Source organism: Anabrus simplex, chromosome 5, assembly GCF_040414725.1.
Source record: "Anabrus simplex isolate iqAnaSimp1 chromosome 5, ASM4041472v1, whole genome shotgun sequence".
NCBI classification, from domain to species: domain Eukaryota; kingdom Metazoa; phylum Arthropoda; class Insecta; order Orthoptera; family Tettigoniidae; genus Anabrus; species Anabrus simplex.
This window is the reverse complement of record NC_090269.1, coordinates 424270558-424342646: the sequence shown is the minus strand read 5'-3', so window position 1 is coordinate 424342646 and position 72089 is coordinate 424270558. Positions and strand designations below refer to the sequence as shown.

Sequence of the window (72089 nt, the reverse complement as noted above, 5' to 3'; positions counted from 1 at the left end):
ACAGGATCGGAAAGTGGAAATATTCTATCTCTTTGAAAAAGAAAGAAGTTGGTAAGACTTAAGGGAGTATATTTCTGTCTAAATTTTAAACTTATTATTACTATTAGGAAACCAATAGTGTAAGCATATTGGCTAGAGGAGGAACGGAAATGAACTGCCCATTCTACCGCAATAAACTACGGATCCGTATGCCTCATCATTGGCCTCTGTCTTAGCTGAGCTTATGACTAGGTCACCAAGGCCCAAATTTGGATAATTCTCTTTATTATTATTATTATTATTATTATTATTATTATTATTATTATTATTATTATTATTATTATATTCGACTCTGTAGCTAAATCGTTAGCGTGCTGCCCTTTGGTCTAGAGTATCCCGGAATGTATTCCCGGCCGGGTCGGAGATATTAACCTTCATTGGTTAATTCCGATGGCTCGAAGGTTGGGTATGTGTGTCGTCTTCATCATTAGAATTCATTGTAGGTTGGGGCCTATTCTCAAAGACGTGAAGATCGTTCATACTAGAAAGACCTACACCAGACCTCCTCGAAGGCGACACGCCCCATTATATTATTATTATTATTATTATTATTATTATTATTATTATTATTATTATTAACGTCATAATATTTCTGCATTTCAACAACAATAGGAATCTCTTAATGTACCCACTGAATGTAGGAAGTTTTAGTTGTGATTATTTAATTATGTAGCGGAACAAGCCTCTAATTTAGCGTGACTGATGACACTGTATTTAGCCACGGGACCTCAGTATGTACGTGGATTCGGAAACAGAAGCAAATGAATTTTCACTTCAAGAATCCCGCACACATTGAGACCGCGAATGTAAGCCTTGCTAGAGAGCACTTACCTGTATTTGAGCCATGGTGAGAGTGAGTGTGTTATGAGCGCTGTTGCTCGTGTATTTATACTGCGACCACTCGTCAGTTAGATAATACGGTACCTGGTACACCAAGTGGTGCAATACCGATAAGTTGTGCAGTTTCGTTGATTGATGAATGTGTGACATGTGTTCTGCCAAAAACAAGAGGTAAACATTCCGATAAACCTTGAGGCCCAGAAGCCATGAGGAGTTACAACCACTTCCGTACCTGATTGCTGAAGAGAGATTTGATGTGTACTATTCACAGAACTTGCAGAATTATAATGTAACATAAAGCTATTCAGAAGAATGTTCTGGAAATTTGACCTACTTTGAGATTAATTACTCTAAGAAACACTATCAAATGTTACATTATTAAATAAATAATATGTAAATGTGAGATTAGTAACATTATAGTTTACATTTTTCCAGACTTAGTTTTATTAATAGATTAATACTGTCTATTAATTTAATAATTTTAAAATTATTTTTATGATAATTTAAATGTCAGTTAAATTACATTTCACATTTACTTTAAGTTAAATTTAAATAGTTATAATGTTTAGTATATTTATGGAGGTGTATAATTATATGGTTTGGCATAATAGCAGGCTTCATAACCTTAGCCTCGCTATGTACAGAAAGTAATAAATAAATAAATAAATAAATAAATAAATAAATAAATAAATAAATAAATAAATAAATAAATAAATAAATAAATAAATTTAAAGTTGTTTTTAATAAGTTATGACTGAAAAATTGCGATTTTGAACCGAAAATCGAATTTTCAATTCCAACCTTAACCCCCCACCTCCACTCCCAGTTCTTCCTCATTGAAATGCCGTTATAACATAGGCACTAACGCCATTTCTCAAGCTCTAATCCTTGATTTAAAGTGTAGTTGCACGGCGCATATAGAGTGAACATACGTCCTTTTCTCTCACGTTATTAGACAATACTGGCTTCAAAGTTCTTTCAGTATACCATTTCAATATTCCTGTTGGAATATATTAATCTTGTAGTAGGCTTACGCTATGCATAAGAGGAAACGAAGTGTGAGGAAGTAATTTAAAATCCGGAACAGTTTTAATGCATTTATTTATTTATTTATTTGTATTTCCAGAATGATAGGCTGCCTAAATCTGATAAAGTATAACATAACACTTAAATATTGAATGCATGTCTGATCGTGAAGAATTTACTAGAGTTAGTCCTTTTCGTATGAAGTACTACAGAGGTAATTTCTAACAATTTGTACGGAGCATTTAACGGCAAAGTATAGATTCCTGGGTAAGCCCAAACTCCTTAAAAAGTTCAACTGCAATTTTCAGCTATTTGCCATGTACAAAATGCTTCTTGTGTCAGAGATCTTATCAGATTCAGCTTAAATTTTCTGATTAAGTTTTAATATGTACAGGAATTCAAAGTAATTTTGCACGTTATTATCAGTTGAATATTGCCTTCATCACATTTTGTGTCCCTAAAATAGCCCCAAACTAGAATTTTCCCTATTGTGTGAATAATAAATAATTGACTAAAAAACTCAGATATTTTTGACAAGTCTGTCAAATTATTACTTTATTATTTTAGAACTCGAGCCAATTAAATAAGATATTATATCTGAAGACTTAAATTAGTAGTACCTCTTAAAGGAACGGAACTAAAGTTTTGCAAACAACTTTCGAATTATCGTACTTCTGTAAGTATTGAAAATATGACACAGGCTTTTACGATATTTATGTCTAAAGGTGTCTTGAGTAAGCCGGCTTCTGTAACTGCCGAAATCACACTTTATAACACCGAAGTAACACAATTAGAGAGTCAATAAACATATTTTTCAGTTAATATGAATTGATTCTGGGGTCACTAGAGCCAACTTGCGTCATTCTGAGTCTCAGCCAGGTAGCCGGATGCACCGTTTTTTCACTTGAAGAGACTATCCTTGGATCTATCGGGATTCGATGATCAGACGTTTGGGTGGAAAATCAGGACCAAGTCACCGTTTTAGCCAGTCAGCCAGTCATCTTTATTTTGGTACCAAGAGACTTTAACACCATCATTCAAAAATGTACTAGTGAGACCGCGCAACTGATCAACATTTTACAGTTTGGGGAGCGCAGCTGTCAGCTTGCATTCGGGAGATAGTGGGTTCGAATCCCATTGTCAGCAGACCAGCATATGGTTTTCCGTGGTTTTCAATTTTCACATTATGCAAATGATGGGGCTGTACCTTAATTAAAAGCACGGCCGCTTTCTTCCTACCCCTAGCCCTTTCCTGCTCTATTATCGCCATAAAACCTATCTGTGTCGCTGTGACGTAAATAAGTTTGTAAAAAAAATATATAATACAATTAAATTAAATTAAAATACATGAATTTTTAACTCCCCGCATTCCGATTGAATAGCTGTACTCTAATTTCAACAGAGGCGGCTATTAATTACTTCATTGACATGAACACGATCATACAAATACCCACGAGTTGAACAGACAGCTTGATTATAAACAACATTCCAGAAGGAACTAGCAGCGCACCTACCAACAATGACGTGGAGAGTGTATTGCCTGCTACGGTACTTGAGACAGCTGGGGAGGGGGACATAAATGTCCCACCCCCGAATCAGAACCCCACTCCCAATCCAGTGACCACTCGCATGCAATGGGTTGCAGAAATAGAAGACGATACCTCTACCCTTATAGAAACTCAAGACACGGGGTCAGGGACCCCAGCAAGCATACAGGTCGATGAACCACCACTAAAAGACGCCGCCATGGCGAAAATCACACCAAAATTGAAAACACAACGACACTCGCGGGAAGAAACCCACAAGCCCTACACGACAAGAGATCCGCGTCTACACGGGAGTAGAATTGCAGAAAGAAGATAGTTTCTCCCTGACACCCCCCGCCCCGCTCACCCCTCTGTTCTTTTGCCCTATCAGGAATGGCACCTCGAATGCTGAGGCTATCAACCTATACAATGAAGACAACACTACTGAATGGGACGCCAGCTCGTAAACATTAAACACAACGGTCCAAGACTGCGACGAATACTCGCCACTTTCCTTCCCATAATTACTAGGAAGACGACATACAATGGTCCCCCTTAGGATCATGCTGCTGACTTACACGATATTATCTCTTAACATAAACTGTATCCAGGCTCCCAGTAAGCAACTTCTGTTCCGGCAACTTCTGCGTGACCAGGATGTTGATATTGCCCTTCTTCAAGAAGTAGCTACGGAGGAACTGCAATCAATACCTGGATATGAGAAAATCTTAAATGTTAACGAAGACAAACGTGGTACTGCTATATACATCAAAGACCACATCCAATACACCGATACAGTTCTGCTTCTAAACTCTCGCGGAATTAGTCTTCGTATTAACGATCTATTAATAGTAAATATTTATGCACCATCGGGCTCGAACGCAAGAGTCGAACGAAGGACCTTTTTTACGACAGAAATATTACCCCTTCTTCAACAATTTAAGGGTAACATGATCCTTGGAGGCGATTTTAATGCAGTACTTTCGCCTAAAGACCAAACAGGTAACTTTCAGGGCTGCCCTGCGTTAGCTGCGCTGATACAAGGTTTACAATTGAAAGATACATGGGAACTGAAGAAACCCCACAGCCCTGGCTACACATATTTTTACAACATGGGAGCATCTAGCTTGGACCGCATTTACATAAGTACACAGTTACAAGACGAGCTACGTGAAGTTGATTTATGCCCGGTGGAATTTTCGAATCACTGTGCTTATATTTGTAAGGTCAGACAGCCGGCTATGGGGCCGGCACGTGGAAGGGGTACATGGAAATTAAACTGCAATATTTTGCGTGAAGAGGAGTTACAGGACCGCTTCTCCACTGAATGGGAAAGATGGAAACGACATATACAGCAATACCGAGATATATTAGATTGGTGGTTGTTATATGCTAAACCTCGAACAATAGGGTTATTGAAGGCCTACAGTTCCCAACGTCGACGGCTACTCAACCAGACTACGGACTTTTATTACAGATGTTTACGGCAGCTCTATACTGCAGATCCTACCAATCCGCGAACGTACCAGCGCATTAAGCAGGTACGAGCCCAGCTATTGACACTGTACAGGAGATACCAAGAAGGTTTGAAAATTCGCGCTCGAGACAACCATTATAACAGCGAAGAGGCTCCTTCCATATATCACTTCCTTCGAGAATGTCGCAGGGGGCGACAGAAATATATTCATCAGCTTACTACCCAGGACGGCCAAATTGTTCAAGACCACCCACGAATACAAGCAACACTTGAAAACTTCTTTCAAGACTTGTATGGAGAAGGCGAGGTAACCCATCTTGATCACCGACACACGTTTTTCGATGGAATTCGTGGAAGGATTCAGCACCGTGAACAAGACAGTCTGACGGCTGAGTTAACGGAAGACGAAATATATCAAGCAATCAAGCAGAGCGCATCCCATAAATCACCAGGAATAGATGGACTGGGGAAGGAGTTCTATGTACAGCTATGGCCCATCATCAAAGCCGAACTTGTGCTGATACTAAATAACGCCCTGCAACCTGACAGGAACATAACAAAGATGAAGGAAGGTCAAATAGTTCTAATTCCAAAGAAAGGGAAACCAACGACCCCAGCAGACTTTACACCTCTCACACTCCTCAACTTTGATTACAAGTTACTTACTCGCTGCTTGAAACAACGGCTCAACAAATTCTTAGCAGACGTAACCTCCAGCCAACAGTCAGGAGCTGTTCAGGGAAGAAGTATTTTGAACACTGTCTGTGCCATTCGTGATATGATTAGTAAGTCACTCGTAGAGAAGCAACGGCGACAGCTGCTCTCTTTGGACTTTGATCACGCATTTGATAGAGTTAACCATGGTTATTTGATCCAAGTGTTTAAAGCATTAGGTTTCACTATGCCTTTTACCACTCTGATGGCTAAGATACTGACTGGCGGCTCTTCTAAAATAACTGTGAACGGTTACCTTTCAAACCCTATCAAAATTACAAGAGGAGTACGGCAAGGTTGTCCATTATCGATGATGCTTTTTGTGCTATCCTTGGAACCCTTTATTGTCAATGTATTACGTACCTTCCCCCCTGGTATGATCGATGTCTTTGTCTACGCTGACGATGTCACATTAATTCTGGATCGCAATGCTGACTACCAGCGTCTTTTCACCGAGCTCGACACTTATGGACAATATTCCGGTGCACATCTCAACTTCCAAAAAACTAAAACTATGCGGATAGGGTATCGAAGCAGGACTTCCGAAAATGGTCCCTCATGGATGCAGATAACTGATGAGATTAAGATACTCGGCATCCTGTTCTGTAATAGCATACATCAGATGATTAAAAAAAAATTGGTCCCTTGCCCTTGCATCGGTGAAAAGTATACTGCACCAAGTTAAATATAAATTCGTGGTGTTACAACAACGAGTGCAATATGTCAATATGTATGGTCTAAGCAAAATCTGGTATCTAAGCCAAATTTTACCAATGCCAAGAGTAGTTGGCATCTGTATAGTTTCAGCAGTAGGCTGGTATATCTGGCAAGGGTCACTTTTCCGCGTCGCACGACCTACACTCATGCTCGCTAAATCTGAAGGAGGTCTTGGTCTTATTGATGTACAGCTTAAAAGTAAAGTGCTCTTCTTGTTACGGAATCTCAAAATGATGCAAGCAGCAGACAACCGCAGATCCGGCAATTTTTTACTGGGAATGTGTAACCCGGAAGAGATTAAGAACCCGCCAGCATTTTACGATGTCCACCACCACGCGCCACATGCACGATATATGCGATGTGAGATGAGCTACGTTCCTCGTAGTCTCCTCCTATCTCCAGACATAACAACGAAGAAACTTTATAGGTATGTGCATACACAGCAATATCAAGCCCCAAAAATCGTTCGGACAGCGATGTTAATAAACTGGAACCGCGTCTGGCGGAACATCTCAAATCACATTCTCCCTCAGATAATATGTGATACGCGGTATAAGGTAGTTCATGATATCATTCCTACAAATAGCAACCTCCATCGCATCCAGATGCAGGACAACGCCGCCTGTGGATTTTGCCGAGCTCCTAGGGATACAATCCAACATAGACTGACGGAATGTGACGTCATCCAACAAGTGTGGAGTGAATTTAAAGTGAAACTACATTCCATCATAAATCAGCCCAAGATCTATATTGCCTCTGAGTGGACAATTCGACCTACCTTTAGATTGCGACCGGTTCAGTTAAATAATACTGTAGTGCTCCTCTTAGGCACTTATGTACATTGTGTGTTACAAGCCAAAAGACCCTACACCAAACATGAGCTCTTCGCAGACATCAGTGTTAGTGTCTACAAAACCCTCGCTTCCCCCCAGAAAAAGCTCTATATTGGAGACTTTATTAATAAACTGGTAGCAGTCATCTAACTATGCAACTGTGTGAATAGTGTAACTACTACAACTTCTCTCTCTGTCACAAGAGTGTCGTTTCCTACGCGAACGTACACAGTGGTGCACGCGTTAAATGGGTTAGCTTGTGTTATTTTTTTTTTACTTCTTTAGCTCCGATTACTGTGACGCTGGTTGGTTGGTGTGTGTTGTTGTAGGCAGGGATGTAAATTCTCGCTCTTTATTCACTTATTGTATAGTATATTGTGTTCGCTGGCATAAAATACTCCAGTTAGTCATTGACTCACAAAAGGTGTGTGTTTGTTGTTTAGCAATCTTCTCGTTTGAAGTATATTGTATTTGAATTATATGTATTGTAATATACTATGTTGACAATAAAAAAACCGCAAAAAAATTAAAAAAAAACAAACAAACAAAAAAAGTAGAGGAGCTCCTACAACACCGCTACCCGTATTGCACACACGCTAGCTCAGACGCCTATTTAACGGATGACATGGTTGATAGTCCGACTCATTGCACGAATGCTCAGCGTACTGGCCTTCGGTTCAGAAGGTCCCGGGTTCGATTCCCGGCCGGTTCGGGGATTTTAATCCCTTCTGATTAGTTCTTCTGGCTCGGGGACTGGGTTTATGAGTCCGTCCCAACCCTCGCCTCTTCATATTCAGGCAACATACCACACTACCAACTACCACAGGAACACGCAATAGGGTTGGCATCAGGAAAGGCATCGGGCCGTAAAACAGGGGCAAATCCACAAGTACGATGCAGGTGTGGGAAAAGCGTTAGGAAAGAAGAAGAAGATGTTTGATAGTAAGTAATGAGAGAACGTGAAACGTGTGTCCTGTGCTTTGGTACCAAGCCAGTTCCTTATTTTTTTTTTACGAAGCTATGCACATTTCTGTTGCGTACATACAGTGGTAGTCCGTAGAAAGACACATTCAGCGATACAATCATGTGTACACTGAAACCTTTAGCACTGGGGAAAAGAGGTCTTTATGTTTGCACTTGTGAAATGCGGTGGTGAAGGTGAAGAAGACAGGGCCTATGTATGACTCATAACTCGTGTTCATGTCACTGGGGAGAGTGAAGTTGACATGAAGATCGAAGAGCTGGATATTTCTGGTTATTTCACTATTGAAAAATGAAGAGTTTTCACGATCATGCGCAGAGTACGTTCTTGTACAACAATATGTAAATGGCAACGCTTCCTCAGACTTAACGCATGTTTAGCAAGCAGGGGATACATAGAGAAATGATATTAAGTGATACTTAGCTGCCTCTGTGGATCCGTGGTACAGTGTCGGCCTCCGGATCCCAAGATAGCGGGTTCAAACCCGGCAGAGGTAGTCGGATTTTTGAAGGGCGGAGAAAAATCCATTCGATACTCCATGTCGTACGATGTCGGCATGTAAAAGATCTCTGGTGACACATTTGGTGTTTACCGGACAAAATTCATTACATCTCAGCCATAGACGCCCAAGAGAGATCCGGTTTACTCTGTCTGCCATTTAGTGGGCCTAGAGTAAAACGGAACGTCGAAATTGACGAGCAGACAGCCAGATGGCGTCAAATCGAAATGTCTGCACACGGTAGCTGAGGCCATACGATTATTATTTTTTTTTTAAGCGATACCTGAAATAGCAAAGAAGAGAGAACCTTTGTTTATGGTTACCAATCCACTCCGAGAAGTACTCCCACTTATAAAGAGGAATTAAAAGTTAGACAGCGCGAAATGAGACCATCTTTTGTGGCCAGATTAACCTAAGCAGAGCAATGGTGAATTCAAATTTTGCCCAATCTCAAACATAGGATAGGCTGCGGACAGCGGAGTTCGAACCCACCATCTCCCGAATATAAGCTCACATGTCCGGCACTCTGACTTTATCGGATTGAGGAGATCTGAAGGGAAACATATGGAGCAGGGCATTTTTGAAGAGAGCAAATATCAAATTGCTATTTACCCGGTTTGCTGTTTTTTAATATTTTGTCGTGTACAGAATTCTCCTCAGGATGCAAATCTTACCATAAATTGTTGTAAATTGGTAAAGTTGTTGGATAAGCTACAGTAACTTTAATAAGCTCACCATTTCAATATTCTTTGAATTTTGGTAAATAGGTTTGAAGTATTAATAGAGAACTTCAAGAAACCATATAAAATGAAAGAGTAAACATTTGTACAGAGAATAACATAAATCTAATACTCATCCAAGAGCAAATTGTGCTTCTATATCTATGACCTACATTAAAAAAAATCCAGCGAGTTGGCCGTGAGGTTATGGGAGTGCAACTGTGAGCTCGCATTCGGAAGATAGCGGGTTCGAACCCCACAGTCGGCAGCCCTTAATATGGTTTTCTGTAGTTTCCCTTTTTCACAGCACGCAAATTAATTAAGGTTACGGCTGCTTCCTTCCCACTCCGCTGGGCTGAGATGCTCAGGGCTTGAGGCTCTGGGCTTCTGACTCCAAATTATAAGGTTAGATCCTGGCTCAGTCCAGTGGATTTGAAGGGGATCAAATACATCAGCCTCGTGTCAGTAGATTAACTGGCACATAAAATAACTACTGGGGGACAAAATTACGGCACCTCGGTGTCTCCGAAAACCTTCAAAAGTAGTTAGTGGGACGTTAAGAATTAACATTAATTATCGCTTCCCACTCCTAAAGCTTTCCTATCACGTCGTCGCCATGAGACCTATCTGTGTCGGTGCGACTTAAAAAATTGTAAAAGTATACATTAAAAAGTTTCAGCATCATAAAACAAAAGCTTTAATGGAAGGTAATTTTTATACCACTTTTTAACAATATTAATTTGCAACAGTCCTTAAACTAATGCAGCTACCAAGCTGCATAATTGCTACCATGCATGTTAACAACTCCTTCTATACTGTAAATGGTAAAAAGGTGGTTAGTATGCATTTGAAAGTCGAAGAAATGCACTTGTAAACTAATAAATATCACCCGTGGTTTAGTACGTTCTTGAAGGTAACAGAAATATCTAACATCCAGGTGCTATCAGTTGAAATGTACACCCAAGCAACAGGCCATCTCTTCAGCTAGGATTGAGCACCTGTAGTAAAAGTTTCACATGTGAAAAACGTAACGATCGTTAACTGTACTTAAGTAGCCCTTCCTCTAGTATTTTACATTCACATAGAACTTAAAATTGGAAGTACAGTCAGTACGACGGTACCGTTCCGTTCATATGGAGTTGTTTCGTCGAACAGAATTAACTCATGTGAGATTTCTAGAGCAGGCTGTAAGTTTCCTTGTATCAGCAGGCCCTTCCTTGTGTTGAGTGATGTGTGGAGTTAATAACCCGTTTTTAAGTGGTGAAGGAAAAGAAATTATACATTGTACGGAAGCATTTATGCAAATAACTGTACTTTAAAAACTGGGGCGAGCGCAGTAGAGCATGCAACTGTTATTTAACACTGCACCGTGTATCCCAACACTACTATCTCCATTTTGTAACATTATATAACGAGCACCGCTATTGCTTCCACATGTGGTGTAGAATCTCAGCTCACAAGACTAAGCGGGAGGTTTCAACTTTATCAATAAAAAAGGAAAGACATTTTGACATAAACATGTCTTATGGCTGGGAGTCGTCAAAGTGTATAAAATGTAACGTGACAAAATGTGTGACGAAGTGTAACCATAGCAACCGTGCAGGCTGTGATGTAAGGTATGGGAGAATAGTCAGACAATATTACCCAGCAGCCATGCTGGCAGTGAGGTAACGTATGGATGGATGGTCAGACAATGTTACCTAGCAACCGTGCAGGCTATGTCTTATGGCTGGTTGTCATTTGGAATTAGCAGTCGATGATGGATGGCCATGACCGGGAGACGTACTTATGATCATCTGATTTTCGGAAGGATGAAGTGGTTTTTAAGTATTTCAATTTTTTCTTTATAGAATATATTTTCCTGCTCAATCAGGTTGGGAGAAATATGTCTCCCCGCTATTCAAAAAATAGATATTTGTAATAATGTCTGCTCCTACGTCACATGTCTGTTGTTTACTTCGTGGAACTTTCATTTGACATGGATATGTTTTAGTGCCGGTGGTCTATCTGGAATTAGCGCCATCAATTTCCCGACACTATTTTGACACGGATATGTTTTAGGGCCAGTGGTCTATCTGGAATTAGCGCCATCAATTTCCCGACACTATTTTGACACGGATATGTTTTAGGGCTGGTGGTCTATCTGGAATTAGCGCCATAGATTTCCCGACACTATTTTGACATGGATATGTTTTAGGGCCGGTGGCTTATCTGGAATTAGCGCCATAGATTTCCCGACACTATTTTGACACGGATATGCTTTAGGGCCGGTGGCTTATCTGGAATTAGCGCCATAGATTTCCCGACACTATTTTGACATGGATATGTTTTAGGGCCAGTGGTCTGTCTGAAATTAGCGCCATAGATTTCCCGACACTATTTTGACACGGATATGTTTTAGGGCTGGTGGTCTATCTGGAATTAGCGCCATCAATTTGCCGACAACATTCTTACCATAACGTGCTGCCTAGCCGATGCGGTCAAGGCGTACTCGGTTCACTCGGAAGAACGTGGGTTCCATTCCCTGTCAGGATGTCGAAATATTAAGGAATGAGGTGTCCACTTTCTGAAATGCACATAGCCTTGACGTTGACTCATCCTACAACAAAAATAAGTACCAGGTTAATTCCAGAGGGCAAAGCCGGCCGGGCGTAGAGCTAACTACTCTACCCGACCAAGTGCTGGGGTTACGGATGGAGGAAGCCTTTACTTTCCACACCTCCATGGGTCTTCATGGCCTCTATGGGGATGACTTTGCTTTGTAACCATGGTAACCAGTGCTGGTCTACGTACATTAGGTCAGTAGCGTGCGCTTTCTTCCTGGAACTAAGAGCTTCGGAGAATTCTCGTATAAAGTACACTCCGCTCAAAGCCTCAAACCAGAATTTGACCTTGAACTGGTCGGATAACGAATCCAGGGCCTTGGAAAAAAAGACAGGCAAGTTGCTTCTACACTACAGGGCTAAATAATAGGCTAATAGTAATAATTAGTTTAGTATGATGTATCCGAGCTCTAGAATGTCTTTAAATTTTCCAAAATTCATTACTCTTTTTGCTGAATGCACGAAATAAGCAAAGCATGTGTAGTCACTCTCTCGTTTTCCAAGCCCAGAAACATATCCACGATTCTATACCTTTCCACGAGCAGAGAAAATGTATGAGTGAGAAGGTTTTTCTTGGAAAAGACGCCTGCTGTTACAAAAGAGCCTCGGTCACAATCAAAATGTGACCGATGATGGTATGTCATTGTTGACCAATGACTACTCTGGAAAGGAATACATGTTTCTCTGCATAAAATAGAAATGCAATGGCAACTAGGTGGTTAAATGCACTGGCTATGCTCTCCATAGAAAAGTGATCCAGGGGACTACTATATATTTCAATAAGAAACAAGACCGTAGAGGCGCGCGGCTGTGAGCTTGCATCCGGGAGATAGTGGGTTCGAATCCCACTGTTGGCAGCCCTGAAGATAGTTTTCCGTGGTTTCCCATTTTCACACCAGGCAAATGCTGGGCCTGTACCTTAATAAAGGCCACGGCCGCTTCCTTCCAATTCCTAGGCCTTTCCTATCCCATCGTCGCCATAAGACCTATCTGTGTCGGTGCGACGTGAAGCAAGTAGCAAAAAAAAAAAAAAAAAAAAAAAGGAAAGAAGAAAAATCCGAATCATTTGCCACACCTCAAAAGAGGAGGACAGTTCTATAATGTGAGTATTAAGTAAGACACTCCACAGAGTGGAACAAAAAATGTCTCTTTTTGTTGTTGAGGGATTTGACCTCGATATACGGCCTGGGTAGCTGTATGTTTTCATTCGAGAGACGGTCACGGTAGGCAGGGAGATATTTTGTAGAATACGATATTAGATAATGCTATGATATAACTCGTGTGGTCGCCCTCAAGGTGCTCCTACTAAGGTCATGTTTACTTTTACCCAGCACGGACTGGACCCATAGTCTTGTGCCTCAGGGGAACATGGAGCTGCGGAGAGAACGGCTCGCTCCAGTTCATTACCGCTGCATTTCAGATTAAATACCAGAAGTTTAGCGAACGGAAGAATAATGGAGTCAAATACTGGTCGACACTCCCGGCTCCTTTTACAGTCTGAATAATACATTTTAACAGACATGTGCTGTGAAGTCCGTAATTCCTTTGCCAAGAAATTTTAAAAAATTACTAAAAAAGACTCCGCCTCAGTTGTATAGTGGTTACTGTGATTAGCTGCCATGCCCGGAGGTTCGGGTCGATTCCCGGCTCTGTCATGAAATTTGAAATATGGTATGAGGATTAGAACTGGGTCTAATCAGCCTCGGAAGGTCAACTGAGTAGAGGGTTTCGATTCGGAACTCAGCCCTCCTGGAAGTGGTTTTCCGTGGTTCCCCCCACTTCTCCTCCAGGCAAATGCTGCGATCGTAACTAAAGGCCTCTGGGCTTCTGACTTCAGATTATAAGGTTAGATCCTGCCTCAGTCCAGTGGATTTAAAGGGAATCAAATACATCAGCCTCGTGTCAGTAGATTTACTGGCACATAAAAGAACTCATGCGGGACTGAATTCCATCACCTCGAGGTCTCCGAAAACCGTCAAAGGACAGTTAGTGGGACGTAAAGCAAATGACATTAGTATTATTATTTACAATTTCACTATTGGAAAGGTCTAAAGTACCCGATGTTTTTAGATTTTGCAGTCGATGAAATTAAATTATGGTTTCCTTGTACGAACTTAATTTTTGACATCGTATAAGAGATTCATTTCAAGTTCATATTCTAAATTCAATATTTCCCTCCCGTTTTCTCTTCTTAATATTAACCAATATTTCATTAAATTTTCTAGCTACAGTTTATCTGCTTCAGATGGAATGTATGACATTTCATTACCAACCATCACATCGCTGTTTTTATATGGGCCACATTTGTTGCTCGTAAGTGTTCGTCAGTGTCATGAGTTCAAAGAGATTTTGCTCCAGCCACTAAGGTTACGGCAATAGAGGTTGATTTGAGCAGATGACAAGTGGAACACAACTCACTTATCTTAAAAAGTGTGAAGGAGTCCGCCTCTGTGGTGTAGTGGTTAGTGTGATTAGCTGCCACCCCCAGAGGCCCGGGTTCGTTTCCCGGCTCTGCCACGAAATTTTAAAAGTGGTACGAGGGCTGGAACGGGGTTCACTCAGCCCCGGGAGGTCAACTGAGTAGAGGTGGGTACTATTCCCACCTCAGCTATCCTGGAAGTGGTTTTCCGTGGTTTCCTCACTTCTCCTCCAGGCAAATGCTGGGATGGTACCTAAAGGCGACTGCCGCTTCCTTCCCTCTTCCTTATCTATCCCTTCCAATTTTCTCATCCACCCGCAAGGCCCCTGTTCATCATAGCACGTGAGGCCGCCTGCGGGAGGTACTGGTCTTCCTCCCCAGTTGTATCCCCAGACCCAGAGTCTGAAGGTCCAGGACACTGCCCTTGAGGCGGTAGAGGTGGGATCCCTCGCTGAGTCCGAGGGAAAAACCAACCCTGGAGAGTAAGCGGATTAAGAAAGAAAGAAAGAAAGAAAGAAAGAAAGAAAGTGTGAAGGAAATGACATTCCTCCCATACTTGAGTTAGGCGTGACTCATAAATGGACTTGTTGAACAGCATCCTTATTAGCCTGTTCACGTAACTCTAAACCTGTTTCTCTCACAGTGTGTGAGCGATTGATACCAAGCAGTACCAGCCGACTGCTCTCAAATAAACACGTATAAACATAACTATTTATGAAAATATAGGTCAATGATCCAAATCATTATGAAAGATAATTTTATTACGTGAGACCAGTGCAGTAAGTGTGTCACCATGGTAACCGCACTGTGCGGGCGATAACTGCGACTTCTAACCACTAATTAAGATGTGTTTATGTTTATTTGACTATAAAAATGTCTTTAAAAAGGTGAAGCTTATCATTTCGATTTTCGTCCGTTTCGTTTGGTTTTTCCTAACTTCTCATTTTCGTCTTTCTTTCATCTCATTGTGTATATTGTACTGTATATTACATAGAGCTGGCGATTGGTTTTAAGTGGGAGTTTTGTCATGTTTCTAACTGAGTGTTTAATGAATGTCGAGACCTGCGTTTATTTTTTGAACGGGAGGGATGTCACTGAGATTTGTACACATAAGTCATTAAACTAAGTGGCCCAAATATATGGTAATTTTGATTTCCAGAACATTATGTCGACAAACATTGATTGATCGAATGGTTGTTTTTCTAAAAACTGTAGTCTGTGTATGTTGAATATTATTATTATTATTATTATTATTATTATTATTATTATTATTATTATTATTATTATTATTATTATTATTATTATTATTATTATTATTAATATTATAGTGGTTGTTGTACAGTATAGTTTTTTATTCAATCAGTTTACCGTCCACGGTTGTTTTTCCCTCAGACTCAGCGAGGGGATCCCACCTCTCCCGCCTCAAGGGCAGTGCGAGAGATTTCTTCGGGGATACAACTAAGGAAGGAGGCCAATACCACACCCAGGCGTACTCACCTGCTATGCTGAACAGAGGCATTTCAGGAGAAGGGAAGATTGGAAGGGATAGACAAGGAAGAGGGAAGGAAGCGGCCGTGGCTTTAAATTAGGTACAATCCCGCATTTGCCTGGAGAGGAAGTGGGAAACCACTTCGAGGGTGGCTAGGGAGGGAATCGAATCCCCTCTACTCAGTTGACCACCCAAGGCTGAGTGGACCCCGTTCCAGTCTTCATACAATTTTCAAATTTCGTGGTAGAGCCGGGAATCGAGCCCGGACCACCGAGGGTGGCAGCTAATCACACTAACCACTACACCGCAGAGGCGGACGAAGTAACTTACAACTATATATTAATCCACTGTTTTCATACCGCTTTTAGGGAACACGCTTTTTATTGTTATCGTGCAAACATCAGACTCTGACGGTGTGGATAGTACTGCGCGCTAATGCTGTGGATGTGGAATAATGTCGCTCCCGAATATATGTGACAACTGACCGGCACCAGTGCCGACCTACAAGCGCGCGCGACAGATTAACTGCGCACAGTTTGTCCGGTTATCTCAACTGAAACTGGCACGGATCATGTCAGCTATAGACGTATAGGGTGGAGGTTCAAATCTCCAATATGAATGTCTTGAATTTTTATGTCGTGGTGTAGTTTTATATTTACAGTAGTTAGTTTGGTGGAGTTAGGGGCACGCGGCCTTTCATTCCACTCTAACTGAAAAATAATGTATGAGAAGGCCCGGGTCCGATTCCCGGCTTTGCGACAAAATTTGAAAAGTCATACGAGGGATGGAACGGGGTCCAATCAGCATCGGGAGGTCAACTGAGTAGACCTCCGACCTCCGCCATCTTCGAAATGATTTTCCGTGGTTTCTAACTTCTTCTCCTGGCGAATGCCGGGATGGTACGTAACTTAAGGCTACTGCCGCTTCTTTCCCTCTTCTTTGCCTATCTCTTCTAGTCAACCCTCCCCTCACTTGGCCCCTTTCAGCATACTAGGTTGGGCCGCCTGTGCGAGGTACTGGCCTTTCTCGCCACTCGTACCCCGAATCGAATGTCTTATGCTCCAGGACACTGCCCTTGAAGCGATAGAGATGGGATTGCTCACTGAGTCCGAGGGAAAAACCAACACTGAAGAGTAAACAGATTAAGAAAGAAAACAAACAGGTAAGTCATATCCAAAACTTCTTCTTTCGCTGTTCTATTTCTAAATGCTGACGGCCGTGGCTGTAAGACGGCGGTGTGCAGATGCTGGGAAACTGGCAGCGTGCAAATGGCGTTGACATACGGGTGTGGCGTCGCAGTGCACAGTATCCTTGTAGTTGCGTTAGTGGTTATTCTCAGTTCACATAATGGAGTATATTACGGAAGGTTCGAAGTGGAGGCTCTCAGATAAATAGTCGTTTTGAATCTAATAAGAAATATTACATTCATGGAAGTTCAAGGGTCAGCAAAATATCTAATTTGTCACTATTGAAGAGATTCAACCTAAAACCACACTATTCCATTTTATCGTAGTACGGATTACGGTCATTACAGAGATCGTTTAGCTCAAATAAACTGACTAAAGGAGAACATGATCAACCAAGAGGTAGGCATTTTACTCACAAATTTCAGTATTTATAACTACAGCCTCGGTGGCTCAGGCGGCAGCGCACCGGCTTCCCACCGCTGTGTTCCGTGGTTCAAATCCCTGTCACTGCTTGTGAGATTTGTCTTGAACAAAGAGGAGGCAGGACAGATTTTTCTCCGGTTTTCCCTGTCATCTTTCATTCCAGCAATGCCCTTTCATTTCACCTTTCAGTCATTGATCATTGCCCCAGAAGAGTGCGACAGGCTTCGGTAGCCGGCACAAATCCTAACCTTGCCGCTAGATGACGTTCATTCATTTCATTCTACAAGTAGGTAAGGGTTATTCTGCCCGAAGGCAGGTCCGAACCTCCGCAGAGGTGTTCCTGAGCCGGAGTTTACGTGCGGTAGGGTGGCCAGTTCCTTTCCGCTCCTCCATTCCCTCACACCCACCAACAGCGCGTAGCAACCCATCCAATTCCTGACCACGCCCAATGTTAATTAACTTTGGAGATCTCACGGGATCCGGTCATTCTACAAGTAAGCAAAGCAAAATCATCTCCGTACATCATGAAGGTCCTTATACGTGTGGAAGGTAAAGGCTTCCATTATCCGTAACCTCGGCACTTGGTGGGGTAGAGTGGTTAGATCTACGCCCGGCCGCTTTTGCCCGCAGGAATTAACCTGATACTCTCGTTTCTTAAATTACGACTTCCTGACGGGGATTCGAACCGGCTTACTTCCGGGCGAAGCGAGTACGCCTTTACCGCTCGGCCAGGCAGCCTCTCATTCCATTCCATTCTACAGTGACTCTATATCTACAGTGTGGCCAAGTCCAGCTGCCATGTTTTAGCCAAGTACTCTCTCAGCTGTTAGATAAAGGAGAGTGGTGTGGTTACCGTTTGGATAAAGAGTTGACAAATTCAGTTTTTCGAGGTGTTATTTACTATGCTTATCTTCTTCTTCTTCTTCATCTGTTAACCTCCAGGGTCGGTTTTTCCCTCGGGATCCCATCTCTACCGCCTCAAGGGCAGTGTTCTGTAGCTTTAGACATTAGGTCGGGGATACAAATGGGGAAAATGACCAGTACCTCGCCCAGGCGGCCTCACCTGCTATGCTGAACAGGGGCCTTGTGGAGGTATGGGAAGATTGGAAGGGATAGACAAGGAAGAGGGGAGGAAGCGGCCGTGGCCTTAAGTTAGGTACGATCCCGGCATTTGTCTGTAGGAGAAGTGGGAAACCACGGAAAACCACTTCCAGGATGACTGATTTGGGAATCGAATCCATCTCTACTCAGTTGACCTCCCGAGGCTGAGTGGACCCCGTTCCATACCTCGTACAACTTTTCAAATTTCGTGCCAGAGCCGGGAATCGAACTCGAACCTCTGGGGGTGGCAGCTAATCACGCAAACCACTACACCACAGAGGCGGACTATTATATAACTGATAATCAAAACCTGCCACTCTTTAGTGGTGAGAACAAGCGTTTGGCGTGGTTCCGTGGTGCTGTGTTAATGACGACTACGTGTTGATCCCCGCAATCAGCAATTAAATAATGGTATCACTTTACAGTAGGCCCTACAGTTTGAGAAAATACTACTGTACTTGTAGCTCGGTGAAAACAAGCAGTTATCCAGGTCCTGGAGTATTTGTAGGCCGTATTCAGAACTCGGTTACTCGATCTCCGTGATGAGCGACTAATTCTGCGCTCGTGTTCGGGTAGTACTGGTAGATATCCGCCGTATTCTAAACTTTCTATTTGCTATTATCGGTTTTGATAATACATTGCTACCATTTTCTTCTTTTTTCTTTTACCTCTTTTCCCACGACTGTGAGGTTGTGTGCGAACTGCGTCGCACGTGGGATTTGGCCCTGTTTTACCATTTATGACACCCTTCCTGACGCCAACCCCATATTGAGGGATGTAATCACTATTGCGTGTTTCTGTGGTGGTTGGTAATGTGGTGTGTTGTCTGAATATGAAGAGGAGAATATTAGGACAAAAAGACCCAGTCCCCACACCCGAAATAATTAATCATAAGGTATTAAAATTCCCGACTCGGCCGGGAATAGAATTTAGGACCCTCTGAACCTGACCATTCAGTGGACTATTATTGTTAACATTATATTGTATGGGAAAGATCAACTTGATGCTAGGCGGCACTTATACCCCGGTTCTTTAAGAGATAGATAGCCATAACAACTTGAATTCCAGAATATATCCATCATGATAGCTCATTCAGTGAGACGTAAATCATCGGAAGTGACCTTTCCTGTAACTTTCTTTATGTACAGGTTTTCGATACGGCGAATATCGACACAGAAATCTGACATTTACTGTGTTGGCATCCATAAAATTACTAATCTATTTTGTTATTATTATTGCGCACGAGACAACTCTACTCGTTGTCAGGTGCGTCTTAAAATGTGCTATTTTCAGAGCTGAAAACAAGCAATTGCCCAATTTCATTATAACACCCTTTCCGGATCTGTTTCTGCATCCATTCGCACAACAGGCTGGCGTAATTTTCTTTAAAACTCAAACCTTAGAAATACGTAAACCGAGCTCGATAGCTGCAGTCGCTTAAATGCGGCCAGTATCCAGTATTCGGGAGATAGTAGGTTCGAACCCCACTGTCGGCAGCCCTGAAAATAGTTTTCCGTGGTTTCCCATTTTCACACCAGGCAAATGCTGGGGCTGTACATTAATTAAGGCCACGGCTGCTTCCTTTTCACTCCTAGCCCTTTCCTGTCCCATCGTCGCCGTAAGACCTATCTGTGTCGGTGTGACGTAAAGCAACTAGCAAAAAAACATGTAGCATACTTATTCTTCTCCACGAACCTACTACGTTGAGCAGCAGGGGGAGAGGTGATACTCCCACGTAGTGCGTCCCACGTGGCGGATAGGGGGGTCCTAACCGGCTTGCCGGCGGACTAGAGGGAAATAAAATACCTCTCGCGGACCAAACACAACCCCCCTGTGGGTGGGGGACGCAGACGAAGAATTCACCCACGGTCTCCTCTGCCTGACATAAGAGGCGACTAAAAGAGGGATGATCAAATTAGAACTATGAAACTACTTGTGATTAGTATCACCACGCGGGGAACACCATGGGTCGCTTTTACTTGCGCGTAGTACCACTATGTTAGGTACCAAATGGGTTTGAGATTAGTAGCAAACGAGGGCTCGACGGCTTTTACAGTACCTGTGATTAATAGCACTATATGAGCGATACCATGGGATGAGGGAACCCGAGGTTCTGGCTTGCCTGTGATTAGTACCCACTATATGAGGAACACCACGAGATAGTAGGAGTCACTGTGGTTAGTACCCTTATGTGATGAACACCATAGGTTTGAGTCGCCTGTAAATGGTGCCGCAGTGTGCGAAACAGTGTAGTCTGTAATGCATGTGCGAATTCCCTTACCTGTAAGTAGTACCATAATGTGTGGAATACCGCGAGCCTACGCTACTCTTGATTAGTACCGCAACATGACAAATAGCATGGTTCAACTTTCCTAATGATAAGTACCATTGTGAGGGTCCGCTGACTTGGCGTTTAGACCCCTTTTGACTCCAACTATCATCGATTCAGTATTGTGCTATAGATGCAGTCCCTTGGTCAGTAATTCAATTGTTGTACGCCAGTTTCTGTGCATGTGAGGCACTGTGGGGCGGTTGCACTAATTGTTTTAAATTCATATCCATCCATTCATTCTTCGTCCACACGTTTTGAATTCTGGTCAGTGGAGGATTTTTGACTTTTAATTTGTCATTTCATTTCGTATCATTTCGTAGCATTAGGGGCCGATGACCTAGGTGTTAGGCCCCTTTAAACAACAATCATCATCATCATCATCATCATCATCATCATCATATTCTTCTTTATTTGTTTACCTTCCACGGTCGGGCCTCCGCGGATGGCAGCTAACCACACTAACCACTACACCACAGAGACGGACTGTTTAGGTTACTTCACTTTATTTACTGTCAGGAGAAGGAGACTGTAGATATAAACAAACAGCCAGCCGTCCGCCTCTCCTGCAGAATTTCTCCTTAATTGGTGGAACGATTACGAAGTTCATAAGATGGAGATCTCATCAAGAATTGTTTTAAGAATGGGAGTGGAGGAATTTAGTCCAAATCTGATAAAACAATATGAATCAGTAGACCTATCAAGACGGGCTTTGGATTGTGTCGGTACGGGTTGTTATTGTCACCTAGCGTGCTACAGTCCGACATTGCAGTGCGGCTGTGAGCCCGCATTCGGGAGATAGTGGGTTCGAATTCCACTGTCGGCAGCACTGATGATTGTTTCCCGGTGGTTTTCCATTTTCAAACCAGGCAAATGCTGGATCTGTACCTTCGCTACCTTCCCATCCTAGTGGACGTAAATCAAGTAAGAAAAAAAATTTCCAGGCAAGCAACTCAATGTTCAAGATATCCTCAAGACATGACCTATGAATTCTAGGTAAATAAAACATAATGAAGTATCAGAATATATTTTTTATTTATTCCTAAATGTTATAATCTTTTTCTTATCCGGGCGATTATATTAGCAGTTTGCTTCTTTCTAGACACTTATAACTACATCCGGTGTGAACATTTTTAAAAAATTCAAAAAAAAAAAGAGAACACCCGGATGGTATTGAACCAAGAACACGTTACAGGAGGAATTATGTGAATAAGTTAATTTGGCTAGGATTTAAACTACAAAGGAACGAGTAAAGAAACAAGCTGTTTTTCCGGGACAGCAATTACGCCGGAAGTAATTTTCAAAATTTGTGTTTTTAGTTTGATAGAGCTATCCAAGGCCCACAATTTGAAACATTTGCGGGCCATTTAGCCCTTCAATGTTCGGCACAATTGAGGAAAATGCTTAATTTCTCGTTTTTCGTAGTGTTTGTTTGTTAAGAAATGATTTCAACTTAATAAGTCAGGCGCACTGGAGCTGGCTGCTCTCATTTATTTATTGTCTTGTTTTATATGGCGGGACTCAGGCTATGAAGCCTGCTATTCTGTCCGACCATACATATACCTACATGAAGAGTTAAATATACACTAAATTGTCTACAGTTTAATATCTTAAGGTAGCAATTAAATGTTTTAATTAATCTAATACTTAGCTATGATCTAATTCTACTATGTTATAAGAAATTATTATTATTTATTAACCAGGTTTAACAGAGTTTCTTAAAGCGGAGGTGGTTTGACACGCTCCTAATTTCAGCAGGTAGGGAATTCCAAATTCGGCTGGCGGCGACTATAAATGATCTACTGTAGCCAGTTGAGCGGTGAATGGGAATGCTTAGTACTGCGGTGGATGATGATCGGGTAGGAATACAAGAAGGAGATGCTAGGTAATGGAATTGTGTGGCAAGGTATTCAGGTGTGTTAAGGTTCAGTATACGATGTAACAGGGGAAGAGGGTGTAAATTTCGTCGCTCTCTTAAGCGTAGCCATGAAAGCCTAGCAAATGCGGGAGAAATATGGCTAAATCTTGGTATATCTGAAATAAATCGAACGCATGTGTTATGTGCCTTTTGGAGCTTGATGGAAAGTGAGGCATTCAGGTTACTGTATACTACGTCACAGTAGTCGAATATTGGCATTACCATACTTTGGATAAGCAGTTTTCTTACATTTTGGGGGAGTAAATCTCTGAGTTTTTTAAGGGAATGTAAGGAATAAAACACTCGCTGACATATACCTGTTACATGATCGTTCCAGCTAAGGTTTTTATCCATTATCATCCCTAAGTTTTTAACTGTTTGTATGTATTTGTGTGTATTACCCCGTTTACTGTTACTTGTGGTTCTTCCGCGTTTGGTCTAGTAAAAACAAAACAAACTCGCGGTCGAACAGCAAGGTGTCTGCTGTGCAGGCAGTTACTGGTGTGGCACGTCCTTAGCGTAACGTCTATTGTTTAGCTTCCTTGACCGGTCCCTAATCTCTCGTATCAGCCATCTCTTTTTTGGTATCACGAGGGTACTCAGCATAGTGTTTGGGGCCTCCCTACCCCTACATCAGGAAGTCGGTGGGTGAGCCATTGGTAACGTTCAACATTTTCACCAGACATCAAGTGCTAATGAAATTATCTCGGCCATGTCGATTAGAGGATGGTGTTCGAAAAGTATAAATCTTTAATATGACATTCATGGGCTTAAAAGCAAAACATATTAAACCAGTCTTTTTGCTTTTAACATTGTCACACTACCTTACGTGATTTTTTCCTGAGTCGTACGAGGTCAATTTGGTTACAGAATTTTCTAGTTTACAAATACCGGGCGAGTTGGCTATGCAGTTAGGGGCGCGCAACTATGAGCTTGCATCCTGGAGATAGTGAGTTCGAACTACACTGTACGCAGCCCTGAAGATGGCTTTCCGTGGTTTCCCATTTTCACGCCTGGCAAATTCTGGGGCTGTACCTTAGTGAATGCCACGGCCGATTCCTTCCCATTCCTACGCCTTTCCTATCCCATCGTCGCCATAAGACCTATCACTACCGGTGCGACGTAAAGCAAATAACAAGAAAACGTTGTCAATTCTCAAGAATGGAATTCCATTCTTATAAAATGCATTAATACAATTCTTAATCTGAGAGATGATATTGGCAATCAAATCCATCAAGTATTTATTTCGCAGAAGTTATTTTTTGTTAACCTGTTTTACTTGTAGGCCCAGGAATGAAAATTGTGTGTGCCTTAATTGGACACATACAACTGTACAGGATGCTACTGAAAGTCTCCCTCTCATGAACTTGCCTGGAATTCCTGCGCTAGAGCAATTTTATTCTCTCGCACATACTGTGTATTAAGAGAAATGCTACGTTGATGTTTAATTTAAAGGGAAAGAAGGACAGTCCGGTAATATGTTATCGGAAAAATAATCAGAGAAAATATCTGATGTTTTGGAATTTCAGTAAAACACAAACATAAAGTTGTTATAAATATAAAAGACTTTATTTACCACAAATGAAAAAATAAATCAATTTACAACAGTTAACAAAAGTATAAAATGAATATGGATGAGTAACATTTGAAGTTCGCATGGAAAATTTAAAATTCGTCATTCTAAATATGGGGTGTATTTGTGATAGTTTGATGGTAAGGTATTTAGGTGGGATGATCAGTCGGGTTGAGATGAAAGAGAGTGAGTGGTCTGTCTATGGAATTAATAACCTCCACGGCCTCCAAGACTGTAACCTGAAACGCCATAACCTTTAAGGCCTCCCTGAGTGTAGCCGCTGCTAGCTCCAGAGCCGCCGTATCCAAGGCCTCCCTGACTGTAGCCGCTGATAGCTCCAGCGCTGCCGTATCCATGGCCTCCCTGACTGCTGTATCCTTGAGGATGAGTGTTGTGGTGACTGTTGTGCACCTCGGCACGGAAGCCGTCCTTATCAGCCACGTACTTGACGGTCCTCACATTACCACTCTTCTCCTTGAGACTGTACTCTCCCACCACCTTGTGTCCGTCCCGAGACTCCTGCTGACCGTGGAAGTCGCCGGTGTGGTGATCAGCTACGCCGTACTTGTATTCGTAGTGAGGATGGGCCTGGACATACAACACAAACATTGTTGAGTCTTCATATCAGCGGTGTATTTTTATAAAACCGAACACCACCAAATGAGAAAGTTAGTGGATTCAAATACAGGGTGGTCGGGAACAACGCGAACCGGGTATATGAGCGTTAGAGTGTTGGTAATGCTGAAAACGATTTGAAAGGAACAATTCGATATCTCGAGCCGTTTTAATTTTATCAATTGCCAAATTTGGCCAATGTGATCGCTTCGCCGGTGAATTTAAATGGGTTTTTGCGGGGCAGTGTTTCTAAATCTGTACGTGACTGAGGATCGGCTTAAGAATCATGCCGACAAATCAGCATCAAACACAAACACACTCGATGTCACCGTAGCGTACTGTCAGTTCGCAGGTTTGTATTCTAAGCACTCCCATGCAAGTCTTAAGCCACCCACACATTTAACAACACAACCTCTCGAAACCCATTTGAATTCACCCGCGGAGTGATCTGATTTGCAAACTTCAGCAGCTGATGAAATGTCAGTCGTGCGAGATATCGAATTGTTTATCAGCATGACCAACGTTCTAACGCTAATATACAGTATCAGATTCACGTTGTTTCCTACCACCCTGTATACACTGGAGAATAGAATATCTTTCTGTTCAAAGTGATCGGGGTGGGGATTTGAATTTTGGGTTCGGCCTGGTGAGAAATGTGGATGTGTTCAAGTTTTATTTGTTGTCATTAACGTACAAGACTTGACAATGTTACAAGCATGTATCCCACGGGATGAGACAAGCAGGGGTAGTTATTAGATCTTTATGAGCTGTCACACATCCAGATGAACAGAGGAAGAGTAGCTCGGTGTTGCGGTGGGAAGCATTCTGACGTACGGCTCGGAGTGTTGGACACTGACCGAGAAGCACAGGGGTAATGTAAAGGCCGTGGAAATGAATGTACTATGGCAGAGCATAATAGCTACTAGCTTGGATAGGGTAATGAATGAATAGAGCTGGTTAAGGATAAGATTGATGCTCAAGCGGTGAGATGGTATGGACATGTCTGAAGTGCTGATGTTTATACATTAATAGGTTAGGGTGCAAACTCACTGAAAGGAGTAACACATATAGTCTATACTGCACAACCGTTCTGCTATGAGATTTGCATAAATTTTAGGGGTGCGGACCATAAGAACCACTGCAAATTATGTTACCCTCACTATATTACCGAAGAGCGGGCTAGTTTACTAGCCAAATCGGTTTGCATTCTAACCTATTACCACCTAAACAACCAAGCTGTAGACAAGTCTGGCAGCTGGAGCAAGAGCAGTGCCCACTTTGTTTGCTCAAATGTTATCCACCAGAGAGATCTCGAGGGAGACCATGGGAAGGAGAGGTCTATCCGAAGAAGACAGCTTAGATAGGAGTATGTGGCAAGTTATGAAAAGTGGAAATGCCTGCAAAAATAAATATGAAACAGAACACTGATGTTATAACTCACCACATAGTCGACGATGTGCTCCTCATGTCCATGTTTGTCCTTGACCACACCGTGGATGGGCTGAGCAGGTCCTATGACAGGACCTACGAAATGGATGAAGGACTCAGCGTGACCTCCACCGTAGTTACTCCCACCAGAATGACCGTACTGTGCGGAGACGACGACAGCGAGCGTCGCGACGACAGACAAGGTCTGAAACAAACAGTAGGAGTCCAGTTCATAAAGTAAGCCTATTGGACAACTTTATAGCGAGGATTTTAAAGTTACAGCGTCATTTCAACTGATATCAATAAGGATGAACTAAAATTAAATCGTCCGGTGCAAATCGACTGTTTTGGTTTACGCTTTGAGTATATATCAGGATGTTTGTTTGTTTGTCTGTTTGTTCGGGCACCACGTGAAAATTTCCAGAGCGCACGTTTGTGAAGCTCGACATATGTTTTACAATTCTGTTACCTTAGGTTATAGAATAAGTGGAATTGCAATATTCAAAGAACGAAAAGTGCTAAGAGCGACGGAGCGAAGTGATTTCTTAACTATATTTTGGAAACTCAGCGAAATGTTTTCAACGAAACTTTCCTTTTAAATTTAAATATCGAAAATTCTGTATCATGATGGGCAGTCTGATACAGCCAACATTGATTTACAGATTTGGAAATAACATATAAAATAGTACCATTGCACATTTTGAACCGACGAACTTGGGATCTAGACATCAATTTTTTACCACTAATCCTCCCCTATGTAACTTTATACTCGCTACAGCTACTCATTTTCACCAGACGGCATTAGTGCTGAAATTGCAGGAAAACTTAACGCGTAAACTACGGACACATCAGATTTACTTAGGTGATAATATTATTAGTACTGAAAGGAATTATTTTACCGTATATATTTTGTTACACACATGTTAAATGGTGAAAGAAAGAAATCAAACCAGGCGCTACTTACCAGAAGGTGTCTCATGTTGCTGCGGGAGGTGAGGTTACAAGGTTGTGATACTTTGCATGGCCAGTCTCAACTCTTATATACTGCAGCGCGAGTTAGATAATGGAATGACATAAGAGTCGCTGTTCTTAGTCTTGGAACCGGCAGGTACGTGACAGTCGAAATAAGGCTTTTTGTCATCTGACCTCTATACACTGCAACATGTGGAACGGTATGGAAATACTGTATTTACATTCCATTCACTAAGCTCGCACTTGATACAGGCAGGCGGTACTTCCTTGTGGGCTATCTGTTTAGAGGTCATAGTAGTTTTTAACCTTTTCGGAAGCAGCATTTGAAAATAACAATTGACCTACTGCAATGGTAGTAAGGAAATTCAAAGAGGAATTTGGATAGGGAATCAAAAGCCGAAGATTTGCCGATGATGTTGTTATTTTACCTTAGTCTGCTGAGGATCCGGAGAAATTACTCAATGATATATACACAGTCTTGGCGAATGAGTTCAAGATGAAAATAAATACGTCCATAGCAAAAGTAATGGAGTGCAGTCGAACGAAGTAAAGTATTACAGGAAGTAGACGAATATTGTTAACCAACGATAAATGTTGACTATCACAATCAATGAAGGGCTTAGTTAAGAATTGTTACTTCAAACATTGATACAGGAATTAGAAAGATGGTTTAGAAGATTGTTTAGAAGTGCAGCATGGTCATTACCTAACTCATAAAGAAAAAGAATAGAAGCTTTTGAAATGAGGTGTTACAGAAAATTACTGAAGGTGTGATGGATGGATCGAATCACGAATGGAGATATACTGAATCGAGTTGTTGGTAGGAGATCAATTTGACTAAATTTGACAAGAAGAAGGGACAGAATGATATGACACTGAGAACTTATTCAGTTGCTTTTTGGGAAGTGTAGGTGGTAAGAACGATAGGGGTAGATCAAGCAGATTACGGTACATATAGGATGTATTAGTTACGTACATCACTGAATAACACCCCAATATAATATTTTAATACGTTCACATTCGAGAGTGTATTAACTATTCATCTGCTGAAAGCCGTTTTCAATCTGGTTATTCTTCAGTTCCGCAAAAATTTTAATAAGTTCTCTCTCGTCTGGGGGGACTTAACGTTTGTTACCTTGTTCCGTATTTTTCCGAGGCCATTTATCTTCGAGCTCCTCACAATTTAGCACTTTATCAAAGTATCTGGCAAAGATCTCACAATTTTCATATTTGCCACCGTCCGTTTTCCTTGTTCCTTTCAAAAACTCAAGCTTGATGCGTGATATCCATTTAAATGTTGATTGGCAGTTCTGTAGAAGGTCCTAATATAGTTTTTATTAAACCTTGTCTCAATGATGCGTATCTCCTCAGAGATTTGGTTTCTTTTGGCTTGCGGGAGGGTCTTGCTCCCTGTTTACGCACCGTTTTGAAAGCCTCTACTCTTCTGTGAATTTCCTCGTCGCAGTCTTTTGTCCACCATCGGTGTCTGCTTGTACGTTGTAATGGCGCAATTTCCTCGGCTGCATTTGAAAAGTTTTCCCGGATATCTTCCCAGGTCTCGACTATCCTTTCACCCAGCAGTCTTTGAATCTCGTTTTTCTTATCATGCAGGTTTTCATGGTTTACCTTTATGACCCTATTCATTTGCAGTCTTTTGTCTTTAACTATTATTATTACCTTTGTAAGGCAGACCCTCCGACGAGGTGTGTTAAGAAACTCCGCGTTGTTGTAGTGGAGGATGGTGTTGTGAAAGTTGCAGTTGGGAAGGAGTAGCAATCTGCCTGGGGAATATTCTTGAATTATCATTTGGGACCCTCTGCCGAGAAACTGATATCCTCCATCCGAGCTGAAAGGCTCAGACGGTTGAGGCGCTGGCCTTCTGACCCCAACTTGGCAGGTTCGATCCTGACTCAGTTCGGTGATATTTGAAGGCGTTCAAATACGTCAGCCTCGTGTGGTTAGATTTACTGGCACCTTAAAGATCTCCTGCGGGACTAAAATCCGGCACCTCACGGTTTCCGAAAACCTTAAAAGTAGTTACTGGGACGAATAGCCAATAACATTTTTCTTCTTCTACTTCTTCTTAATCGGTTTACCATCCAGGGTTGGTTATTCCCTCGGACTCAGCGAGGGATCCCACCTCTACCGCCTCATAGGCAGTGTCCTGGAACGTGAGACATTGGGCCGGGGATAGAACTGAGGAGGATGACCAGTACCTCGCCCAGGCGGCCTCACCTGCTATGCTGAACAGGGGCCTTGTTGGGAGATGGGAAGATTGGAGGGAGAGACAAGGAACGGGGAAGGAAGCGGCCGTGGGCTTAGGTTGGGTACCATCCCGGAACTTGCCTGAAGGAGAAGTGGGAAACCACGGAAAACAACTTCCAGAATGGCTGAGGAGGGAACCGAACTCACCTCTACTCATTTGACCTCTCGAGGCTGAGTGTACCCCGTTCCAGCACTCGTACCACTTTTCAAATTTCGTGGCAAAGCCGGGAATCGAACCCGGGCCTCCGAGGGTGTCAGCTAATCACACTAACCACTACACCACAGAGGTGGAGTCCGATAACATTAACATTATTTATATCCTCCATTTCTTTCGTAATTATGCTTCCTTGGGAAAAACGTGAAAATGCACTTCGTTGAAGTATCAGATGTTGAGATGTACGATCAGGCACTCAACAATGTACCATGTTTACCTGAAGATTAAAAATAAATCATGGAGCACACAATCAGGCATTCGGTACAAATACTTCTGCGGTACTTTCACTCCCGGAATTTATATCACTGCTCAATATATATAAAGCATTTATATCATTGACAGTATGCATTAAAATATAGAACTTTATGTCTGTAATTGCACGATCAAGTGGGAAGAAATCAGTACATCTGCACTGAACGGGCGTGAATGAGGTAACGTGTTTGTGACCCCAGAGGCATAAGTGGGTAACGCAACTCGGTCGGGTTTTGTCTGGCAGAGCTTGGCGCCCGTCAAGCCCTAGTATAACCTAATAGGCAAGGCCATTACGTGGCCTTCCTTGCTACAGCAGTCATTGCTCCAGGAAACAGTCGTCTGATCAGCTCCAATGTCTTCCCCAACGCGAGTCGGAAAACCTTGATTTCCGATTCAACGAAGAAGAATTATTCACATTCTTCCTTCATTAGATAAGGCAGCATCTTTCGTGTCATAACTCTCAGATAGGAAAGTTTACATATCCGTTCTATATCTCTCAGACCAAAATATCTAATGAACTCCACCTGTGACTTATAAAACATTTTTGGGTGGTTCACCAATATATAATCTGCCATTGCGCGGCGTTCAAAGTAAGGTATCATCAAAATTCTGCAGTACACACTCTTTCATCCATGTGTCGAGCTGCGTGGCTCAGACTGTTACGGCTCTGCCTTCCTGAGCCCAGCTTAATAGGTTTGATCCTGAATCAGTTCGGTGGTATTTGAAGGTGCTCATATACGTCAGTCCTGTGTCGGTAGATTTATCGGCACGTAAAAGAAGTACTGAGGGACAACATTCCGGCACCTCGGCGTCCCTGAAATCCGTAAATGTAGTCAGTGGGACGTAAAATCACTAACATTATTGTCTTTATCGAAGCACGTACTATTTTGATGAATACCAAAACGTACGCAGATAGTCCAAGGAAGGAAGGTGCTTCATATCGTAGCAGGTAGGCCTACTTCATGTCTAAACACTTACTGCCGTTTTTATTTCTATAAAATGCTCTGAAAACGTAGAAAAATGCAGGTGTTCAGTGTTTTCCATGCAAATCATCGTGTACTAAAATGAGGAATGGCATACCATGGAGGAACTTGTTAGTTTTTCCTTTTCTGATAGTGCCCATCTACAAGCGTGCTTTAGCTACATTACACATCATTATGGATGGATTAACTGCGTGCTGGTTAGCTCAATTGAAACCGGCACGGATCAAGGGAGCTGTAGATGTGTAGGGTGGACGTTCAAATCTCTAGTTTGAATGTTTTGCCTTTTTAGTCGTGGGGTGGGTTTTTAATTAGTTTGGTGGAGTTAGGGGCACCAGGCCTTCTCTTCCAGTCTAACTGAAAAATAATGTCCGCCTCCGTGGTGTAGTGGTGTAGTTGTTAGTGTGATTAGCTGCCAGACCCGGAGCCCCGGGTCCGATTTCCGGTTTTGCCACGAAATTTGAAAAGTGATACGAGGGCTGGAAGGAGGCCCACACACCGTTGGGATGTCAACTGAGTAGACCTCCCACCTCAGCCATCTTCGAAGTCTTTTTCCGTGTTTTCTTACTTCTCCTCCTGGCAAATGCCGGGATGGTACCTAACTTAAAGCCAATGCCTCTTCTTTACCTCTTCTTTGCCTATCCCTTCTAATCTTCCCTCCCCCTCCCCCCTTACAAGGCCTCTTTTCGGCATATTAGGCGAGGCCGTCTGAGCGAGGTACTGACCCTTCTCGCCACTGGTATTCCTAATCGAATTTCTCACGGTCCAGAAGACTGCCCTTGAGGCAGTAAGGTGGGATTCCTCGCTGAGTCCGCGCGAAAAACCAACACTGGAGGGGAAAACGGATTAAGAAAGAAAACAAACAGGTAAGGCATATCCAGGCGTTCTTCTTTCGCTGTTCTATTTCTAAATGCTGATGGTCATGGAATTTTAGGATCTCTCTAAAGACAGCGGTGTGAAGATGCTAGGAACCTGGCAGCAGGCACATTGTATTTGCATACGAGTGTGTTAAGAAGTTATTCTCAGTTAACATAATAGAGTTTATTACGGAAGGTCCGAAGTGAAGGCTCTCGACTACATTGTCGTTTTGAAATGATTGGGAAATATTTCATTTATCAAAGTTCAAGGGTCGGCAAAATATCTAATTGATGACAATTGAAGAGATTCAACCTAAAACCACACTAGGCCTATACCACTTTATCATAGTAAGGATTACGATGTCCGTATCTGTGGTGTAGTGGTTAGTGTTATTAGCTGCCATCCCCCGGAGGTCCGGGTTCGATTCCGGGCTCTGCCACGAAATTTGAAAAGTGGTACGAAGCCTGGAACGGCGTAAACTCAACCTCAGGAGGTCAACTGAGTAGTGTTGGGTTCGATTCCCACCTCAGCCATCCTGTAAGTGGTTTTCCGTGGTTTCCCACTTTTCCTCCAGACAACTGCCGGGATGGTACCTAACTTAAGGCCACGGCCGCTTCCTTCTCCATTCCTTGTCTATCCCTTCCAATCTTCCCATCCCCCACAAGGCCCCTGTTCAGCATAGCAGGTGAGGCCGCCTGGGCGAGGCACTGGTCCTTCTCCCCAGTTGTATCTACCGACCCAAAGTCTCACGCTCCAGGACACTGCCTTTGAGGCGGTAGAGATGGGATCCGTGGCTGAGTCCGAGGAAAAAACCGACCCTGAAGGGTAAACAGATTAAGAAAGAAAGAAAGAAAGAAAAGGATTACGATCATTACAAAGATCAAGATCGTTTAGCACAAATAAACTGACTAAAGGAGTAGGCCTAAATGATCAACAAAGAGGTAGGTATTATACTCACATATTTCAATATTTATAACTAGAGCCTCCTTGGCTCAGGCGGCTACGCGCCGGCCTCTCACCGTTGTGTTCCGTGGTTCATATCCCGGTCACTCCATATGAGATCTGTGCTGTGGTGGGAGAGGTTTTTCTTCGGGTACTCCGCTTTTTCCTGGCATCTTTTATTCCAGTAACACTCTCCAATATCATTTCATTGCATCTGTCAGACATTAATATTTCCCCAGAGTAGTGCGACAGTGTTCGGCAGCCGGCCCAATTCCTACCCTCGGCGCTAGATGGGGGCTTCATTCATTCCATTCCATTCTTGATTCGGTAAAATGACTGGAAATAGTCATAAATACTGAAATGAAAATCCTCAGCTTAATTTATGCCTAATAACATTAGCCTATTAATTATGATTCAGAACTGACATAATTCTATTAGCACCTCACGAGATGGTTCGTGAATATGATCATAAAAAGTGATTCATTAACAAACCTGAGTTTCCATATATAAGAATTATTTGAATTGAGGGTAAGTTTAGTTTATGTCACTTTATTTACTGTCAGGAGAAGGAGATCGCAGATATAAACAATGAGTCAGTCGTCCGTGTCTCCTACAGAATTTGTCTTCAATTGATGGATGATTACGAAGTTCATCAGATGGTGATCTCATCAAGAATTGTTTAAGAATGGGAGGCGAAGAATTTAGTCTAAATCTGATAAAACAATATAAATCAGTAGACCTATCAAGATGGGCTGTGAATCGTGATAGTACAGGGTGTTATTGTCAGCTAGAGTGCTACAGAACAACTTGGCCGTGCGGTTAGGGTCGCACAGCTCTGAGCTTGCATTCAGGAGATAGTGGGTTAGAATCCCACCGTCGGCACCTCTGAAGATGTTCTCCGGTGGTTTCCCAATTTCACACCAGGCAAATGCTGGGGCTGTGTCTTACTTAAAGCCTCGGCCACTACCTTCCCACTCCTATCACTTTCCCATCTTAGTGCGCCGTTAAAGAAGTAGGAAAAAAATAATATTCCACAATTCAAGTCCATCAGGCAAGCAACTCAATGTTGAAAATATCCTTGGGATATAAGCTACGAATTTTAGGCAATTAAAAAATAATATAGTATGAGAGCATATTCTTTATTTATTCCAAAAAATTACAAACCTTTTCTTAATCATCGTTGTCCGGTCGATTAGATTAGCAGCTTGCTTCTTTCTACCACTACGAGCGCTAATGTGAGTCAATGCAGAGTCTCACTTAACCACCACTACGAGCGCTAATGTGAGTCAATGCAGAGTTTCACTTAACCACCACTAAGAGCGCTAATGTGAGTCAATGCAGAGTTCCACTTAACCACCACTACGAGCGCTAATGTGAATCAATGCAGAGTTTCACTTAACCACCACTACGAGCGCTAATGTGAGTCAATGCAGAGTTTCACTTAACCACCACTACGAGCGCTAATGTGTGTCGATGCAGAGTTTCACTTAACCACCACTACGAGCGCTAATGTGAGTCAATGCAGAGTTTCACTTAACCACCACTACAAGCGCTAATGTGAGTCAATGCAGAGTTTCACTTAACCACCACTACGAGCGCTAATGTGAGTCAATGTAGAGTTTCACTTAACCACCACTACGAGCGCTAATGTGAGTCAATGCAGAGTTTTACTTAACAACCACTACGAGCGCTAATGTGAGTCAATGCAGAGTTTCACTTAACCACCACTACGAGCGCTAATGTGAGTCAATGTAGAGTTTCACTTAATCACCACTACGAGCGCTAATGTGAGCCAATGCAGAGTTTCGCTTATGCCCAGATAACAACATTCGGTGTGAACATTTAACAAAAAATGCAAAAGAAACAATCCTGAGGGTAATGAATCAAGGAACACGCTACAGAATGAATTATGTGATTAAGTTATTTGAACTAAAACAAACGAATAATGAAACGAGCGATTTTAGGTTGTTTTTCCGGAACTGCAATTAGGTCGGAAGTATTTTCGAAATTCTTTTTTTTTTGCTTTACGTCGCACCGACACATATGTGTCTTACGGCGACGATGGGATAGGAAAGGCCTAGGAATTGGAAGGAAGCGGCCGTGGCCTTAAGTAAGGTACAGCCCCGGCATTTGCCTGGTGTGAAAATGGGAAACCACGGAAAACCATCTTCAGGGCTGAAGACAGTGGGGCTCGAACCCACAATCTCCCGATTACTGGATACTGGCCGCACTTAAGCGACTGCAGCTATCGAGCTCGGTATTCGTGTTTTTAGTTTGATAGAACTATCCAGGCCTCACAATTTGAAACCTTCCTGGGCCCTTTAGCTCTTGAAGGTTCGGCACGATTGAGTATAGGGACCCCTACTTTGTCTGTTAAGAAATGATTTCAACTTAAAGAGGTTAGTGCATTTGCGGTGGCTGCTCGCAGCCTGTTCTAGCAGACGGTTACACCGTTTAGTGTTACCTGAGGTTCTTCCGGGTTTGATTTGTTACAAACAAAACAAACTCGAACAGCAAGATGCGTACTGGAGTGCCACGTGTTCAGCGTAACTACTATTGTCTACGTTCCTTACCCTTCGTTTTACACAGTTCTTCAGTTGGTACCACGAGGGTCCTTAGCGTAGAGCCTTGGGCCTCATTACCCCTACATCAAGGGGTCGGTTAGTTTAATATGACACTCACGAGTTTATAAGCAAAGGATAATAAAGCAGTCTTTTCGATTTTAAGATTTTCATGCTCCCCTTCGTGATTTTCTCTTAAGCCGTACGAGGTCAATTTCATTATAGAATTTTCTAGTTTTCATTTTATATTTAAGTCTTAAGAGAGAAATTCCATTCTCATAAACTGCTTCTTCTTTATTTGTTTACCCTCCAGGGTCGGTTTTCCCCTCGGAATCAGCAAGGGATCCCACCTCTACCGCATCAAGGGCAGTGTCCTGGAGCTTCAGACTCTGGGTCAGGGGATACAACTGGGGAGGAAGACCTGTACCTCGCCAGGCGGCCTCACTTACTATGCTGAACAGGGGCCTTGTGTAAGGATGGGAACATTGGAAGGAATAGGGAAGGAAGCGGCAGTGGCCTTAAGTTAGGTACCATTCCGACATTTGCCTGGAGAAGAAGTGGGAAACAACGGAAAACCACTTCCACGATGGATGAGGTGGGAATCGAACCCAACTCTACTCAGTTGACCTCCTGAGGTTGAGTGGACCCCGTTCCAGCCCTCGTACTACTTTTCAAATTTCGTGGCAGAGCCGGGAATCGAACCCGAGCCTCCAGGGGTGGCAGCTAATCACACTAACCACTGCACCATAGAGGCAGACATCATAAATTACATTAATGCAATTTCAGTTTGACAGCGCTAATGAAAATAAAATGTCGTATGGCTTTTAGTGCCGGGATATCCCAAGACGTGTTCGGCTCGCCAGGTGCAGGTTTTCTATTTGACTCCCGTAGGCGACCTGCGCGTCATGATGAGGATGAAATGATGATGAAGACAACACATACACCAAGCTCCCGTGCCGTAGGAATTAACCAATTAAGGTTAAAATCCCCGACCCTGCCGTAAATCGAACCCGGGACCCTCTGAAACGAAGTCCAGTACGCAGACCGTTCAGCCAACGAGTCGGACAGTGCTAATCAAGGTACTGTAACCAATCCGCTGAATAAAGAGAAATATTCCTGTTCTGAGAGACGATATTTTCAATAAAATCCATAAAATCCTTATTTCTCATAGTTATTTTTTGTTAATGTGTTTCATTGTAGGCCCACGAATGAAAATCATCTGTGACTTTCTGGACCCATACAGTACAGGATGCTACTGAAAGACTCCCTCTCATGAACTTGCCTGGGATTCCTAGAGCAATTCTCTCTCGCACATACTGTATATTAAGAGAAAAGTTCCTCTTTTTATTTAAAAGGAAAGAGCGGCAGCTGGGTAATATATTGTGGGAAAAATAATTAAAGAAAATATCTGATGCTTTGTAATTTCATTAATACACAAACACAAAATTGTTATAAATATAAAAGACTTTATTTGACACAAGTGATATACAGTATAATAAAATAAATCAATTTACAACAGTTAACAAAAATATAAAACGAATATGGATGTGGATGTGTAACATTTGAAGTTCGTATGGGAAATTTAAATTTCGTCATTCTAAATAAGGGGCGAAATTTTGGATAGTTTGATGATAATGTGTTTAGGTGGGATGAGCAGTCGTGTTGTGATGAAAGAGAGTGAGTAGTCCGTTCATAGAGTTAATAACTTCCACGGCCTCCAAGATTGTAACCAGAACCGCCAAAGCTTTCAAGGCCTCCTTGACTGTAGCCGCTGCTAGCTCCAGAGCTGCCGTATCCATGGCCGCCCTGACTGCTGTATCCTTGAGGATGAGTGTTGTGGTGACTGTTGTGCACCTCGGCACGGAAGCCGTCCTTATCAGCCACGTACTTGACGGTCCTCACATTACCACTCTTCTCCTTGAGACTGTACTCTCCCACCACCTTGTGTCCGTCCCGAGACTCCTGCTGACCGTGGAAGTCTCCGGTGTGGTGATCAGCTACGCCGTACTTGTATTCGTAGTGAGGATGGGCCTGGTCATACAAAACAAACATTGTTGAGACTTTATATCAGTGGTGTATTTTTATGTAGATAAAACCTAACACTACCAAATGAGAACATTAGTGGAATGAGTGTATACGGTATATAATCTGGGGATTAGAATATCTGTCGGTTGGAAGTGAGCAAGCTGAGGATTTGAATTTGAAGTTCGGCCGGGTGAGATATGTTAATCTGTTCAAGTATTTGTGTTCACTAATGGACAAGACTGGTCAGTGTAACGCGAATTTATCCCACAGGATAAGTTAAGCAAGGGTATTTATTAGATCTTTAACTGAGATCTTTTACGCTGTCACGTATCCAGATAAACAAAGGGAGAGTGGCTGAATGTTACGGATGGAAGCATTCCGACATACGGTTACACTGTAGGAGAGATATAGGGGGTAAGATTGAGGCTCTGGAAATGAGTGTATTATCGCAGAGCATAATTGCTTCCAACTTGTGTGGGCTAGTCAATGGATGTGTAATAGTGCTGGTGAAGGATAGGATTGATGCTCAAGCGGTGAGATGGTATGGACATGTCTGGAGTGCTGATGTTTAGACATTAATAGGTTAGAGTGCAAACTCACTGAAAGGAGTAACGTGTATAGTCTATGCTGCACAACCGTTCTGCTTTGAGATTTGCAGACATTTTAGGAGTGCGGACTTTGAGAACCCCTGCAAGTTATATTACTCTCGCTATAGTACCGAAAAGCGGGCTAGTCTACTAGCCAAATCGGTTTGCATTCTAACCTATTACCACCTAAACATCTGAGCTGTAGACATGTGTGGCATGTGGAGGAACAGCATTGCTTAACTGTTATCCACCAGGGAGAAGATATTGAGGGAGACCATGGGAAGGAGAGATCTGTCCGAAGAAGACAGTTTAGATATGAGTATGCAGCAACAGCTGATTAGTGGAGATGTCTGCAAAAGTATGAAATAGAACACCAATGTTATAACTCACCACATAGTCGACGATGTGCTCCTCATGTCCATGTTTGTCCTTGACCACACCGTGGATGGGCTGAGCAGGTCCTATGACAGGACCTACGAAGTGGATGAAGGACTCAGCGTGACCTCCACCGTAGTTACTCCCAGTAGAATGACCGTACTGTGCGGAGACGACGACAGCGAGCGTCGCGACGACAGACAAGGTCTGAAACAAACAGTAGGTGTCCAGTTCATAAAGGAATCACGTTGGTCACTGTACAGCTCGGATTATCAAGTTACAGCGTCATTTCAACTGATATCAATAAGGATGAACTAAAACTAAATCGTCCGGTGAAAATAACGGTATGAATCGACCTTTTTGGTCAATCATATACACTGTTGTATTGATGATTTGACATATCATTAACATCCCCGGATATTATGGTATGGGAATGGCCGGGAGAGTTGGCCGTGAGATTAGGGGCACGCGGCTGTGAGCTTGCATCCTGGATATAGTGGGTTCGAACCGCACTGTCGACAGCGCTGAAGGTAGTTTTTCCGTGGTTTCCCATTTTTACACCAGGCAAATGCTGGGGCTGTAGTTTAATTAAGACCACGGCCGCTTCCTTCGCACTCCTAGCCTTTTCCTATACCATCGTCGCCATAAGACCTGTCTGTGTCGGTACGACGTAAAGCAATTATTAAGAAATGGTATAAAATTGTGGTATAAAAAATGCCATCGCTTCGATAGTGCGTTACACTACGGAGCGACTCGATCCATTGTTTGATTTTGTACAGTGTCCTAGTTATTTAGAGCACTGAATTGATTCCACGTCCGAAAGTGAAAGTAATGACTGTGCGTGAAGAACGATTTTATGCGTGATTTGCCATTTGGGATTACCATTACTATATAATGATCTATAGTCATCATAAAATGAAGGAAACACATTTAGAACACTGCTCATTATTCACAATAGTAAACAACTACCATTAAAGTCAACATTGTCCGGTATGTTGTATCATAATACCGTAATTTAAGGTGAATGATGGTAATCCACAGTAATGACAGAAATAAGTCCTTTTTCTTTCTTTCTATACAGACTCAACAAAACTGATTATTAATACTATTTTATTCAGCGGCACACTTTTGTGGATACTTAGTGTTGTGAACTTAGTTTTCCGAAAACCGGTAGAGAAAAATTTCTATTTGTACGGGTAGACACTGTATTTATTTACTGTTGCGTTAGTATATATATGACACTTAACTGTGCTCAATACGTAGTGCTTCTTCCCCTTGTCACGGCTGTCAGTAGAATACACAGAGTACTCAGTTAGTATTTGCTGTTCGAAAAGTGGGCAGCTCCGACAAATTTTTGTAAATTTTAACCGTATAAATGAATCTCCGGAAAAGGAAAAGAGTGTTTTGTCACCACTGAATTTCCCGTTCGTTTATATAAATGGAACCACCCCATCCTTTGTTTTCATCGTACCCTTCAACTATAAAAAACCAAACAAAAAACAAACCAAACCCCATGGCACTACAGTCCTTGAAGGGCCTTGGCCTACCAAGCGACCGCTGGTCAGCCCGAAGACCTGCAGATTATGAGGTGTCGTGTGGTCAGCACGACGAATCCTCTCGGTCGTTATTCTTGGCTTTCTAGACCGGAACCTTCGAATATAGAACACATTTATTCTAGCATTTCTTATCGATTCCAAGGAATAGAAGTTATAAACTCAGTTCAATAATTTTCTAAGTTATCTGTCGAGATGATGCATTTTAATAGATGATATAATTTATAATATATCATATATCATGTGTGTGACTCTCTGTCAAGTATTAAACTAGTGACGCCAAGGGTCGAAGTAAAAAAGGTCACATTGAAATGAATTAATGTCCCCATGGATGGTGGTGAAGCGACGATAATAATAATAATAATAATAATAATAATAATAATAATAATAATAATAATAATAATAATAATAATAATAATAATAATAATAATTAATATTTACGCTTAGAGTATTTATCATGATGTTTGTTTGTTTATCTGTTTATTCAAGTTCCACGTAAAAATGCCAGAGCGCAGGTTTGCGAAGATCGACATGTTTTACAATTCTGTTAACTTAGATTAAAGTATAACTGCCATTGCAATATTCAAAGGATGAAGGGTGCTAAGAGCTACGGGGCCGAAGTGGTTTCTTAACTATATTTTGGAAACTCAGTGAAATATTTCCAAGGGAAACTTTCCTTTTAAATTTAAATATCGAAAATTCTGTATCATTATATGTAGTTTGATACAGCCAACCTTGATTTACAGATTTGGAAATAACCTATGCAGTAGTACCATTGCAGATTTTGAACCGACGACCTTGGGATCTGGACATCAATTTTCTACCATTAATCTTCCCCTGTGTAACTTTACGCCCGCTACTCCCACTCATCTTTACTAGACGGCATTACTGCTGAAATTGTAGGAAAACCTAACCCTAAAATTGCGGATACATCAGATCTAGGTGATAATATTATTAGTATTGAAAGGATTTATTTTACCGTATATATATTTCGTTACCCACGTGTTAAATAGTGCAGAAAGAAATCAAAGCAGGCGCTACTTACCAGAAGGTGTCTCATGTTGCTGCGGGAGGTGAGGTTACAAGGTTGTGATACTTTGCATGGCCAGTCTCAACTCTTATATACTGCACCGCGAGTTAGATAATGGAATGACATAAGAGTCGCTGTTCTTAGTCTTGGAACCGGCAGGTACGTGACAGTCGAAATAAGGCTTTTTGTCACCTGACCTCTATCCACTGCATCGCTCTGCAACATGTGGAACGGTATGGAAATACAGTATTTACATTCCATTCACTAAGCTCGTACTTGCTACAGGCAGGCGGTACTTCCTTGTGGGCTATCTGTTTAGAGGTCATTGTAGTTTTTAACCTTTTCGGAACTAACATTTGAAAATTACACTTGATCTACTGCAATAGCAGTAAGGAAATTCAAAGAGGAATTTGGATAGGGAATCAAAAGTGGAGGATTTGTCGATGATGTTGTTATTTTACCTTAGTCTGCAGAGGATCTGGAGAAATTACTTATTGGTATAGACAGAGTCTTGGGGAAGGAATACAAGAAAAGAAATACGTCCATAGCAAAAGTAATGGAGTGCAGTCGAAGGAAGTAAAGTATTACAGGAAGTAGATGAATATTGTTAACCAACGATGGATCAAGCGCGGAGGACATAAAATGCTGACTATCACAAGCAATGAAGGGCTTAATTAAAAAATATCTTTGTTACTTCGAACATTGATATAGGAATTAGAAAGATGATTCTGAAGACTTTCGCATGGAGCATGGTATTGTTTGGAGGTGCAATATGGACATTACCTAACTCAGAAAGGAAGAGAATATGAGCTTTTGAATTGTGGTGTTTTAGAAGAATGCTGAAGGTGTGATGGATGGATCGAATCACGAATGAAGAGATGCTGAATCGAATTGTTGAGAGGAGGTCTATTTGGCTAAATTTGACAAGGAGAAGGGATAGAATGATAGGACACATTTAAGACACCAAGAACTTACTCAGATGGTTTTTAGGGTAGTGTGGGTGGTAAGAACAGTAGGGGTAGACCAAGTTACGAATATGAAGCAGATTACTGTAGTAGTTACGTAGACATGAAAAGGTTCGCACAGGATAGGGTGACATGGACAGCTGCATCAAACCAGTTAATAGACTGATGACTCAAAGAACAACATCAATTAAATGACGGTAATTTAAAATTTCTGATTTTTTTCACGTTCATATTCATAGAATTGTAGAAGTTGGGATGAAAATGACTCCTATCATTATTACATCGGACCATTATACCTGATGATCAATAAATAAATAAATAAATAAATAAATAAATAAATAAATAAATAAATAAATAAATAAATAAATAAATAAATAAAAATATTTTTACAATCTACTTAATGTCGCACGGACTCAGATGGATCATAGGGCGACGATGTGGTAGGAAAGGGTTAGGAGTGGCAAGGAAGCGATCGTGGCCTTAAATTAAGAAACAGTCTGGTGTGAAAATGGTAAACCACGGAAAATCATCTTCAGGCCTGTCGACAGTGGGTTTCGAACCCACTATCTCCAAATACAAGCTGATAGGTACGTGACCTATACCGCACGGTCACTTGCTCGGCAATCAATCAATCAATCAATCAATCAATCAATCAATCAATCAATCAATCAATCAATCAATCAATCAATCAATCAATCAATCAATCAATCAATCAATCAATCAATCAATCAATCAATCAATCAATCAATCAATCAGCAAGCACTGATCTGCATTCAGGACTGTCGCCCAGACTGGAGATTCCCTATCGATCTTCCACCTACTGTAGTTTCCTCTTCAGTGATTTCAAAGATGTTGGAAATTGATTGTGGGGCCCCGCGTTTAGGGATGGCTTGCCTGTCTGTTACCCGGAGGCCCCGAATTCGATTAACGGCAAGGTAATGAATTTTTACGTGGATCTGTGGGCTGGTTCGAGCTTCACTCAATTATTAAGGAACATATTTAATATTCGCTAAGCCAGAATATCTCACATTATACTGTATATTGTAGGCCTACTGACCAGTTCGGAAGGCATTGTGAAACCTACCACAGACTTTTGTCTCCACTAGAGATTATGAAACACAATGGCCAGCAAAATGAGTATTCCCAGAAATTATTGCCAAGTTGGAAACGCAAAGGGGATGGTTATTTCCGAGTCAATGGAAAATCTAGAACCTGGGGGTCAAGTGATATTTAGAACAAGGAAATTACGGCGCGCAAGATTCTTGGAAACGACGTCTATGGACCAATAGTAAAATTCGCCGGGGAGAAGCAGCCAAGCCAACCTCATATTATAGGAGGCACTATCACATGTAACTTCATTGATTAAATTTATAAGGGAAAACTGATTACCGGTTCGAAATCAGGAAATATTTAAAAACATGACCAAACAATAAAAGTTATTAACTAATGAATATTGACTGCCATAATTCTTAGAAATTAGTGACGCTATTCGCTGATTGGTTGAAGGCAAGGGACTCCACAAATGGCGCGTATTTACCCGCCAAGAATACAGGAGCTATATTCGCAATTATATGAATTACTAGTGATCGAAATGAGTCGAGATTTGACATAGAGGCAACAATCATATAATCACATCAGTGGTTCCCAAGATCAAGCCACTGGCAGGTCTGCATATAGGCAAATGGGGAAATGGAACTGTTCACTTTAACGTGACTTCTTGTGAACTGGGAGAGGGGATGAACATTCACTTTAATAGCAGATCAGGGCGACTGAGGAGACTCTTGGAAAATGTTCGTCGAGCAGTTACTACGTCGGTGCGTGTAGAAACTTGGAAAATGTTCGTCGAGCAGTTACTATGTCAGTACGTGTACACACTTGTAAAATTTTGGTCGAGCGACCACGATGTCAGGGCGTGTAACCACTACACTTTGTAGCATTTGTTCGAGTTGTTAATTCATCTGTAACGTAGTGCAACCAATCGACTCCACAAAGTTTAGACATACCAGGAGCAATTGCCAAACGGAAAATTTATAGCAATTCAAAAACATTTGCGAAGACTTGCAGATTCGGAACAAGTCCAGGTCAATCTCACGGACATTAGTAGACAAAGACGCCAATATTACGGAGTGCCGAGTTCGGAAACCAAGTGCGCGACGGCCGTTAAGGTGATTGCGTTAGTATTACCAGTTCCTAGGTGCCGTGAAAGAACGAAGATACGTGAATTAGGCGGGTCAGACATTAGGCCAGAGTGCATTATTTCATTTAAATAAGTTCTGAGTGTAAAATTGTTATACGGTAACTTTTTAATAAGTAAAAATTTGTGAAGTTCCAAAGTGCATTGCATTACGTCTTCAAGCTGACATGACAGCTAACAGAATGCAGTGCTAGACGGAGAAGGGCCAAGGGGCCTAGCAGACTACAGGCTGAGATGAGTGCAAATACCTTTTAAATTATGTGCCGAATTAAAGTTTAATTCACGGCTTCCCGGCTCGTCCAATTCAGATATAGGTAGACAAAGGAACAAAGAAATATTTAAATAATTATATCAAGCACCTTCAGATTGGACAAAAGCAGTAATTGCACCTATCTATAAGCAAGGGAACAGGAAGGATTGCAACAACTATCGATGTATCTCATTGATTAGTATACCAGGCAACTGGCATCTTGGAAGGGAGGGTGCGATCAGTCGTTGAGAGGAAGTTGGATGAAAACCAGTGTGGTTTCAGACCACAGAGAGGCTGTCAGGATCAGATCTTCAGTATGCGCCAGGTAATTGAAAAATGCTACGAGAGGAATAGGCAGTTGTGTTTATGTTTCGTAGCTCTAGAGAAAGCATATGACAGGGTACCGAGGGAAAAGTGTTCACCATACTGGGGGACTATGGAATTAAAGGTAGATTATTAAAATCAATCAAAGGCATTTATGTTGACAATTGAGCTTCAGTGAGAATTGATGGTAGAATGCGTTCTTGGTTCAGGGTACTTACATGAGTTAGCTCTAATATTTCACCTTTGCTGTTCGTGGTTTACATAGATCATCTGCTGAAAGGTATAAAATGGCAGAGAGGGATTCAGTTAGGTGGAAATGTAGTAAGCAGTTTGGCCTATGCTAACGATTTGGTCTTAATGGCAGACTGTGCCGAAAGCCTGCAGTCTAATATCTTGGAATTACCGAGCTCGATAGCTGCAGTCGCTTAAATGCGGCCAGTATCCAGTATTCGGGAGATAGTAGGTTCGAACCCCACTGTCGGCAGCCCTGGAAAAGGTTTTCCGTGGTTTCCCATTTTCACACCAGCAAATGCTGGGGCTGTACCTTAATTAAGGCCACGGCCGCTTCCTTCCCACTCCTAGCCCTTCCCTGTCCCATCGTCGCCATAAGACCTATCTGTGTCGGTGCGACGTAAAGCAACTAGCAAAAAAAAAAATTATATATATATATTGGAACTTGAAAATAGGTACAATGAGTATGGTATGAAAATTAGCATATAATAAAAATCTTCCGGGCTGTTATGCCGTGGTCCACTCCTCTCGCTTCTCCCAGACGATTCGACTACCGGCCGTGAAAGCCTTCATACTTTAATGAAAATTAGCCTCTCGAAGACTAAATTGATATCAGTAGGTAAGAAATTCAACAGAATTGAATGTCAGATTGGTGATAGAAAGCTAGAACAGGTCGATAATTTCAAGTATTTAGGTTGTGTGTTCTCCCAGGATGGTAATATAGTAAGTGAGATTGAATCAAGGTGTCGTAAAGTTAATGCAGTGAGCTCGCAGTTGCGATCAACAGTATTCTATAAGAAGGCAGTCAGCTCCCAGACGAAACTATCTTTACATCGGTCTGTTTGCAGACCAACTTTGCTCTACGGGAGCGAAAGCTGGGTGGACTCAGGATATCTTATTCATAAGTTAGAAGTAACAGACATGAAAGCAGCAAGAATGATTGCTGGTAAAACAGGTGGGAACAATGGCAGGAGGGTACTCGGAATGAGGAGATAAAGGCTAATTTAGGAATGAACTCGATTGATGAAGCTGTACACATAAACCGGCTTCGGTGGTGGGGTCATGTGAGGCGAATGGAGGAGGATAGGTTACCTAGGAGAATAATGGACTCTGCTATGGAGGGTAAGAGTAGTAGAGGGAGACCAAGACGAGGATGGTTAGACTCGGTTTCTAACGATTAAAAAATAAGCGGTATAGAACTAAATGAGGCCACAACACTAGTTGCAAATCGAGGATTGTGGTGACGTTTAGTAAATTCTCAGAGGCTTGCAGACTGAACTCTGAAAGGCATAACAGTCTATAATGATAATGTATGTATGTATATCAAGCACTCATAATATTCCTGATTCATTTAGTAGAGTGGATTAGGGTTGATTTTGTTTGTTCAAGTGCTCGAAGTGTTCATGATTGTACAGGAACACGTTTCATGTGAAGGTAAATTGAGATTCATGTTAGAAATGCTCCAGATGTGTTTGTCTGTCTTAGATAAGTTTATCGTAAATTTTGTAGATTTTAAGGCAAGTTGGACGATTATCAAGAGGTAGTGGGTTACCAGTGAATTTAAATGTTGTGGGATTCGATTGAAGTCCGATTGTTTGTCTGTAAATCTCAATGATAATGTGTAACGCTAAGTTTCGCTGATGGACAACAATAATAATAATTAATAGGAGTATCGGAGTGATAAATGGACCAGGATTGTGTCAAAATGAGTGTTTAAATGTAATGCTTTGAGAACAAGGCACGAGCCTGGTATTAGAATGATTGCAAGTTAAAGTAATTTAAATGTGGAGACAACATGTGGCACATGGAAAATAATTCGGGCAGTAAATTTGATTCTAATATTATTTGTTATGTTAATGTTTTGGACTCAATAATAATCGATATAATTTGTTTATATGCGATACAGGCACTTGTATATGATGATCACGCTATGTTGAAGGCCCAGAGTAGGTTAAGCCCATTTTTAATTTTGGAAGTCGAGCGGGTCAAAAATCTGGCATGAGATAAAATTGTGTCGTACTGAAGTTGATGTTAAATAGATGAATCCCGAGGCCTACGTCGAATTTATATGCCGATTACGCTGTTATGAGTGGCAGAAGAGTCCACGCACCGAGGATAAATAAATAAATAAATAAATAAATACATAAATAAATAAATAAATAAATAAATAAATAAATAAATATTTTGTAGAGTTCCAGTTTAATAAATGGACTTCAAATGAGAAGGAAGGGATAATTTATCACTCGCAGGGACTGGACGGAGATTCCCAGCCGCGAGCTGTCATGGGATTTGAGATTTATCTGGGGAGGACATGGTGTCCCTCAAAATTAATGACAGTACGAAATGAAGTGAAAAGGAATAGAATTAAGTAACTTAATAGATGTATATTTACCAGATATTGTAATAAAAGTTGAATCATGGCTGAGAAATGATATAATGGATGCAGACTTTTACCCAGGGAACTGGAGTGGGTATCGTAGAGATGGGATAGGAAGGGTGGGTGGGGGAGTATTCATGCTGGTGAAAGAAGAATTTGTAACCTACGAAAAAGAAGATGAGAAACAAGACATTCTAGGTGTGATGCTCATTTCTAAACATAATAGCCATCTTGATGTTTTTGGAGTGTACAGACCGGGAAAGGGTAGTGCTGACACGGATTCAGAATTATTTGATAATATAATCAGCTATGTGGGAAACGACATGGAAAGAATGTGATTATAGCGGGAGATCTTAATTTAGCAAATGTCAATTGGGAAGGAAATGCGAACGACAGGAAGCATGAACAGCAAATGGCAAATAAGCTAATATGGGAAGGACAGCTGATTCAGAAAGTGACCGAACCAACGAGAGGGACGTAGTGCTGATAAAACCAGATGAACTCTATAGAGAAACCGAAGTAAAAGATGGTATTAGTGATCACGAAGCTGTTTTTGTCGCAGTTAAAAATAAATGTGATAGAAACGAAGGTCTTAAAAGTAGGACTGTTAGGCAGTACCATATGGCTGATAAAGCAGGCATGAGGCAGTTTCTAAAAAGTAACTATGATCGTTGGAAAACGGTAAATAAGAATGTAAACAGACTCTGGGATGGGTTTAAAGCAATAAATTGTTGAGGAATGTGAAAATAGGTTTGTACTTTTAAAGGTGGTAAGGAATGGTAAAAACCCACCTTATTATGATAGAGAAATAAAGAGACTAAGAAGGAGGTGCAGATTGGAAAGAAATAGAGATAGGAATGGCTGTGGAAGTAAAGAGAAATTGAAGGAAGTTATTAGGAAATTTAATCTAGCAAAGAAGGCGGCTAAGGGTAACATGATGGCAAGCATAATTGGCAGTCATACAAATTTTAGTGAAAAATGGAAGGGTATGTTTAGGTATATTAAGGCAGAAACAGGTTCCAAGAAGGACATTCCTGGAATAATTAATGAACAAGGAGAGTATGTATGTGACGATCTTCAAAAGGCAGAAGTATTCAGTCAGTAGTATGTAAAGATTGCCGGTTACAAGGACAATGTCCAAAAAGAGGATGTGACTAATGCTAAAGAAGTATTAAAATTTACATATGATAACAATGATATTTACAATAAGATACAAAAGTTGAAAACTAGAAGAGCGGCTGGAATTGATCAGATTTCTAGAGATATACTGAAACGGGAACGCCCTACGAGCATTCACGTTTCATTCTTTTATTATGAGGAGCTCGCTAACACCCGGCCGTAAGCATTTAAAACTTGCGCCGAGCACACTGGCATAGTGGGAGCTGCAAGCTCGCGATGTTCTAGAACACCGGCCAAGGACAAGCGACGTCACGCAGAAGGTTCCTTCGTGTTCCATAGCATTGCTGCATGAACGAAATATAATCTCAATTTTTCAATAACGTCACCTTGCAGGCAGGAATAATGAACGCTGCTAGCCAAAATTTCGTGTCAATCGGTGTGAAGATGGCCAAGATATAAAATTTTCTTGGGGCCCACATGTGTAGCCACGCCCACCGGCCTTCGGCAATATAAGCGAGTCGCCAGCCTGGGGTAAGGCAGAGAGAGAGTGTGCAGTGTGCCGTAGGCAGTGAGTGAATGGAGTCGGCAGTAAGCCGTGAGTTCAGTGAGTGTGTGCAAGTAAGCACGTCGCGACATAATCGTCACTCGGTCCGGCTGTATACTTGAGTTCAGAACGTTCGTGTTAAAAGCTTTCTCCGTAGCCTTGATTTCATTTAAAGACTGTGTTCTCGCATAAACTGTGACAGCCTTGATTTCATTTAAAGGCTGTGTGAAAACAGCGGTAGTGTTCCAAGCCAGCCTTGATTTCATTTAAAGACTGTGTCCTCGCATAAACTGTGCCAGCCTTGCTTTCATTTAAAGACTGTGTGAAAACAGCGGTAGTGTTTCTAGCCAGCCTTGATTTCATTTAAAGACTGTGTTCTCGCATAAACTGTGCCAGCCTTGATTTCATTTAAAGACTGTGTTCTCGCATAAACTGTGCCAGCCTTGATTTCATTTAAAGACTGTGTGAAAACAGCGGTAGTGTTTCTAGCCAGCCTTGATTTCATTTAAAGACTGTGTTCTCGCATAAACTGTGCCAGCTTTGATTTCATTTAAAGACTGTGTGAAAACAGCGGTAGTGTTTCTAGCCAGCCTTGATTTCATTTAAAGACTGTGTTCTCGCATAAACTGTGCCAGCCTTGATTTCATTTAAAGACTGTGTGAAAACAGCGGTAGTGTTTCTAGCCAGCCTTGATTTCATTTGAAGACTGTGTTCTCGCATAAACTGTGCCAACATTCCCTCTTAAAGACAGTGGAATGCAGTATCGTGATTTCTTTTCCGAGGAACCATGTCAATTCCCATCATAACCTGTTCAGAATCACGTATGATCTTAAGTGCCAGTGATAATCTTCTAAAATTTACGACGTAATGGAACTTGGACTGTCATTTATTTCAACAAGTGTATTGTGCTGATGGAGTACAGTGCAGAGACTGTACCCGGTAAATTTAATTTTCTTTATGAAGTGCTTAATCATTGCACCTCGGAAGGTCCTAGATTGTTTTCGTTTGTTTATTATTCCAAATACGATAATTCCTTCCATCTTATCCTCGTGGAACTGTGACTCTAACTTTATCCTTGCCGCTAAAGTGCGTTCAACATCATTGACTGTGGGAACTATTTCGGCGTGCTTCGCCTTAGAGAAGTGTCACACCAGTGTCCCATGACGTCCAATGTGGAAGCTCCACATTTCCCCGTTCCTGCCTCAGGTTCGAGTCATCAACACTAATACAGAGAAAACCCCAACAACGGAAGACAACGCCGACGCCGACCGCAAGACGACGCAGCCGCCGCAGGACGACGTCCTCTCCAGGCCTCCAGGGACAACTCCACGATTCAGCTGTAAAAGGTGACATAATTCTTGCATATCTATTGAATAAACTGAAGGATCCACTTAATCATGAATTTTTTTTTCACTACCCTTCTCTCTCACTCTCTTAGCATGGGCCGTACACGCCTTGTCGTTCCTCATGCTCTCCGACAAACTGAAGTACGGGCGTTCCTGTTACAATACTAAGGATAATGGGTTGGGATATAGTACCATATCTGAAGTACTTATTTGATTATTGTTTGGTTGAAGTAGCTGTACCAAATGAATGGAGAGTTGCTATAGTAGCCTCTGTATATGAAGGAAAGGGTGATAGATATAAAGCTGAAATTACAGGCCAGTAAGTTTGACATGCGTTGCATGTAAGCTTTGGGAAGGCATTCTTACTGATTTTATTAGACATGTTTGCGAAATTAATAACTGGTTCGATAGAAGGCATTTCGGTTTTAGAAAAGGTTATTCCACTGAAGCTGAACTTGTAGGATTCCAGCAAGTGATAGCATATATTTGGGATTCTGGAGGTCAAATGGACTGTATCGCGATTGACCTCTCTAAAGCGTTTGATAGGGTGGATCATGGGAGACTACTGGCAAAAATGAGTGCAATTGGACTAGAGAAAAGAGTGACTGAATGGGTTGCTATATTTCTAGAAAATAGATCTCAGAGAATTAGAGTAGGCAAAGCTTTATCTGACCCTGTAATAATTAAGAGGGGAATTCCGCAAGGTAGTGTTATTGGACCTTTATGTTTTCTTATGTATATATAAATGATTTGAGGAGCGGAAGAAATTTTTGCGGATGATGTTATTTTCTATAGATCAATGAATAAGTTACAAGATTGTGAGCAACTGCAACATGACCTCGATAATGTTGTGAGATGGACAGTAGGCATTGGTATGTTGATAAACGGGGTTAGAAGTCAGGTTGTGAGTTTCACAAATAGAAAAAGTCCTCTGAGTTTTAATTACTGCGTTGATGGGGTGTAAGTTCCTTTTGGGGATCATTGTAAGTATCTGGGTGTTAATATAAGGAAATATCTTCATTGGGATAATCACATAAATGGGATTGTAAATAACGGATACCGATCTCTGCACATAGTTATGAGGGTGTTTGGGGGTTCTAGTAAGTATATAAAGGAGAGGGCTTATAAGTCTCTTTTAAGACCCCAACTAGAGTATGGTTCCAGTGTATGGGACCCTCACCAGGATTACTTGATGCAAGAACTGGAAAAAAATCCAAAGAAAAGCAGCTCGATTTGTTTTGGTGATTTCCGACAAAAGAGTAGTGTTACAAAAATGTTGCAAAGTTTGGGCTGGAAAGAACTGGGAGAAAGGAGACGAGCTGCTCGACTGAGTGGTATGTTCCGAGCTGTCAGCGAAGAAATGGCGTGGAATGACATTGTTGTTTTTTGAGTCATCAGTCCATAGACTGGTTTGATTCAGCTCTCAAAGCCACCCTATCCTTTGCTAAACTTTTCATTTCTACGTAACTACTGCATCCTACATCTGCTCTAATCTGCTTGTAATATTCATACCTTGGTCTACCCCTACCGTTCTTACCACCTACACTTCCTTCAAAATCCAACTGAACAAGTCCTGGGTGTCCTAAGATGTGTCCTATCAGTGTCTCTTCTTCTCGTCAAATTTAGCCAAATTGATCTCCTCTCGCCAGTTATATTCAGTATCTCTTCATTTGTGATTCGATCTATCCATCTGACCTTCAGCATTCTTCTCTAACACCACATATCAAAAGCTTCTATTCTCTTTCTTTCTGAGCTAGTTATCATCCATGTTTCATTTCCATACAATGCCGAGCTCCACACGAAAGTCTTCAAAAACATCTCTCTAGTTCCTATATCAATGTTTGAAGTGAGCAAATTTCTTTCCTTAAGAAAGCTCTTCCTTGCTTGTGCTAATATGCAGTTTATGTCCTCCTTACTTCTGCCATAGGTAGTTATTTTACTACCCAAGTAACAATATCCATCGACTTCTTTTAAGACTTCATTTCCTAATTTAATTTTTCTTACATAACCTGTCTTCGTTCGACTGCACTAAATTACTTTTGTTTTGGACTTATTTATTTTCATCTTGTACTCCTCACCCAGGACTTCGTCCATACCATTCAGCAGTTTCTCGAGATTTTCTTCAGTCTCAGATGAAATAACAATATCATCGGCAAATCTCAAGGTTTTCATTTCCATCATCGGCTTGTGATTCCCTTTCCAAATTCCTCTTTGATTTCCTTTACTGCCTGTTCTATGAAAACATTGAAAAGGAGAGGGGACAAACTGCAGCCTTGCCTCACTCCTTTCTGGATTGCTGCTTCATTTTCAAAGCCCTCGATTCTTATCACTGCAGACTGATTTTTATACAGATTGTAGATAATTCTTCGTTCTCGGTGTCTGATCCCAATCACCTTCAGTATCTTAAATAGCTTGGTACAATCAACATTATCGAATGCCTTTTCTAGATCTACGAACGCCATGTACGTGGGCTTGTCCTTCTTGATTCGATCCTCTAAGATCAGACGTAAAGTCAGGATTGCTTCACGTGTTCCTACATTTCTTCTGAAGCCAAATTGATCTTCTCCCAACTCAGCTTCAACTTGTTTTTCCATTCTTCTGTAAATAATACGTGTTAAAATTTTGCAGGCACGAAATACTAAACTAATGGTTCGATAGTTTTCACACCTGTCTGCGCCGGCTTTCTTTGGAATAGGTATAACAACATTCTCCCGAAAATCGGATGGGACTTCCCCTGTCTCATATATCTTACACACTAAATGGAATAGCCCTGCCATGCTGTTTTCTCCTAAGGCAGTCAATAATTCAGAGGGAATGTCATCAATCTCAGGTGCCTCGTTCCTATTTAGGTAGATCACAGCTCTGTCAAACTCTGACCTCTTAATTGGGTCTCTCATTTTATCGGCATCAACAGCCTCTTCTTGTTCCAGAACCAAATTATCTACATCTTCACCTTGATACAACCGTTGGATATTTTCCTGCCATCTTTCTTCTTTGTCTTCTTTCCCTAGAAGTGGAATGACATTAGTAGACGGATAAGTTTGAGAGGCGTCTTTAAAAGTAGGAAAGATCACAATATGAAGATAAAGTTGGAATACAAGAGATAAAATTGGGGCAAATATTCATTTATAGGAAGGGGAGTTAGGGATTGGAATAACTTAATAATAATATAAGAGAATTTATTGGACTCCAACCTATTCAATACATTACAGGATGTTAACATTTTTAGTTAAACATCGTTAAAATGGAGACATGTTTCGCCCTCCATGTGGGGCATCATCAGTCATATCAAATCACCTCAAAATTAAACCAGACGTCTAGTTGGAAATTATGAACATAATATGTAAGAAAGAATACATTAAAACACGTACAAAGTCCTATCCTAAACGAAATAACAATAGACTAGTTACACATAGTAAAATACACTAGTGGTTTCTTAATATTAAAATGAGGCCATCATATGCACAGTATAAAAATGGAAGTAATCAAAGTCCATATGATATTGAGTTCGATGGTACTTCTACGTAGTATATACAAATGTTGGCAAAATAAAACACAATTTATAATTACTGTACACTTATTTATAATTGTTAAAATTGATGAGGTAAAACATTCCAATTTGTCTGTTTGTAATTTGGCTCCAACCAAAATAATTCGCCCTAGGATTCATGAGGTAGTCAACTCCGTTGGTCACTCTCTATTTGAATGGAGTGCACAGTGCAACTGAACAGCTTTTGTTGATTATAAACTGAGGCTGTGCTAAGACAGAGTTAAAACAACACCGGCTTCAAATGAAGATAGTTAAAAACATCATTAGGTTCTTCCTAGTTGACTAAAGGTTTGCGTATATTTTGTTGTTGAAGTGTGGGAAAGTCAGTTGTTGGTTGAATGGGCAACGGTCGAAAATGTTGTGCAGTGCAATCGGTGTTTGAGCTGTCCTACATGTGAGGGAAATCTGAAAATGGAGGATTTGTCTTAATTAGTTAAGTGAAATGACGGAAAAAGAGAAGAAAGGGGGAAATGAAAAATGTGAAAGTTAAAAATTTACCTTGAAAGCTGTTGAGCTGTTACCTAATTGTTAGGAGGTTTGTGGAGCACTGGCTGTCGCTAATGTCCTGCTCCTCGTGTTGTACGTGTGACGTCTTAGAGGAGGGGAGTGGATTTGAGAAGGCGGGGCTGTGGGTATGTGATTGGCGCTTGGGGAGGAGTTGTGTGTATTGGAGGGAGAATAGGGGCGTGATGAGTTGAGCGGCTTAGTGGGGGTGCTTGGAGAGCTTGTTTTGAGGACGTTAACAAGTCTTTTGTCTTTCAGATTTAAACTATTGAGCGAAAATATTAATTGTTCGTAAAGAGGGCTTCGGTTGTCTATTGGATCATTTAAATTTTTATTATTATTATATTTTTCGTCCAAAAAATGTATAAATTTTCGAACTCGGTCATGAGCCTGCCTTTATCTAGTCTTTTTAAAATTTGGAGATCCTGTTCGATTGTGGTAAAGCTATGTCCGGTGTCTTTCACATGGATGCTCATGGCTGAGTGTTTATTGTGCTTTTGGGCATTGAAATGTTCTGCATATCTAATTGCAAAGCTTCTACCAGTTTGACCGATATATGAACTGTTACATTCAGCACATTTCAGTCTATAAATGCCAGAGCCCGAAAATTTATTGTTGTCCGAGTTTATCTTATTGTGGTTGAAAAATAGCTTTTGATTAGAATTATGGGTCTTATTGGCTACCCTAATTTCATGTTTTTTAAAGGGGTAGCGATTTGATGTATAATGGGGTTAATGTAGGTGAATGATGCATACTTAGGCTTATTATTTTTTATTGGGGAGAGGTTTGTGGCCAATTTCAATTTCACTTTATTGATTATTTTCTGAATGATTGAGGGATTGTATCCATTGAAAACAGCTATTTCTTTTATGGTACTTATTTCTTTTTTTAAATTGACGTTTGACATGGGAATTTTTAACGCCCTGTACACTAAACTGTAAAATGAGGCTTGTTTGTGCGATTGTGGGTGAAGAGAATTTTGTTTTATGGTTGTGGGAGTGAATGAAGGTTTTCTGTGAATCTGGAAATCGAAATTGTTTAAGGTCCTGGTGATTGTAATGTCTAAAAGATTGATGAAATTATTGTCCTCATCTTCTTTAGTAAACTTGATGCAATTATCAAGGCTGTTTAAGTAAGTTAGTATGTCTTCACTATTGTTGCAGCTTTTGTCTATTATTGCTAGTGTGACATCGACATAGCGTAGCCAAAGACACAAACCATTAATGCTGTTTGTTATTTTACTATTTTCCAGGTTGTCCATATAAATTTCGGCGAGTATTCCCGAAATGGGATCACCCATGGCTAGACCTTCTTGTTTGTATATCTTATTATTGAACGTAAAATAATTGTTATGAAGGACGAAAGTTAGTAATTATAAGCATTCTTCTATTTCTAACTGACTTAAGGTGCTGTGTTTAGAAAGATTAGTTCGTATGATTTCGATAGTTTTTTTTAGCGGGAATGTTCGAGAACATATTGGTAATGTCAAATGAACACATTATGTGGTTAGGCTGCAAATTAAATTTATTTAAAGTTTCGCATAATTCTATTGAGTTTTTAATAGGGTGTTTATTGTGAAATGTGAAGTGTTTTTTAAGGAATTTTTGGATGAACTGAGAAGTTTTGTACGTTGGGCTATTTCGGCTATTTGTGATGGGTCGAATGGGAACGTCATTTTTATGTATTTTTGGCAGTGATCTGACGGTGGGTAATTTGGGATTCATGTTGATGAGTTTTGATGTTCGTGTTCATTAAATAAAAAAGTGAATTTTTTAGGATTGTTTTAAATTACGCTGAGTTTTTAAGATAGGATCTTTTGAAATTATTGAGTAAGAATTATCGGAAAAGAAATCCTCCGTTTTTTGGACGTAGTCATGTTTATTCATTAGGACTACGGCATTGCCTTTGTCGGCTTTCGTTACTATAACATTATTGGTGTCTACCTTTTTTCTTAATTCGTGGGTTTGTTTGAGAACGGTGAAATTATTGATGTCGGAAACTTCTTTTACAAGGGTGGGTAATTTCTTTTTTATCTCATATCTCACGTCATTTTGTCTGTCGAAGGGAATTTGTTTATTTATATTGGATTCAACTTCGGCTATTGTGGTAATTATGTCCTCGGCTTTATTTGGACTAGGCCAATTATATTTTAGGCCTTGGTCAAAGAAATTGATTTCATTATCCGAAAATGTGGTGTTAGATAAATTGAAGGTGGTTGGAGTGTTTTTCCATGAGGGGGTGAAAGTTTCTCTATTGTTGTTTTGGTTTATTGATTTAGGTTTCTTTCCTAATAGACATGTCAACTTGTGGTCTAAGGTTTTTTGTTTTTTGTCTAATATGTTCTGCAATTTACGTGCAATATGTCTTTGGTATGAGCTCCATTCGAGAGGTGATAATGATTGAGCAGTGATCAAATGTTCCCGGTAAAGCTGCAGGTTTAATAGGGATTTTTTTCTATACATTATTTTAATTTCATTTCTAAGCCAGATGGTGTTGACTTTATTTTGGACGTCTTTAGATTTGAGTGTTGGAATTTTTTTTTCCTTTGAGTTGATTTTAAGAAATTCGGCACCAGACCTAATCTTAAACATTCTTTTAAGAATAAGATATCTTTTGAAAATTTACCGATTTTGATTTTGAGGTTTTGATATCTATTTTTATTTTTATTAGCCTGGTTGGCTTTATCATTACAAGTAATGAAAATCATTTTATTTTCCGTATTGAAAGAATCTCAATAATAATATAAGAGAATTTATTGGACTCCAACCTATTCAATACATTACAGGATGTTAACATTTTTAGTTAAACATCGTTAAACTGGAGACATGTTTCGCCCTCCATGTTGGGCATCATCAGTCATATCAAAGCACCTCAAAATTAAACCAGACGTCTGGTTGGAAATTATGAACATAATATGTAAGAAAGAATACATTAAAACACGTACAAAGTCCTATCCTAAACGAAATAACAATAGACTAGTTACACATAGTAAAATACGCTAGTGGTTTCTTAATATTAAAATGAGGCCATCATATGCACAGTATAAAAATGGAAGTAATCAAAGTCCATATGATATTGAGTTCGATGGTAGTTCTACGTAGTATATACAAATGTTGGCAAAATAAAACACAATTTATAATTACTGTACACTTATTTATAATTGTTAAAATTGATGAGGTAAAACATTCCAATTTGTCTGTTTGTAATTTGGCTCCAACCAAAATAATTCGCCCTAGGATTCATGAGGTAGTCAACTCCGTTGGTCACTCTCTATTTGAATGGAGAGCACAGTGCAAGTGAACAGCTTTTGTTGATTATAAACTGAGGCTGTGCTAAGACAGAGTTAAAACAACACCGGCTTCAAATGAAGATAGTTAAAAACATCATTAGGTTCTTCCTAGACAAAAGCTGCAACAATAGTGAAGACATACTAACTTACTTAAACAGCCTTGATAATTGCATCAAGTTTACTAAAGAAGATGAGGACAATAATTTCATCAATTTTTTAGACATTACAATCACCAGGACCTTAAAACAATTTCGATTTCCAGATTCACAGAAAACCTTCATTCACTCCCACAACCATAAAACAAAATTCTCTTCACCCACAATCGCACAAACAAGCCTCATTTTACAGTTTAGTGTACAGGGCGTTAAAAATTCCCATGTCAACCGTCAATTTTAAAAAAAATAAGTACCATAAAAGAAATAGCTGTTTTCAATGGATACAATCCCTCATTTATGCAGAAAATAATCAATAAAGTGAAATTGAAATTGGCCACACACCTCTCCCCAATAAAAATTAATAAGCCTAAATATGCATCATTCACCTACATTAACCCCATTATACATCAAATCGCTACCCCTTTAAAAACATGAAATTAGGGTAGCCAATAAGACCCATAATTCTAATCAAAAGCTATTTTTCAACCACAATAAGATAAACTCGGACAACAATAAATTTTCGGGCTCTGGCATTTATAGACGGAAATGTGCTGAATGTAACAGTTCATATATCGGTCAAACTGGTGGAAGCTTTGCAATTAGATATGCAGAACATTTCAATGCCCAAAAGCACAATAAACACTCAGCCATGAGCATCCATATGAAAGACACCGGACATAGCTTTACCACAATCGAACAGGATCTCCAAATTTTGAAAAGACTAGATAAAGGCAGGCTCATGACCGAGTTCGAAAATTTATACATTTTTTGGACCAAAAATATAATAATAATAAAAATTTAAATGATCCAATAGACAACCGAAGCCCTCTTTACGAACAATTAATATTTTCGCTCAATAGTTTAAATCTGAAAGACAAAAGACTTGTTAACGTCCTCAAAACAAGCTCTCCTAGCACCCCCACTAAGCCGCTCAACTCATCACGCCCCTATTCTCCCTCCAATACACACAACTCCTCCCCAAGCGCCAGTCACATACCCACAGCCCCGCCTTCTCAAATCCACTCCCCTCCTCTAAGACGTCACACGTACAACACGAGGAGCAGGACATTAGCGACAGCCAGTGCCCCACAAACCTCCTAACAATTAGGTAACAGCTCAACAGCTTTCAAGGTAAATTTTTAACTTTCACATTTTTCATTTCTCAATGATTTCCCCCTTTCTTCTCTTTTTCCGTCATTTCACTTAACTAATTAAGACAAATCCTCCATTTTCAGATTTCCCTCACATGTAGGACAGCTCAAACACCGATTGCACTGCACAACATTTTCGACCGTTGCTCATTCAACCAACAACTCTGACTTTCCCACACTTCAACAACAAAATATACGCAAACCTTTAGTCAACTAGGAAGAACCTAATGATGTTTTTAACTATCCACATTTGAAGCCGGTGTTGTTTTAACTCTGTCTTAGCACAGCCTCAGTTTATAATCAACAAAAGCTGTTCAGTTGCACTGTGCACTCCATTCAAATAGAGAGTGACCAACGGAGTTGACTACCTCATGAATCCTAGGGCGAATTATTTTGGTTGGAGCCAAATTACAAACAGACAAATTGGAATGTTTTACCTCATCAATTTTAACAATTATAAATAAGTGTACAGTAATTATAAATTGTGTTTTATTTTGCCAACATTTGTATATACTACGTAGAACTACCATCGAACTCAATATCATATGGACTTTGATTACTTTCATTTTTATACTGTGCATATGATGGCCTCATTTTAATATTAAGAAACCACTAGCGTATTTTACTATGTGTAACTAGTCTATTGTTATTTCGTTTAGGATAGGACTTTGTACGTGTTTTTAATGTATTCTTTCTTACATATTATGTTCATAATTTCCAACCAGACGTCTGGTTTAATTTTGAGGTGCTTTGATATGACTGATGATGCCCCACATGGAGGGCGAAACATGTCTCCATTTTAACGATGTTTAACTAAAAATTTTAACATCCTGTAATGTATTGAATAGGTTGGAGTCCAATAAATTCTCTTATATCATTATTGAGATTCTTTCAATACGGAAAATAAAATGATTTTCATTACTTGTAATTGGAATAACTTACCAAGGGAGACGTTCAATAAATTTCCAATGTCATTGAAATGATTTAAGAAAAGGCTAGGGAAACAACAGATGGGGAATCTGCCACTTGGGCGACTGCCTTAAATGAAGATCAGTATTGATTGATTGATTGGTTGATTGATTGATTGATTGATTGATTGATTGATTGATTGATTGATTGATTGATTGATTGATTGATTGATTGATTGATTGATTGATTGATTGATTGATTGATTGATTGATTGCGGATCGAATACCGTTATTGTGTCCCGACCGATGTGAAATCCGATCTTGTTTGTTCATATCGGATTTAACATATGTGACTAAATTATAAAGATTGGATATTAAAATATAATATTCGGATCATTATTTAAGCAGAATCAAAATTAAATTCACACCCAAAGGGAAATTCAACAGGAAAACATCGGTCATTCAAAAATTTGATCTGCACAAAATCAAGGACTCCAAAGTTTCAGAAGAATGGGAAAAACGACCTGCAGAGAGCTGGGAGAATTTCCAGACTAAAATCATCGTAACGGCGAAGGACCTAATCCCTCTTCGCAAGAAACCAAAACATCCTTGGTGGAATCAAGAATGTGAGACCGCATTAGATGAAAGGAAAAAGGCATTTCAAAACTACGATTGTAACAAATCAGAAGAAACACAGAAGAAATTCTTCGAAGTTCGCAAGCATGTATCCAAGATTTTAAGACAAAATAAACGGAAATACGTCAATGTCCAACTGAAGTCAATTGAAGACAACTTCAAAAATTACAACACACACGATTTCTACAAGACCTTTGCGAACCAAATTAAAGGATATTCCCCACAGAACCTTTGTTTTCGGAAGCACGATGGTAAACTAGCCTTGACAAATAAGGAAAACTGCCAAGAATTAGCTACATATTTTTCACAGCTTTAAAATTGTCCAGAACCCAAAAAGAGATTCCCGAAAGTACAGCCAGAAATCATACCGGAAAATTCGGCACCACCAACTCAAGAAGAAATTTATTCACATATCAAGAAACTTAAAGACAACAAAGCATCAGGGGAAGACGGAATTGTTACTGAACGTCTGAAAAATTTAGGCCCAAATTCACTCAGAGAAAGTACACAAATAATCCGAAACATTTGGCAAACCGAAAAGCTCCCGGATGACTGGAAGATTGCTCTAATCCATCCACTACATAAAAAAGGCAGCAAGTTAGACGTAAACAATTACAGAGGAATCTCTCTTGTATCAGTCACATACAAAATACTATCAGCCTGTCTCTTGCATAGAACACAACAACAATTAGAACCCAAATTATCAGAATTTCAAGCAGGATTCAGACCAAACAGGTCATGCCCAGAACAAATTTTCAACCTCAAAACCATACTTAAACTACGAGCCCTCAGACAAAAGCCTACAGTATGCACATTTGTAGATTTCAAAAAGGCACATGATTCGATAGACAGACCCTCACTATTCCAAATTCTAGAAGAGAGAGGACTAGATCCCAAAACCCTAGAACTCATAAGACAAACACTAACGGGCACAAAATCTAAAGTGAAATTTATGGGAGAAATTTCAGAAGCCTTCGACATTCAAACAGGTGTGAGACAAGGTGATGGACTCTCTCCTATTCTGTTCAACGTCGTCCTAGACAAGGTTATGGAAGAATGGGAGAAGGAACTCAAGAAACGTGAATCTTGGAAACCAATCCGATTGGGCTTTCCCAAAAACCACCTCTACGTACCATACCTTGCATTTGCGGACGATCTGGCGATTTTAACAGAGGATGAGGAGACTGCCATCAAGCAGCTTGAGATACTTAAGGAATCTGCAGAAAAAGTGGGACTACAGATTTCATTTGAGAAAACTAAATTCTTCTGTTCAAAGACAGATATCACGAGCCTGAGAACAAAATACGGTAAAATCGACCGGGTCTCGTACTTTAAATACCTCGGAGAATTCATCGAACCGACAGGCCTTGAGAAGATCTCACAGCAAAACCGTCTCCAAAAAGTCAAGAAGGCATTAGGGTTAGTTCAAGACATCTACAACAAAAAATTCATGTCAAGACAGACAAAAATTCATCATTACAATACAGTCATAAAACCAACAGTCCTTTACGCAAGTGAAACATTGTCACTTAACAGTAAACAAGAATTAGAAGAAATAAAAAAGCAAGAGAAGAAGATCATCAGGAAAATCCTAGGAGCAAGATATACCCAAGATGGTTACAGGCTACAATCAATCAAAACAACAGAAAAAGTTTCAAACATTGAAATTGACATTAAGAAAAGACGAATGAAATTCTTTGGACACCTCACAAGATTACCAGAAAATCGACTGTCAAAAAGAATATTAAATTATGTAAGCTCACTTAAGAATTCAACACCTTGGCTGGACGAACTTCGAAAGGACCTCAAAAATGCAAACATATGTGCAACAGACATTTTAGAAAGAGACACCTTCAGACACAAAGTCAACAAGTGGGAAGTTACATCAGAGCAACCAAAGCAAAAACAGTGCAGACCGAAATGGTCGGAAGAACGTAAACAAGCCTTCTCAGAGAGAATGAAAGCCTATTGGAAGAACAAGAAGAACCCAAAGAAAGCTTGATTGAGTTGTTTGCTTAACGTCTTCCATTATTGGGAGAATACGCTAATAATAATAATAATAATAATAATAATAATAATAATAATAATAATAATAATAATAATAATAATAATAATCCAAGTAAATCGTGTCTTAACTGATTGCTTAGTGCCAATCAAGACCGGAATTGTAAAAGGTTATGAAGTAAATATAATAATAGTTAACTGCCATGTAACAAGTGAAATTAATTTATTATAATAATAATTTGAAGGAGCGTAAGAAGAAGAATTTACGATGTTATTTCTGAGAGTAATAATAATAATGGTGAAAATGAAATTAAAATATTATATCGCTGATGATAAGTGTTACGATAATAATGATCTCCACTGATGAAAATAATAATAATAACAATATTTTTTTAATCATTCCGAATGATGATGTGCGTGGAGATTGGGGAAGTCAGCTGGCGAAATGACGTAATAATGTCGAGTTGTTGTAAACAATAAACTAAGTTTGTGATGTTAAATGTGATGGCGAATCCCTACATCTGGATCATTAGGTTAGAGTCCCTTAGTCGTTTCCTTCAGTTAACGATAGCATATCTGGTTAGGAACCTGGTGATGGTATTGTACTATCTCGGGTTGGTCTCATCTCAATAAAGGTGTAGGCGGTGACATAATTCATGTGATCGCGCCCACCTTGTCAACAGGTAATTGGTCCCGACCAGAAATGGTCGTGGTGTTGTCACGAGGGTCGTATTTCGCCAATCAACGGTTCAACCACCCAAGTGGATAGGTGGTCTACAGTGTCAAATTAATGATGTAAAGTTTCAGGAATGATTTGCCAAATTGTGGTCAAAATAAGGATCAACAAATTGTTGTGTATGTTCCAGTTTATTTTTTAATAAAATTCTCCTTAAGCATTTGCAAGGAAACAATTCCAAGTTCTTGTTCTTGTAGAATAGTAAACCTTTGGTGACCGTTTGAAATATCCGTCCCCATTCCTAGGACGGAGCCTCCAATTTTTCCAATTGATCTGTTTTAATGTAATTTTGTTGGTGTTTTATGATACGTTTTAAAGTTAATAACTTGAGTGCCCCGTTTAATCCTGTAGCACTGATTAGATGGCGGCCAGATATTTAACTGGAGGTTCTGCATCTTCATATGTGTTTTTGGTTGTTTATTAGTTGCGTTAGATTCGAACCGTAACACCCCTATAAATGCTGGTTGGGACTCAGTCTTTGAGCGGGTGCAATGTAAGGTCGTGGGTCGAAATGGACGTTGCAGCGATGTGCCCATGGGTTATTGCTTTACCTGGGTTGTACTTTTTAATTAGATCGATGTGTGTGTGTGTGTGTGTGTGTGTGTGTGTGATGAACGGTTAGTTGCATACACGTGATTCGGGGGTTGTAGTGGGAGAATGGTCTTGTTATTAGTAATCTACTAATTGATTAATGTCATGGGTAGTATTAAGTAGATTAGAGTAAGTAAACTCTTGTCCTCATCCCGAGGTGGTGCAGCTCTTTTCAGGCACACCCCGAATGGAGGTGAGATGAGTGTACCAGCCCTCCTGCCATTCTTAAATTTCTGGCAGTTCCGGGAATCGAACCCGGGCCACCGAGGACGCAGCTAATGACACTAACCGTTACGGTACGGAGGCGGATAGCAGTTTAGAGTGAAAGTCACACATAATGATAATGTGTTCATAAATAGCCTGGAAGTCTAGTAAATACGACGTTTCGAATTCGGTCATATCTGTTACACCAGGCGGTTTACATATGACCGAAATCATCACGTACCGGGAGAGTTGGCCGTGCGGTCAGAGGGGTGCGGCTGTGAGCTTGCATCCGGGAGACAGTGGGTTCGAATTCCACTGTCGGCAGCACTGAAGATGGTTGTCCGTGGTTTCCCATTTTCACACCAGGCAAATGCTGCGGAGGTACCTTAATTAAGGCCATGGCCGCTTCCTTCCCACTCCAAGGCCTTTCATATCTCATCGTCGCCGTAAGACCTATCTGTGTCTGCGCGACGTAAAGCAAACCGTAAAAAAATCCCCACCTTTAGTACGTAAATATTTACTTCAACGAACATGAATTCCGGCCGTGTTCGTACACCTTGGGATGATGTACACATTACTCGGCTCTTTAGGACATTTCTACAGGACGTCGCTGTCCCGCCTCCACGCCTTCCATCCGACCGACCAAAACTGTTAGATCATATCCATAACATAACTATAACTATTATTTAAGTTTAATTTTATAATTAATTATATGTAGTTAGAAATCTTAATATTCTGTAGTTTGCACAATGTAGCATATATAAGATGGTTTGGCATAACAGCAGGCTTCATAGCCTGAGCCACGCCATGTAAAACAAGTCAATAAATAAATAAATAAATAAATAAATAAATAAATAAATAAATAAATAAATAAATAAATAAATAAATAAATAAATAAATAAATAAATAAATATTTTCAACGATGGAAGACGGAATGTTAGGAGTCAGCCAGGTTTCAGAAATGCAAAGGATATGTAAATTATTTTCGGTTTGTATTGCTTGAATTTCGTCGTAATCAAAGACTTTAATATTACTTATCTAGACTCACAGAGCGCGCTGTTGCTATGCGCAATATTGAACTCTTTCACGCATCGCCATGTTGCGGGCGCTTCAGCTTCGAATGCATGGCTAGCACGTGGTAATGGTTTACAGTCCCGTGCATGTATTCGATTTTAATCATGTCTGTCAGTGGATCTGTTGCAGTATTATATGTAACGGAGTGATAATATATTGTCAGATATTTTCAAGAAATGTGGGAGGTATTCACGAATGTGAATTCGTGTGCAGCCTTCATTTGTAGAGATTGTTATCAGAAGGGATCTGATATTTCTTTTCACGTGCGAGTAGAAATTGAACTGTCATAAAATAACTTTCAATTACCATAATCGAGAACTGAACAGGTTATAGGGTGGACGATTCAGAGAGCAGAAGAACATGAAATTTAGGATTTTTAAGCTTCTTCTTTTTCTTGTTTGCCCTTTTCCAATTCATCGGGGTTAATTTTTTAGAACTAAACAGCTGTTCTGAAAAAGACTGCGTGATTTTCATACAGACTGTGTAGACCTACCGTTATTACAAATTTGTTAACCTGGGCCTAGAATCCGTAAGACGTGATTGATAAAGCTTGATAAAACGGTTTTAATATTGGGGTAAAGTACTGCTTCAAATTATTATCAATTATCTAAAGAATGATTTATTAGTATCGTATGTCTTAAGTTCTCAATATTTTACACTTGCTTTATAATAAAAGATTACAATTGTTAATACGCTATTAAATAAAATTTTGACAATGAAAATAAACACGAAAATCCACAGCCTGTTTCCAGTCATTCGACCGGGTCGGGAATGGAATGACAATATAAAGTCTAAATAAGGCTCATTATAAACTTGTCAATCCTAGTCTGTATTAGAAAACGCTAATCAAAATAACTGTTTAACTATGATATTAATCTTAGCTTGCAAGTGTTTTACATTCAACTTCATTTTTTTTCTGGTGTAAATCATGGTACCCATATTCGAGAAAAATTAGAATGCACTTTCAATTTTTATTTGTGCTCAGCTAATGTTAATTCAGATTGAGTTTGTAAAAGCAGTAATACGGATATTTAAACAGATCACATAGAAATGACAATTTAACTTCTACTAATCCAATTACGTTATTTCATATCTGAACCAAACCAAACCCCATGGCCTACGAAGCGACCGCTGCTCAGCCTGAAGGCCTGCACGAGGTGTCGTGTGGTCAGCACGACGAATCCTCTCGGCCGTTATCTCACTGTCAGATAGTTCCGCAATTCTAATCACGTAGGCTAAGTGGAATTCGAACCAGCTCTCAGATCCAGGTAAAAATCTGACCTGACCGGTGATTGAATCCCGGGCCACACGGTAAGAGGTAGACACGCTACCCTTACACAGCGGAACCGGCATTTCATATTCAGAAAATGACAACAAATGTATCTGATCGTTTTAGAAAGATTTCTGCAGTCATGTACTTTTTAAACAATATGTTCAGAGAATTGAGTAAAACTTGCTGTAATGACTTATAAAAGAGAAATTATAAGCTACGTACCTGTCATAGAAAGATTTTATTTCGCAGGTTTCCTTTTTGTTGATATTTAAGATTATTGCTATCGGTACAGGAGTTTGTAAATATTTAATGTGCCCTCCAGTCTGCTAAGAGACAGGCAATTTTTCTCTCACGATATGTAATCGTACTTAAGTTGTAGACTGCTGTCATTTGAACATGTCTTCGTATTTTCAATAAATCAAAAGTGGAGAGCCTGTATCTGTTCCGAATGTTCAAACAAAACTGTTACAACATGACCATTATATTAAAATGAGCGACATTATCATTATGAAGTGTCCGTAGGTCTGTATACTGTTTCTTCTGTTTTCGGGGACTGAAATTCAAATATGTGTTTATTTATATATATTTATTTTTGTAGTTGTGTATTTTTCAGCTTATTCAGTCTCCTAGAGTTTTTTATTTTTTATGTGCGTCACCTATGGCCTATCCAAAGGATTTGTGTAGATTGTTCAGGTTTTTATTTTTACAGAAGTACTTTTTAATATTAACACAGTCTTGATATTATGTATATCTATTGCGTTTGTACACGGTAGTCGGTGTAGGCTGTCATTAATTTACTAGGGCAGGTGCTTTCATATGTGCGAAGTGTAAGTTCATGTATGAATTCCATACGATCTCCTCGTCAAGCTGAGGAGCGCCCCCAACATGGCGATACTCGCATGGACATGACTTCCCCCGTCACATGTTTCTGCGCAGCCAGCGGTGTGGGGCCTTGGTCGTAATGTGCCAGAATAGAAAGAGCAATTACATGGCAACAATGCAGGCTGTGAGAAGAGGACGACAATGCTTGTACCTGCTGAGAAGTGAGAGCCCAGGAGGGCTGTTTGTTGTTTGTTTTACCGGGCGAGTTGGCCGTGCGCGTAGAGGCGCGTGTCTGTAAGCTTGCATCCGGGAGATAGTAGGTTCGAATCCCACTACCGGCAGCCCTGAAGATGGTTTTCCGTGGTTTCCCATTTTCACACCAGGCAAATGTTGGGACTGTACCTTAATTAAGGCCATGGCCGCTTCCTTCCAACTCCTAGGCCTTTCCTATCCCGTCGTCGCCATAAGACCTATCTGTGTCGGTGCGACGTAAAGCCCCTAGCAAAAAAATGTTTGTTGTGGTTTAAAATTGGACATATGAAAATTTGTTGAAAATTTCAGGAAATATTTCTTCAAACAGATATCCGTTGCTAACAACTTAACAAACTGACATGAGTTTCAGTTGTTTTGTAGGGTATTATATAGGCTTACAAGACATTTTCTTTTCGGAATCGGCCTGACGGCTTCCAAGTCATAACGATTACCCTCGAGCGTGGTACCGATACAGTGGAGTCTTATTTGGCGGCGCCGTTGTTTTGACGGGTGAAGTGTGTGTGTGTGAAATTGCAGTTTGCGAGTTCTTATTTGCTACGATATAACTATAGTTGCAGAGATATCAGCTTTGTAAAATAGAGTCACGTTTTGTGTTTCAGCGCTAGTATACACGCAGTGCCGGACCGAAAACAAAGACATTTGCACGTGGCTTTCAGCTGGTGGCACCGTGGCGGAATTGCTATGGCGCGATCCTGTGAGCTCGGGGGTCCAAGTTCGAATGAAATGAAATGAAATGTCGTATGGCTTTTAGTGCCGGGATATCCCAGGACGGGTTCGGCTCGCCGGGTGCAGGTTTTTCTATTTGACTCCCGCAGGCGACCTGCGCGTCGTGATGAAGATGAAATGATGATGAAGACAACAAATACACCCAGTCCCCGTGCCATTGGAATTAACCAATTAAGGTTAAAATCCCAGACCCAGCCGGGAATCGAACCCGGGACCCTCTGAACCGAAGGCCAGTACACTGACTGTTCAGCCAACGAGTCGGACAGTTCGAATGACTCGACTGGTGCACTCATGCCGGTCGCAAAGTCCATTCGAATTTGCCCCCGAAAAGATCTGATTGACTAAATTCTGAAGCTGAAAAAACAACAATGGCGTGAGATATGGATGTTTGTTTTTCAAATTACTGAACAGTATTTTTATTTATTTATTGACTTGTGGCGTGGCTCAGGCTATGAAGCCTGCTGTTATGCCAAACCATCTCATATGTACTACATTGTACAAACTACAGAGTATTAGGATTTCTAGTTAAATATAATGAATTATAAAATTAAACTTAAATAATAGTTATAAACAAAAGGAAAATTTCTGAGAGTCACTTAAAAAAAAAACATTAAATACTAATTTCTTAAGTCTATGTACCATTTATAACATGTTTTTTTAAATCATATTTTTAAATACATATATATACGCTCATATCGCCGGTTTACGTCCTTTCCAACCACATTCCATATTTTCTTTTTTTACAAATTCCTTAATGTCGCACCGACACAGATAGGTCTTACAGCGACGATGTGACAGGAAAGGGTTAGGAATGGAAAGGAAGTGGCCATGGACTTAGTTAAGGTACAGCCCCAGCATTTGTCTGGTGTGAAAATGGGAAACCGCGGAAAACCATCTTCAGGGCTGCCGACAGTGGGGTTCGAACCCACTATCTCCCGAATACTGGACACTGGTCGCACCTAAGCGGCTGCAGCCATCGAGCCCGGTCCCTGTATATTTACGGCGAATCAGACTATAATGCTGACATAGAGAGATACCAAGTTTAGAACATAATCACGAGCGCGATGGGAACTTAAACTGCCAAACAGTGGATAATAATCTTTGAAGATAATTAAAAAAGGGAAGAAAGAGGCTGAAACAAACAAAACTAAACCCGGACGATAGTGAAAGAGGGTATTATTAGGCGGTAAACAAATTTCCACCGGGGCAGAACTCTACAGATGTCATTGAGTTTCAGGGCTCCCTACCTAAGATTGCCACCCTCCCAACTCCTTCTGTCACCATGTCTACCGAACGTAAAGCTGCATCTCAAGGTAAAGGTGCGAAACCAAATGTCAGTGGGATATAATGAGGAAGAGAAGAAAATACCTAATCACTTAGGAACAAATAAAAGAACAGCAGTTACTATAACATGCTTGACTTTATTTCATACAGAAGATAATCAACAAAATAAAATATATAAATTGCTAACATTTAACAAAACACATAAAGTAAAACATAACTTTAAAATGAGAAATCATATCAAACGACCTGATGAACACTTAAATATGAATAACATTTTGTGAATGATGAAATTTATGAACGTCTGATAATGATCAGTGTGGTTGTAATCAGTCGTGTTGAGATGAAAGAGGGTGACTGGTCCGTACATAGAATTAATAACCTCCACGGCGTCCAATACTGTAACCAGGACCGCCATAACTTTCAAGGCCACTCTGACCGTAGCCGATGCTAGCTCCAGAGCTGCCATATCCAAGGCCTCCCTGACTGTAGCCGCTGCTAGCTCCAGAGCTGCCGTATCCATGGCCTCCCTGACTGTAGCCGCTGCTAGCTCCAGAGCTGCCGTATCCATGGCCTCCCTGACTGCTGTATCCTTCAGGATGAGTGTTGTGGTGACTGTTGTGCACCTCGGCACGGAAGCCGTCCTTATCAGCCACGTACTTGACGGTCCTCACATTACCACTCTTCTCCTTGAGACTGTACTCTCCCACCACCTTGTGTCCTTCCCGAAACTCCTGCTGACCGTGGAAGTCGCCGGTGTGGGGGTCAGCTACGCCGTACTTGTATTCGTAGTGAGGATGGGCCTGGACATACAATACAATGATTGCTCAGTGTTTATATCAGGGATGTATTTTTATGAAGCAGAACACCGATGTTATAACAACTCACCACGTAGTCGACGATGTGCTCCTCATGTCCATGTTTGTCCTTGACCACACCGTGGATGGGCTGAGCGGGTCCTATGACAGGACCCACAAAGTGGATGAAGGACTCGGCATGACCTCCACCGTAGTTACTCCCACCAGAATGGCCGTACTGTGCGGAGACGACGACGGCGAGCGTCGCGACGGCAGATAGTACCTAAAATAAATAACAAACACTTCACAAGAGTGTTTTAAAAACAATATAATCAAATTCAGACAAATATAATGTGACTAAGGATGAGAATTTAATATTCTAAATGACAAATGTTAAGGTTTCTCAGAGATGGGAAAATGAATGCAAACGCACGCGGTGCGCGCATGTTCGTGTCCTTTGCATTGCGAGCTGACTGACTTCAGACATTACTGCGAGATAAAAGTAAAATACGATTCAAGGCCAAATAAACTACAGATCTGCGAAGGATTCCCTATTGAACGTTTTCGAGTGTGAATATACTGCTACGACTCTTTGGTTTTACGTACCTGTGTGAACAGTTGTTTCCTGTCATGAAAATAAACAAGAAATCGGGCTGAAAATAAACACCTTAATACCAGTGCATCGAATCGCTTGCAGTAAGAAACTCGTTCCAAGTTGGGAGAGACAATAAATAGTAAATAAATGTGTAAAACGATTGTTCAATTTAAGGAAAGGAGTTAGTTGGCTAATTACCTTTCTTAGATTTTTCTCTTTTAGCGAATATATCTGTATTTCTTTAAGGAGTTATAATATCAAGATTTAAGAAAGCAAAAAATAAGTATTTCATTGATTCATGTATTTATTTGAATATATTTATTTGTGATGTACAGGTGACTGAGTTGTTCAGAACATCTAAAATATAATTCTTCGTCGAAGCAACGTATGACTTGTTTAATTAATATAATTTTTTGGTGGCAGTATTTTAGACTTTTATGTAGGCTGTATTACCGCTGACGTCAACCGATTCTAGAGCAGGTTGTGTGCACACTGTTTCAGTCTTGCTCCGTGCAGGCACTGAGTGGAGAACTGTGGCCATCTCTGATGAAAACGTTCACTTTAAAAAATCCACAGCCTGTTTCTGGTCATTCGACCGAGTCAGTAATGGAATGAATGAAGTCGCCATCTAGCGGCGAGGATAGGAATTGTGCCGGCTCCCGAAGCACTCCTCAGGGGTAATGATTAGTGACTGACAGATGAAATTGAAATGATATTGGAGAGATGATGCTGGAATGAAAGATGGCAGGGAAAACCGGAGTACCCCGAGAAAAACCTGTCCGCCTCCATTTTATCCAGCACAAATCTCACATGGGGTGACGGGGATTTGAACGATGGAACCCAGCGATGAGAGACCGGCCTGCTGCCACCTGAGCTACGGAGGCACACTACTTTTAAACAATAATAATTATAAGCATATGGCATCAATTGTCGGCGCCGTGGTGTAGGGGTAGCGCGCCTACATCTTACCCGGAGGCCTCGGATTCGATTCCCGGCCAGGTCAGGGATTTTACCTGCATCTGAGGGCTGGTTCGAGGTTAACTCAGCCTATGTGATTACAATTGCTAGTTGGTTTACGTCGCACCGGTACAGATAGGTC

General features: G+C 40.7%; 1 protein-coding gene across 1 annotated transcript; it reads right to left on the bottom strand.

Annotated features, from left to right (window-relative positions):
• Positions 1 to 37199: 37199 nt before the first annotated feature.
• LOC137501024 (adult-specific cuticular protein ACP-20-like) lies at positions 37200 to 41101 on the bottom strand. The gene is made up of 3 exons (XM_068227872.1): positions 41087 to 41101; positions 38504 to 38695; positions 37200 to 37532 (listed from the first exon to the last, which is right to left on the bottom strand). The coding sequence occupies exons 1-3, from the start codon at positions 41099 to 41101 to the stop codon at positions 37200 to 37202; spliced, it is 540 nt and encodes a 179-aa protein (XP_068083973.1).
• Positions 41102 to 72089: the final 30988 nt, after the last annotated feature.

Coding starts and splice junctions, on each gene's coding strand:
- LOC137501024 (XM_068227872.1), bottom strand. Junction 37,533..38,503: donor AGCACATCGTCGACTATGTG/GTGAGTTATAAC, acceptor TTGTATGACCAG/GCCCATCCTCACTACGAATA.